Source organism: Ochotona curzoniae, unplaced genomic scaffold (assembly GCF_017591425.1).
Source record: "Ochotona curzoniae isolate NIBS_2020 unplaced genomic scaffold, NIBS_Ocur_1.0 contig_1, whole genome shotgun sequence".
Classification (NCBI taxonomy): Eukaryota; Metazoa; Chordata; class Mammalia; order Lagomorpha; family Ochotonidae; genus Ochotona; species Ochotona curzoniae.
The window spans coordinates 27,161,728-27,227,501 of record NW_024464918.1 but is presented as its reverse complement, the minus strand read 5'-3'; the positions used below and the strand labels follow the sequence as shown (position 1 = coordinate 27,227,501).

At 57.8% G+C, this 65,774-nt stretch overlaps 3 protein-coding genes across 8 annotated transcripts; 2 read left to right on the top strand and 1 right to left on the bottom strand.

Annotated features, from left to right (window-relative positions):
- Positions 1 to 12,371: 12,371 nt before the first annotated feature.
- Positions 12,372 to 20,254, bottom strand: SNCB (synuclein beta). 3 transcript variants are annotated; one of them, XM_040976191.1, is made up of 5 exons: positions 20,134 to 20,254; positions 17,645 to 17,686; positions 17,339 to 17,457; positions 12,575 to 12,652; positions 12,372 to 12,404 (listed from the first exon to the last, which is right to left on the bottom strand). In XM_040976191.1, exons 1-5 carry the CDS (start codon positions 20,252 to 20,254, stop codon positions 12,372 to 12,374), a joined length of 393 nt encoding a protein of 130 aa, XP_040832125.1. The 3 variants fall into 3 exon arrangements, with proteins under 3 accessions (XP_040832125.1, XP_040832142.1, XP_040832134.1); XM_040976208.1 differs by lacking the exon at positions 12,575 to 12,652; XM_040976200.1 differs by lacking the exon at positions 17,645 to 17,686.
- Positions 20,255 to 31,847: 11,593 nt separating this feature from the next.
- Positions 31,848 to 34,309, top strand: EIF4E1B (eukaryotic translation initiation factor 4E family member 1B). Its single transcript, XM_040974433.1, has 7 exons — positions 31,848 to 31,865; positions 31,959 to 32,128; positions 32,468 to 32,563; positions 33,079 to 33,142; positions 33,589 to 33,702; positions 33,817 to 33,956; positions 34,195 to 34,309. The coding sequence occupies exons 1-7, from the start codon at positions 31,848 to 31,850 to the stop codon at positions 34,307 to 34,309; spliced, it is 717 nt and encodes a 238-aa protein (XP_040830367.1).
- A 1,728-nt stretch (positions 34,310 to 36,037) lies between these two features.
- Positions 36,038 to 44,653, top strand: TSPAN17 (tetraspanin 17). 4 transcript variants are annotated; one of them, XM_040964283.1, is made up of 9 exons: positions 36,038 to 36,276; positions 39,436 to 39,486; positions 39,587 to 39,733; positions 40,457 to 40,627; positions 41,110 to 41,235; positions 41,603 to 41,650; positions 42,051 to 42,167; positions 42,248 to 42,309; positions 43,440 to 44,653. In XM_040964283.1, exons 1-9 carry the CDS (start codon positions 36,190 to 36,192, stop codon positions 43,474 to 43,476), a joined length of 846 nt encoding a protein of 281 aa, XP_040820217.1. In that variant the 5' UTR covers positions 36,038 to 36,189; the 3' UTR covers positions 43,477 to 44,653. The 4 variants fall into 4 exon arrangements, with proteins under 4 accessions (XP_040820217.1, XP_040820381.1, XP_040820302.1 ...); XM_040964447.1 differs by having other exon boundaries at positions 36,129 to 36,276; positions 41,607 to 41,650; XM_040964368.1 differs by having other exon boundaries at positions 36,129 to 36,276; positions 42,248 to 42,360.
- The last annotated feature ends 21,121 nt before the right edge of the window (positions 44,654 to 65,774 follow it).

Here is a 65,774-nt window from a genome sequence, read left to right as displayed (position 1 = left end):
TGAACCTTGATCTAGAAGTCTAGAAAGGTAGGGGGCGACCTGCCCCAAGTCAGGCCCTTACTGTCAGTCAGGGCCACCCTGTCTTCCAGAGGGGGACAACAGTGTTGAGCAAGGAAGGCCTGGCCCCACTGGTAACCCTGCCTTTGACCAGGCCCCTGGAAGAGGTGGCTCCTGGTTCTGAGCCTCTGGGATGGAAAGAGGTGGGACAGAGGCAGAGAGCCCAGCCAGGGACACAGAGGCAGGCTCCGGCTGGGCTGGCTCTCTGACCTGCTCTGTGTCCATGGGGCAGTGTGTCCACCCTCCCGGCTCAGTGTGCGAGGCGGGCAAGGGAACTTCGCTCTAGAAAAGCAGCCTACCAGAAGACTCCACCAAGGCCCTGCCAGCTCCATCCCTCTGGCACAAGGTGCCTAGCCCTGGACCCAGCACTCCTGACTCCTCTGTAACAATCTCGTAAGATTAGCATCTGTCATCCCATTTCACAGATGAAGATGACAGAGAAGGCAAGGGCACACACACACACACAGAGCCGGGAGGGCGAGGTTGTGGTGCAGTGCCAGCCGTGCCTGAGCTGAACTTCTAATGCCCTCCTGCTTTGGGGGGTCAGCCCAAGGCTTCTCCTGCTGGCAGGGACCTCCTGTGCTAAGCAAGGAAGAACACCCATGACCACATGAGCTGGCACACTCGGGCACAAACCAATGAGGGCAGTCAGTCCAACTGAAGCTGAAGGCTGAGAAAGGCTGCTCACCCAGCGTGCAAAGGAATGAACACAGTGCTAGTGGACATGCGTGCCAGCTCCGGAGAGCCTGGGGCCAGGACCTAGCTCCCGCCTTCCGCTCAGGAAGGGAGGGGTGTGCCTGCACCCACACCTGTGTGTGCTTGTGCCTTGGCGGCCGCCAGAATCCTGGAGTGTGCACACGCGGCCACACTGCCTCCCAGCCTCACCCATGTGAGAGCTGGTCCTGATCACACACACACACACACACACACACACACACACACACACACACACACACACACACACACACCGCTGGTCGCCGGGGATGCCCATTCAGACCACAGAGAGCTGCTGGCCTGTCCGTTTCCCTCCAGCATCTCCTCCAGGCCTCACAGCCAGGGACCTGCACACACCTCCCACAGTGACAAGGCGACAAAGGCTTATGGGGTCTCCCAGCCCCCTGCTCGCCTAATGCCTTCAGAGTAGCCAAACCTCCACTGGGGGCAGCAGGGGAGGAGGAGCCTGTCTCCAGCCCCGGCGCCCAGGCCATGCCCTCTCCCTCCTCCATCTGTAAGAGGGCCAGAATGAACCCTCAGGCATGTGCCAACTTGGGCTGGAGCAGCGTGAACAGTGTGTGTACGAGAGCTGACTGCAGGATCCACACGGGGAAGCCCAGGAACCTCAAACGCAGGCACAGGCAGCCCAGCCCAGGGTGGCTGCCAGTGGGTAGCCGACAGGGAATCCTGTTGAATGGCACCAGTGCGTAGCTCTGTCGGATGCATGTGTGTACAGGCTCCGGCTCCCGTCACTGGGTGGGTGCACAGGTGGCCGTGGGTGTGAGACGGATGGAACGACAGGGGCCAGTGTGTGTGCACAGAAGAGCCCCAGGGTAGATCTGGACCTGTGGCCTCGCCCTCGCCCAGGGAAGGAGGTGCCCGTGCGTGAACGCGGTGAGTGGCCCCGGCCCGTCGTGTGTGCCACGCCGGGCGTGTGACCGCCAGAGTGCTCGCGCAAGAGATGAATCAATGCGGACCGACCCCTCCCCCAGTGGCGGGAAGCGCCCCCTCCCGCACACCAGCCGCGCCGAACAAAGCCAGCGACGGCGCGGAGGCCGGCCGCGGAGACCCGGCCGCTAGCCCCCGGGGGTGGCCTGGCGCGCAGGGGCCCCCTCGGGTCTCCGGACCCGCCCCGGCCCCACAGCGCCGAAACCCGCCGCCGCCCCCGGCCGTGCGCACCAAGACTCCGGGTCCCCAGCCGCGCCCGAGCCCCGCGCCCTGGGGGCTTCGCGGACCCCCGGCCGCCGGCCGCCGCCCCCAGGGGCGGGCAGGTGCGGGGGCGGCGCTTACCCCGCGGTGCCGCCGCCGCTCCGGCTCCCCGGCGCTCTGCGTTCCCGCTCCCGGCGCTCCAGCCGCCGCCGCCCGAGCGGCCCCGGGCTGCCTCCGGCCGGGCTGGCGGGCGGACCCGCCGACTCCGCGCCGCGTCCCCCGCGCCGGGCTCCGCGCTCCCGCCCCGCGCCCCGCCCCGAGCATGCGCGCTGTCGGAACCGGGAGGGGCGGTGCCGCCGGGGACAGCGGGGCCGGAGGGAGGGTGGGGGCGCCCCTGACCCAGCGCCCCTCACCGCGGCCTGTGGGCGCCCGGGTGCCCCGCCCTCCGCGGCCACGTTCCCATTTCCCAGACTGGGAGACTGAGGGCGCAGAGGCAGCCAGGTGCGCGCTCGCCGACGCGGGGCGCGCCACTCCAGGCTCGCTCAGCCCAACCCCACGAACGCCGTCCCCTGGTTCCACCAAGAGAGCTGCGGCTCCGCTCTCGCCCGCCGACCTGCCGCACCTGCTTGGGGACCCACCCAGGCGGCTGGATCCCCGATCCCGCTGCGAGGAAATTCCCCGCCTCCCCCTCGGCCGCACTTCCGGCCTGCTCTCTCCTCCTCCCCTGCCCCGCCCCCGGCCCTTTGTCTCGCCGCTGCCCACGCTCCGAGCATGGAGGGGTCCGTGGCATCGCGGGTGCGGGAGATGTACCTTGCATTTCCCCTGTGCGGGCCTCCAAAACCAGAGGGCCAACTCCTTTTCTCTGTGTGTGGCGTTCTCCTCACCCGTGGGGACCGACTTTAAGCCTCAGTTTATCCATCCATAAAATGGGACTACGCCGATCACTGCACAGTGGTCTTGCCTGGAGCAAGAGTCCAGACGTGTCCAGTTGAATCTGAACTGGCAAGGACAGAAGACTCGCTGCCCTTTCCCTCCACATTCCCTAGCAGAGACAGGTTTCCTTTACTTTAATGTCTAATCACTCAGGAGCAAGTTAATATTGGTACGCTATGTCCCCATTCTTTTAGATAAGAAAACAGGTATGGGTAAGTGATTTGTTCATGGCCACAAAACTAAATGTGAGTGGAGCAGTCCGGCCCTGAAGCCTCATGCTTCACTCTTACATTTTGACCCTCTTCCTTAACTGATAAGCCACACATCACTGTGACCTTTAGTTTTGTAGAAATTTAGGTGCAAGTGAAGAAAATCCGCAGAACCCGCGTCTTGAGCCGGTGCCCCAGGCAAGGAGAGACGCGCGGCGTGCAGGACCTGTTTTCAGCACCGTGGCCAGCGCCTCCAGCTCCGTGGCACCGGGCTGTGTTTCCTCTTTCACCGCCTACAAATGTACGAACCCAATTCCACAGCCACCCGGGCGTTTAGTTCCCGCTTTGAACCCTGCTCCATGACAGGTGCACAGGGTCGCTAGATGTACAAAGTGCCAAGAATCAACCAGGATGTGAACAAATCACAGCGACTTTAGGTGAGCGAGGAAGGCAAGGAGGAAGCGTCTGCTCGAGGGTCTGCCACGGGGAGCCAGGTAGAACAGAAGCCTGAGGGGCTCTGGGGTAAGGAGGGGCTTGTGGGGGTGGCCCGACTGAGACAAGAGAGTCTGAAGAGACACATGAGGGAGCCAGGGGGTCCATTGACCAGGAGCGGGAGGAGGAGGTTACGGGAGAAGTGTTGGCGTCTGAGGAAACAGGGAACATTTGCCCCAGCACCTCAGGATGAGAGGTAGAGATCGAAAGGTGGCAGAAACCCAACAGTGTGGCATCTCAGAGGCCGGCAAGGGCAGGGAGGCATGTTCCAGGAAAGCAGTGGTGGCCACAGGGGGAGAAGGAAGGCTGGCATTGGAATAGGAGGCCATGGGAAACTTGAACAGGACAGCCAGTGGCACGGTGGTGGTGGTAGGAGGCAGACTCGGCTGGTGGGGGAAGGAGAAAGAGCACATGACAGCAAGAAAAGCAGTGTGAGCAAGGGGGGCATTTTTATTGGAAAGTCAGATATCCAGAGAGAAGGAGAGACAGAGAGGAAGACCTTCTGTCCGATGATTCACTCCCCAAGTGACCGCAACGGCCACAGCTGAGCTGATCTGAAGCCAGGAGCCAGGAACCTCATCCAGGTCTCCCACTGGGGTGTAAGGTCCCAAGGCTTTGGGCCGTCCTCAACTGCTTTCCCAGGCCACAAGCAGGGAGCTGGATGGGAAGCGAGGCTGCTGGGACTAGAACGAGTGCCCATATGGGATCCTGGTGCATTCAAGGTGAGGACTTTAGCCACTAGGCCACTGCACTGGGCCCAAAGGGGGGCAATTTTCTTTGAGAGAGAAAGGAGAGAGGATGGCTGCCACCTGTCATACAGAGGCCTAGATGGAGGTGATGTGATCAGACTAAGCTCCTGCTGAGATGGACACAGCAGAAAGGGATAGTGAGCGATGCCAGTGTGTGATGTATCTGCCTAGGCCCAGCTGCTCTGGGCAGGAAGGAGAAGACGAGTTCCAGAGCCCTGGGGCGGCTCTCGCTCCCTGCGATGTCGCCTAGAAGCTGTGGCTCCTTTGTGAGTGCAAGGACACCAGCAGGGGAGCGAGCAGGTGACCCAGCCAGGGACAGCGGCCAAGGAGGCGTCATTATTAAAGCATCTACCTCAGTGGGTAAGTGGAACTCCAGCCTGCCATGAAGGCTTCGGGATCTCAGCCCAGGCTCTGCTGTGGTTTGTGTGTGGCTTGTCCCTTGCAAAGGTTCATGTCCTGGGGATGGGCATGGGTCCCAGCACCTGGTGAGGCCTACAGGTGTGTCACAGAGGGCGCTGCCCTGGTAAAGGGCTATGGTGACTCTCAGGGGACCCTGGATCCGTTCTCATGGGGCTGCAGGGAGCCCGAGCCCTGGACTGGCCTCCAGCTTCCTGTCCAGCAATGTGGCATCTTGCTGTCTTGCTCCTGCCACTGGGATACCATCCACCAGGCCCTCGCTGGAGCTGCTTGGTCTTTACCCTTCAGGACTGCCAGCTAAATCGCTCTCCTTCACAGGCACCTGGATTCAAGTACTTGGTGATAGCAACGAAGAAGAAATTAATAAAGAACACGAATTTCCAGATTCTATCCGAGGGTTAGGGTATTCATATGCCAGCACCGGGCAGGTGTTGGTTAAGATCTGTTCCCAGGTGTGTTTTTAAAGACACACACATACACACAGGTCCTCCATCCACTGGTTTACTTCCCAAATGGCTGCAAGGAATGGAACTGGGTCAATCTGAAGCTAGAAACCAGGAGCTTTCTTCCAGATCTCCCATGTGGGTGCAGGGACCCAGCAGCTCAGGCAAGCCCCTTCTGCTTTGCCACATGCCTTGGGTCGGGAGCTCGATTGGAAGTGGAGTAGCTGGGACTTGAACTGGCACCATATGAGTTGCTGGCATTGCAAACTATGGCTGAACCAGTGTCGGCCTCCCTGGCATTTCCTGTCTAAGAGTGTCTCTGACAGAGGCAGGGACTTCTGTTGGGACACCTGCTGGTGAGCCCTGAAATGGTCAGGGTATCCAAGGGGCTAGGCTTGGGGCTATGCCAGGCAGGCACCTGGGGTACTTCATCCTGTCTGTGGTGCTCTCTGACCACTGCTGTTCTATGGGGACAAGCTAATTAAAAACTTTTAAAATGAAAATATCCAGCGCCAACATTGTGACCTGCGACACCAGCATTGCACGTGAATGCCTGTTGAGTCCCGGCTGTTCCACTTCTGATCCAGCTCCCTGCTAGTGGCCTGGGAAAGCAGCGAAAGATGACCCAGTCGCCACCCTGTAGAGGAGCTGAATGGAGCTCCCGGCTCCGGACTTTGGCCTGGTCCAGCCACGGCTGGTATGGCCATTTGGGGAGTGAGCCAGAGGACAAACCTCTCTCTCCCTCCATAATTCTGCCTTTTAAATAAGTAATTGAGGGCCCAGCGCGATGGCGCAGTGGTTAAGGTCCTCGCCTTGCACGCCCGGGATCCCATATGGGCACCAGTTCGAATCCCAGCAGCCCTGCTTCCCTTCCAGCTCCCTACCTGTGGCCTGGGAAAGCAGTCGAGGACGGCCCAAAGCTTTGGGACCCTGCACCCATGTGGGAGACCCGGAAGAGGCTCCTGGCTTTGGATTGGCTCAACTCCAGCCGTTGCGGCCTCCTGAGGAGTGAAGATCTTCCTCTCTGTCCTCTCTGTATATCTGCCTTTCCTGTAAAAATAAAATAAATTTTAAAAAAATATAAATAAGTAACTGAAAAAACCTGTCAAAAGATCATCCAAAATGACTAATTTCCAGACCACAAAACACACAACACTTGATGGGACAGAGGCAAGGCTTGGGAAGGGGATGGAGGCCATGAGGGTGGGCTCAGCCCTGGCTGGGCAGGCTTGGTGGAACTCTCTTGAAACCTCCACTTATGGCGATAAGTAGCACTGGAACTGTGGGGGTCCTTGGCGGGACCATCTTTGTGAGGCTGGGCCTGGGTCGGGGCTCATCCTGTGATGACAGACTGGGTCACCCATCACCTGTGGACGTGTGTTGCGTGTACCTCCCGGGTTGCTCTGCGGCCGGGGAGCCACACACACACTGGGATGTACGGGAGATAAACAAGCGGCAGCAACTCCTTGGCTGGCGCCCAGGCCGGGGGTGGAATAAACAGTCAGTGTGACTTTGTGAGAAGCAGGCTTGTGTGGCAACAGGCGCCATGGAGACAGGCAGGCTGGAGCAGAGCAGAGCCAGCAGCCAGGCACTGAGGCCAGCCTCCCCAGGGTGCGTACACACACACACACACACACACACACACACACACACACACACACGTCTTCCCCTCACTCCCATGTCCCTGCCATGTCCACACTCATTCTGTGCATCACAGTCAAAAGTTTCGATTTCAGCGCCCGACATGCCTTCCCTGGGAGTCCAGCCAGCTACCACCCTTCCAGCTTTGCTCAAGGGGAACTACTTCAGAGGTCTGAGATGAGGGGTAGCCTCGTGGCAAAGCAGTTCCCACCTGCAATGTATCCCATACGGGCATTGGTTCGAGTTCTGGCTGGTCCATTTCCTTTCCAGCTTTCTATGCATACCTCAGGGAGAGGAGTGGAGTGTGCCTCCAGTATCCGAACCCCTGCACCCATGGGGGAGACCTGGATAAGATCCTCACCCCTGGCTTTGGCCTGGTCCAGCCTTGACCATGACAGATCTGTCTGTCTCCCGCTCTGCGTCCCTACTGCTGCCTTTTAAATAAATTAAAAATCAGTTAAAAAAAAAAAAAAAGAAAAGAAAAGCCAAGAGACATTGCTAACACAAGGGCATCCCTGGTCCCTGACCCCTCCGCCCGGACATGGGTCGTGTTTAAGCTGAAGTTCCGCACATCACAGCCTGCTTATACACGAGAGAGGGGCGTGTGTGTGTAGGTGGGCGGTATCACGCAGCAGGCAGTGCCATAACATCTCAACTTTCTGTACAGCTTTTGTGTTTTGTGCAGGCAAGTACACCCCAACACACGCTCACGGCCTCCTTCCTGCACCGCCCCCTGAGCCTGGTACCCCTATCGACCCCCACCTTCGTGCGGGCAGCCCTGCTGACCTGAGCATGGTGTGTGCCCTTTGCCCACTTTCCAGGCATGCTTCGTGGTCACTGTCGTGTTCTCCTTAATCCTTACAGGAAGCCTTCTGTGATGACCCTACTGCGATTTCCATTTCACAGGTGAAGCAGCTGAAGTGCAGAGGTTCAAAGTAACTTCCTGGGATGTCCCAGCATGAAAGTGACAACACTGGTCCCTCCCCCCCCACCCATGCACACTCAGTCACATGCACACTGCCTCCTCAGCCCAGCTCACAGACGCCATCCTCTCAGCGTGGCGCTCCCTTCCTGCGCCCCTCCCTGGGCTGCCTTGCTGTTGACCACACAGACAGGAGCCCCGCCCTTCCTCACCCCCAGCCGTGCTCCACACCCACACCAGCACCTGCACCAGGGCAGCTGCAGGCCCCTGCCCCGCGGGGGGCGGCTCCAGGATTTGTATGGGTGACTCAGGGTTCATCATGAGCCCAGCTGCTTGGGGGCAGCTCCTCCCCGCCCTGCTCAGAAGGGCACAAGCAGGAGTGGGATGCAGTGGTGGGAGAGGGTGAGGAGGCTTCAGGGAGCTGGGGCCCCTGAGAAATGAGGCCTGGATGGGAGTGATGCTCCTGAAGTGTTCCCGGGCAGTGCCCACTGTGGCCCCCATTTTCTGTGCAGACTCTGATCTCCCTCTGTTTCTAGGACCCCTTTTGGCTCCTGCACCCTGCTCTGGACCCTAACAGTAACTATACAAATGTCACCCACATTTTACAGCACTTGTTCACGGCAGTACACTGAATCCTCCCCTATTGGTCCTAGGGGAGCACATTAGCCTCTTGGCTTTGCACCCCCAGGAAACCAAGGCTCAGAGAGGTTGCACCAACTTCCCAAGCTCACACAGCTGCTATAACACCCACTGGGATGCAGCTCAGAGCTGAGCCGGCGGACTGGGGCAAGTCTAGCTGCAGCTGCACCAGTGAGGGCGTGGCAGGGCCCTGCAGCGAGCCCAGGGCGGAGGTGTGACCAGGGTGCACAGCGCCGTGGTGGCCCGATGCCTTCCTCCACCCTCCTGCAATGCACGGCTGATGGCAGTGAGCGTGTTTTTAAGCCTGTCTATATTTCAGGCTAGTATCTGGAGGCGAACAGAGCCGAGTGTGGAGTTCCTGCTGACAGAGCTCTGGCTGAGGAACTGTCAACTGGCTCTCATCTGAAAAGGGATGGATGGGGTCAGCCTCCCCCGCCGCTCCCTGCCCCGGGCCAGGCAGGCTGGGCTGCCGAGAGGCGCCAGGGCGAGCGGGCAAGCGGGCTCCGCCGCGAAGGGCTTTCCAGGGGCTGCGGCTGCTCCCATTCTATTCCATCTTTCAAAACACAGCCGTGGGTGCTGGGCAGAGGCTGGGGTGGGCTTCTGGGAGCCTGGGGGTGGTGCTGTGAGGGGAATGGGGGGCAGTGCTCCTCTCCCCCTGCCTGGGCTAGGCCTGGCTTTCCTCCTCCCTCAGCCCGGAGCCAGTTTCTAGGCAACAGGATGGATGCAGGGATGGTTTGGAGGGGAGAGAGAGCTATAAATAGGGAAGAGAGAAAACAAAAATAAAGTTCCAGAGAAAGCCAGAGAGCCGGGGAACCGCAGTACCAGGAGGTGGGGGCGGGGAGACGGACAAACGCCGGGGCTTCCGGGCCAGCCTCCCACCCCCACCCTGCCCCTTCTCAGCAAAGAGTGCCATCTTGGTTGAGGTGCCCAGCCAGGGTCCTCAGTGCTGGCGTGGCCGGGAGGGCATCTGTGCATAGCTGAGCAGGTGGGTGGATGAGCAGGCCTGGCATCTGCTTGCATGAGTAGAGGACGCTCAGGAGTGGGAAGACGGAGGGCTGTCCAGGTGGGAGAGCAAGCGGCTCAGAGCTGGCCAGGCTGGTTTCGCTGAGCAGGTCCCTGAGCATGCCAGGGTGGCCGCAGGCTTCTTTTCTGCTCTCTGCTCCCTCTGTCCTCAATGGGGACTCGGGTCCAACCTCACCTCTGCCAACGCCTGAGCTGCTCATCTTATTGTAACCTTGCTCACCACCCCCTTCCCATGGCCCCTTTTGTCTCTGTACCTTGTTCAACTTACGCTGGATTTGTTCTCCAGACCTGTTAATGACTGGGGGATGGCCAGCGGGTGGGGTGAGGTGGGTCGGTCTCCAGGGCTGTGCCGGAAGCCCCTCACTTCCAGGGGCAGAGCAGGTGTACTGCACACAATGCTGGATCACATGGAAGACCCAGCATAGGTACACACCTGTGCACACGTGACCGCACACAACACTCCCCCTCCCCCGCCTCAGCCTGGGAGACTGTCCAGTGCCTGTAGATTCCACACAGCCGACTCCTCATTTTCTTCTTGCTGGCGTTTTCGGCTTGTCCGTCCCCTGCTCACAGTCACCGCCATTCCCTCCCAGGAATTTAGAAGTCCTAGAGCCTCGGTGTCAGGCCTGCGGCTTGCTGAGGCCCAGGACCGTACCTCCAGGCAGGTCTCTTTCACCTCTATGCCCCCTTCGAGTAGCTGGAGTTCATGACCAGGAAGCCTTGAGTGGAATTAATGCAGAGAAATGTGGTAGCCGGGGCGGGCACCATGCCACAGCCGCCTAAACCTTCATTTGTGGCATTCATATTGTATATGGCTACCGGTTCGAAACCCAGCTGCTCAGCTTACCGCCTAGCAAAGCGATTGCAGAATGGCTCAAGTCCTTAAGCTCCTGAGCCCACGTGGGAGATCCAGAGGAAGCGCCCGGATCCTAGCTGTGGACTAAACCAGCTCTGGCTGTTGGTTATTTGGGAATGAACCAGCAGATGGAAAACCTCTCCCCCACCCCACCCCACCTTTCTCTCTGTAATTGCATTTCCAACAAAAATAAACAAGCAAACAGTGTTGCAGGCGGGACTGGGCAGCCAACAAATGCCTCCAGCCTGCCCTGCCCTCTGGCCCAGGGCTACCTTCTTCCCCCAGGGACCCCTTGAGCTGCACCTGCAATGGGTTTAGTGCGACCAGAGCAGAGAGCAGGGTCTCGGGACGGAACATTCTCACGCGGGCCGGCTGGGGAGCTCGGCTTGCGGTTGGACTCCACCTTCCCCCAGGGCCAGAGGGGGAACCAGGTTTGAGCATCTTGGTGGCAAACTCGACTTCCGCAGACAACCAGCCAAGTGACTGGGGGGAACGCAATAGAGAGGAAGAGGGCCAGAGACCACAGACCAGGTGTGCCCAGCGCGAAGGGATGCCCGGCGCAGCCCGAGGGCCGCAGCCTGCAGTCCCCGCGGTCTTAGGCGGCCGGAAGGGGTCCGGGGCTTCTCAGACGTCCTGCTGCCCCCGGGCACCCGCGCGCCGCGCTCCCGCAGCGGGCAGGCCTTGTGCAGGCCGCGCACCGCCTCCAGCCCGCCACCGCTTGGACAGAAGCGCCAAAACAGGGGAGGGAGGAGAGAGCCCAGGGCCCTGAGCGAGCTCCCGCGGGGCTGAGGGAACCGGGGCGGCGGACGCTCGGGAGGGCGAGCTGGGACGGGGCCTCTGCGGCAGGGGCGGGCCTGGGGCGGAAAGGGCGGGGCCTCTGCGGCACGGGGCGGGGCCAGGGAAGGGCGGGGCCTCTGCGTTAACGCTGCGCTATGGCCGACACCCCAGGGATGGGCCTCTGCTGCAGGGGCGGGGTCTTTGCCGCATAGGGGCGGAGCCTCGGTGAGGAAAACCGGGACCTCTGCTGCAGGGGGCGGGGCCTGGGGAGGGAAGGGCGGAGCCTTTGAGCGGGAAGGGTGGGGCCTCGGGGTTGACTGAGCTGTGGCCGGCATCCGCAGGGCGGGGCCTCTGGGGCACGGGGGCGGGGCCCGGTGCAGACTCCGCCCTGCAGCGCGCCTCCGGTTCCTGTCCCCAGGCGGCGGTGTAGGGGGCCCCCTGGTGCCTGTTCTGATCGGCTCAAAACTCCTGGGCGGTTCACTGGCCCGGGCGCCGCTGCTCCTGGGCTGCAGCTCCGGATGCCAGCATCCCCGGATGCCAGCTTGTCCGCCCGCGTCCCCTCCCCCGGCGCTGGGCGTGCGGCTCGGCACGCGTGTCCTCGGGCCCGCGCGTGTCCGCGAGGGTGGGCCGACCGCCTTGGGCCTCCCAGGCGGATGCGGGTTGCAGCCCAGGCCAGCCTCGCGCCGGACCCCCGACGAGCGCGGTGCACAGGCCGCGACCCCCGGGCAGCTCCCCCCGCCCGGCCCTGCATGGGCGCTGGCTCCGGACACATCGGCTTTATTCACGGACACGCTCACACGTGGAGGGGGCGGGTGGGGGACTCTCCAGTCACGGTCACGACACACGACGCCGGCTGGCTGAGGGAGGAGAGGGGCATGGCGCGGCCTGGCTCCTGCTTTTTGGTCTTTTTTTTTTTTTTTTTAACAAAAAGAGGAAGTTGTTGGGAGGAGAGTGGGGTGCTGAGTGCGGGGCGGGAGCTGCCCGGGGTCCCCTGGGAGAGCCTCTGTCCGCGGGGTTGCGGGGTAGGGGCGGGAGGAGCCGTCGCTTTCCAATCTTGGTTGAAAAACACAGAGAACATGCGACTTGTGAGACACTGGACAGGAGGGGCGACACCAGGCGGGCGAGGCTCGAGCCCCTGCCCCTGCCCGGGGGCCCCAGGGGCTGGAAGGGCCGGGTGGGCGAACACTGGACGAGGAACACTAACACGGGCCCCGAGGGGGTTGCCTCGGGGCAGAAGGAAGAGCTCGTGTTTGGGGGGCACGGGGCAGGAAGGGCTAGCCCTGGCTGTTGGAGGTCGGGTGCTGAGGCGGGGCGGGGATTGTGCTGCTGGTGGGTGGCCGTCCCGGCCCCTTACGCCTCTGGTTCATACTCCTGATATTCTTCCTGCATGGGGGTAGGGGTGTGCAGGAGACAAGAGCAACAGCGAGGAGGGGTTGGAGACCCAGTCGCGGACACTGGCCCCAGAGCCCCCTGACTGTCCCTCCAGGCAGAAGAGCGAGCAGGTGTGTCACAGCAGGGACACCTGCCATCCCGCCAGGCCCCGCAGCTCTCACCTGCGGTGGCTCTTCATAGCTCTCCCCTTCTGGCTCCATCAGGGGCTCCTCAGCAGCTTCCTGGGCTACTTCCTCCGGCTGTGGGCAGACAAGGTCACGGCTGGTCAGGGTTGCTGTAGTGCCCTCTTCATTCCCCCAGGGTTAAGCTTTGAACTGCTTGAAAGAAGGCTGGAGGGTGGGTAGGAGGAGGCTGGAGTGGGCTGGCGGCTCAAGGAGCATTTTTAATTAACTTGTTTATCTGGAGTGCCTTGGCAGTGGAATGGAAGTGTGAAGGGCGAAATCCTCCAAAGCAGGGCTCCAGGCTGGGAGTGGAGGGGGTGCTGGGCTCTCTCTACACCCCCTTTCTCCCCAGCATCTGGCCCTGTCCTGCACTTGCAATGCTGGACTAGATTTGGGAAAAGGTAGCTCACCATCCGTTTTCCCCTAACGCCTTCAAGTCAGGCTGCAGGCTCAGCATCAGGACCCCCAGGGAGAACCCTGGATGCTCCCTTGGGGGCTGCTGGGAGATGGAGCTGCAGGGGGAGGGCTGGGTGGGGGCCTCTGAGCCATTCCTCAGCCACTTCCACCCAGCCCTCCCCCAGGGCCTCGGTGGCCTGGTTTCTCCGCTGTTGCTATTTTAAGCTAAGCTGGAAGCCACAGCTCATGGTGTTGCTTCGATGTGTGAGCTAAGATTCCCTCCTCCCCCTCCCCAGCATCTGCTGCCCAGACGGGCACAGACCAGTGTGGGGTGTGTGTGTGTGTGTGTGTGTGTGTGTGTGTGTGTGTGTGTACCACAGCTAGCCCCTGCAGGTGAACATATGTATGTGCACAAACACAGGACTGAGATGGCTGGCAGTGCAGACACAGCACCCTGGGGGATGGCCACTGCTACAGAAGGGCTGCCTGTGGCCAGACACGCTGGGGACCCTGGGAGCTGGCACTGACAAGTTGTCCTGGCCCTGTAGAGAGAACTTTAGCTCCTTTGGTGCCTGGCCACTTGAAGCCACTTCCTGGTGATGCTGGCACTCCGTATCATTATCCTGCACCAGAATGACCGTTTTGAGCCCCAGCTGCTCCACTTCTGATCCAGCTCCCTGCTCATGGGCCTGGGAAAGCAGCAGAGGGCGGCTCAAGTCCTTGGGTCCCCTGCACCCACATGGCAGACCTGGAAGAAGCTCTTGGCTTTGAGCTCACCCAGCTCCAGCCTTTACTGCCCTTTGGAAAGTGAAATTAGCAGATGGAACATGTCTCTCTCTCCTCTCTCTTCTTTAAAAATGACAACTTGACGGGCTGGTATGGTGGCTTAGTGGGTTAAGCTGCAGCCTGAAGCACTGGCATCATATATGGGCCCTGGGTTGAGTCCCAGTTACTCCAGTTCCCGCTAATGCCCCTGGGAATGAAGCAGAAGAATGCCAAAGTGCTCGGGCACCTGCACCCACATGGGAGACCTGGAGGAAGCTTCCAACTCGCCCTGGCCATTGCGGCCATTTGGGGAGTGAACCAGTGGATGAAAGATCTCTCTCTTTCTCTCTTTTTCTGTAACTCTCCCTTTCACATAAATAAATAAATAAACCCAATATCTTAAAAAAATGTCCCGGCTTGAGCACACTGCTGGGCAACAACCCCGCGGTCCAACAGCAGTAAGATGGGTGTGTACGGCAGGATCTGAGCACACAGCGCAACTCTATACAACAGGATCAGAAGTGAGCTTTTGGGAGCGTGACCAGGTTAGACCCTGGCCAAGGTAAGGCAGTATGACAAAGCCAGCCACGGAAAACTCAGCTCATTTGTGGTGCTGAACACCAGGCAGCAGTTCTGGGACAGGAAGGTTGGGGGAGAGCAGGGAAGAGAGGGGGAGGGCGGGGGGAGGGCAGGCAGGGCGGGGGGAGGGTAGGGAGAGCGGGGGCTGAGGTGAGGTGAGATGCCCAGGTTTAGGTGTGAGGGACCATGCAAATGAGCCCTCCTTCCCAGAATGAGTGCTGAGACACTTTCGTTGTGTCACCCCAGGTCCTGGCTAGAGCAGAAGGGTCTCGGGGGTGGGGAGCCATGAGATGAGGGAGGGGTGCTATGTGTTGGGCTGACGCTAGTCCTATGGGGCTGCCTGGGTGAACAGGCAGGCAGCTTTGGGATTTCTGCCTGCCAGACGGCCTTCACTAAGCAGTCCCCTGGAACCACTGCAGCCTGGCCCCTCGCCAGCTGCTTGCATCAGCGCTGTGTTTCCACTCCGGGTCTCAGCAGCTTGGATGGGGACCGAGGGCAGGTGCTGTCTGCTCTGTGGGTCTGCGGTGGAGAGACCGTGATTTGCTCTCTGGGAAGCAAGGGTGGGCACGCTGAAATGAAGAGCCTGGGCTCCCCTGGGTGCCCCGCTTACTGTGTGGACTCCCTGGAGTTGGCGGTCCCGGGGTCCCACCCAGCAGGTGATCTGCTGGTCATGCTGCTGTGCCAAGGCCCACCTTCAGTGGCCTGGAGATGGATGTGCAAGGCCCACACCTGCTGCTCATCCTGTGCCAGCACCAGGTGACCCGGGAGGCCCGGACCTGAGCTGATGCTTCCAGCCACCAGACACAGGAGGCAGGCAGGACCGGGGGGCTGGTGCTAATCATTTCATCCGCGTGAGCCTCACTCCTTCATCTATGAAATGGCTGAAGCTTGCAGCCAAGGCCCAGGTGTCTGGCAGGGGAAGGTGTCAACTGCACCAAAGGTCTGGGGTGGGAGCGGTGCAGGGTCTCCCTCAGCCCCGTGGACATACAGGCCCAACCAAGGCCCAACCAAGCCCACCATGCTCCTGGGCAGGCCCACAGAGGGACATCTGGACCCATGTGTGTGGGTCACAGACACACTTGCACACGCACCTGTGTGCTTGCAAATACAAACAGCTCGCACCACACTCACACGGTCACACCACACTCACACGGCCACACCGCACTCACACGGCCACACCGCACTCACACGGTCACACCGCACTCACACGGCCACACTGCACTCACACGGTCACACCGCACTCACACGGCCACACCGCACTCACACGGTCACACCACACTCACATGGTCACACCGCACTCACATGGCCACACCACACTCACACAGTCATACCACACTCACACAGTCACACCACACTCACACAGTCACACCACTCACACGACCACACCACACACGGCCACACCACACCACACACAGCCACACCACTCACACGGCCACACCACTCACACGGCCACACCGCACTCACACGGCCACACCGCACTCACACAGTCACACCACACTCACACGGTCACACCGCACTCACACGGCCACACCACACCACACACGGCCACACCGCACTCACACGGCCACACCGCACTCACACGGCCACACCGCACTCACACGGCCACACCACACCACACACGGCCACACCGCACTCACACGGCCACACCGCACTCACACGGCCACACCGCACTCACACGGCCACACCACACTCACACGGTCACACCGCACTCACACGGCCATACCGCACTCACACAGTCACACCACACTCACACGGCCACACCGCACTCACACGGTCACACCACACTCACACGGCCACACCACTCTCACATGGCACTCACGGTGTGGCTGTGTTCTAGCAGTGGCTTTCCAAGGAACTGCGGGCTTAGCTGCAGGTAGGGCCTTGCTAGGAATGCAGATTCTCGGGCCTCCGCCCCTACCCTTGCACCCAGAAGCTGCAGGAGAGGCGGTTTTAAGCTTCACCCCGGCCTCCTGGGGAATCTGAGGACTTGCACTTTAGCTCCGACCTGCCTAAGGACCGTCTGTGCTCCTTTTCCATCACGCAGGTGAAGCCATGAGGCTCAGAGACACTGCGAACCCCCAGATGCTCAGCCAGGGAGCAGGGCCGTTGGGATTCACACCCAGCCACGTGGGACTCCAGGGCTCACCCTGCGATGCAGCCCAGCAGAGGACTGTGTCTGTGCACACGCGGATGGCCATCACTCGCCTGGCACTGAGGTGTGACACACAGACCACCTGCACCCCAGCATGGCTCCCACCTGCCTCAGGGCCTTTGTGCTTGCTGGCTGCTTCTCTCTCATGCCTCAGTGTCAACTCAAATGCCACTATCCCTGAGAAGCCCTCCCAGCTAAAGCAGCCTGCTCGCCTCTCGACTGTCACCTTCCTCGTGGCACTTGTCCCTGTCTGCAGCCATCTGGTTTACCAGCTTGCTGCTCCTACTGCCTGCTCCCACCGACTGTCATGTCAGCCACAGGTGCAAGAGACCCACTCCCTGTGCTCACCATTCTTCCCTGGTGTGGGTAGTTGTTGAGTAGAACTGAGTGGACCCAAGGTGACACGCAGACATGGCCAGACATGGGACAAGCCTACTAGCAAGCCGGATGCCCAGAGGCATCCAGATTGGGGTCCCTGTCACTGAGAGACCACATCTGTACACACCTGCCTGCAGCACCATCTGTGCCTGGCAGGCATGAGGAAAGCAGGGTGGCCAGGGGGCAGGTTTGCTCGGGAGCCTGGCGTGTCTGCACATGTGTGTGTGGATGCATGGGTGTGTGTGTGCATGTGTGTGTGTTTATGCATGGGTGTGTGTGTATGGATGCATGGGTGTGCATGTGTGTGTATGCATGGGTGTGCATGTGTGTGCATTGTGTGTATGGGTGTGCGTGTGTGTGCATGTGTGTGTATGGATGCATGTGTGTGTGTGTATGGATGCATGTGTGTGTGTGTATGGATGCATGGGTGTGTGTGTATGGATGCATGGGTGTGTGTGGATGCATGGGTGTGTGTGCCCTAGAGGCTCACTCACCTTCAGATCGGTGGGAAATTCCTCCTTCTTCACCAGGCCTGTGGCGGCAGCGATGTTCCCAGCCCCAGAGAACACAGCTCCTCCCAGGTGGGATGCCTGCTCCTTGGTCTTCTCTGCCACTGGTGCAGGGAGGCACCGGGGTAGAGGAAAGGCACAGATGCCCCATGCCTTGCCCCATGCCATCCCAGGGCCTGGCCTCCCCCCCCCAGGGAGCAGGACCTCCCCCTGCCCCACACACCCCATCCTGCTCCTGCCCTCACAGGCCCAGGGTGAGGGAAGGGGGCTGGGCCAAGGCAGGGCTGGTACCTGAAGCCACACCTTGAACCACTCCTTCTCGGGTCTTGCTTCCTGCAGGGAGGAAAAGGAGCCTATTTAAGAACACTGGGCCCAGAGGCTGGATCCAGAGTGGGCAGGAGGCAGCAGGCAGGTGCCACCTGTCCCCACCCTGCTAACCCTCTTTCTGCTCAGCAGTCTGAGCCCCTGCAGGCCTCTTTCCACTTGTCCCGCACTTGAACTCTCACACTGTTAAAATACTTGGCTGGCCCAGCGGCTGCCAGTCCAGTCTCCAGCTCTGGGATCTGAGTGCTGCATGGTGCCTTTGTCACGTGCTGGGATGGAGGGGAGGGAGGGTCCCAGCTAGTAAGTGGTTGCAGGGACACCCAATTGTGTGTGCCCACTCTGTGGGCGGTGGGAACAAGGGATGGAACTGAGCCTTACTCCATAGCTCCTCAGTGTGCTGCCTCCTCCAATGCCTTTGCACGAGGGACAAGCCCCTCCTCTGGCCAAAGTGAGGTGTCTTAGGAACAGGCCAGGTCCAAGGCTGGTGGGTACACGGGCCTAGCAGCCCTAGCCTTGGCTAGCTGCTTATTCACATCAAACATGAGAAAGGCACTGAGGGCTGATGTGGGGGAGACATGACCCTCTCCCCTCTTGCAGGGGTGTGGGGGAGTCTGCTCTCCTGACCACAGCTGACAGATCTGGTCTGCATAGGCTGAGGCCAACACCAGCCAGCCAGAGCCCAGAGGCAGAAAGAGGCAACTGCAACCCCCTGCCATTCTTTCCTACACAAAAAGGTGTTGGCATTTGCTGTATGCCCACGGCTCAGGGTCTGAAGGGGCAGGAAAAGATTTATTCCCTGGATCTTAAGGCACTGAGAGCAGAGCCCTCATCCCGCAGCCTCCTGGGGCCTGTGAGCGAGGCAGGGGACGTAGCTCCTTTGAGAAATGGGAAACAGGTGACCATTCAGACAGGAGACCGGAGAGGGTGGTGTGCGAGGCTCAGGGAGCCACACAGAGGCACACAGACACGTGTGTGGTTGGGTCCACATGCCAGGAGCCACGGGTGTGTGAGAAAAGCAGCTGGAAGCTCAGTCTGAGGCAGGACAGGAGGAGAAGCAGGGAAACCACCGAGTCTTTTAGTAGAGTGTCAGAGTGACTGGAGCAAAGGGGCTGGAGGCGGAAGGAAGCCAGAGCTATGTAGATGTGGGCTCTGGCCTCATGCTGTCCACGGCCACCCTTGCCCCAACCACCCTTACCCAGCAGCCATACCTGCCCCCACCCTGCCAGGGACCTAAACTTGAAATCACATCACAGTGGTCCCTTGTTGACCCTCCCTCTTGGCCAAGACCTAGAAGGGCCCCCTTGTGAACTGGCTGTTGCCCATCAACCTCATCCCACTGCCTCCTGCCATTGGTGGGTTATCCAGCCCACCCGGGCGGAGGGAGGAGCTTGGCACCTGCCCTTTCTCTCTCTCCCTCCACAGTCCACCTGTTTTGACCTTGCTGGAAGGTGGTGGGCACCCCTGCCGGCCACTTCCTGGGGATTGCCATTGACTGCACCCCCACCCCGAGGGCGGGTACTGTTGTTCACTGATCCAGCCCTGGAATTCACACAATGCCCAGCGCATGGTAGGCACTCACCAAATGGCTTTTAATTCACCACAACCCAAATCGGCCATGACCTTGGGCAAGGTGTCTAGCCCTCTTGAGCTTGCATGGGCAGCGGGGCGGAGGTGGAATAATTATGCTTGCTGCACACAGGCAAGCCCTGAGTCACTAAATGGGTCTCCAGCCTTCCATCCTTCATGGAAATGACCCTGCAGGTTCCGGCTCCTTCCACGCTTCTGGTGGGAGAGTGTTAACCACGGGACTTCCTGAATTTGGCGCCAGCTGGCAGCTGCAAGGAGGGTGGATGTAGGGAGAACTGGCTGGAGCAGAACCACAGGCACTGGAAAGTGTTGGGGGGGGCACCTGAATAGAGGCTCACTCCTAGAAGAGGGGTGCTGGGGAGCAAGACAAGGGGGGAGCCCCAGAAATTGCAGGGTGGGCCACTAAGGAAGAGCGAGTGTGTAAAACCAGGTGGAAACCTCGTAGTTGAGGTTCCACTGGCTGTGTGACCTTGGGCAAGGGGACCCCTCCACCGTGGGAACCCCAGTTTCTCCAGCTGTTGAATGAGCTGGTTGCATTAAATGAGGTGATGGTGCTATGGCGAGCCCACTGCGTGAGCTGGAGAAAGGACTCCAGGCTAGGTGGCAGTGAACTTGGAGCAGGAGGAAAGGAGACCATCTGCTCGGACCCCTGCCAGGACCCACCAACCCCACCCTCAGCACCTCCCTCCTGCTCCCCAGTGGACAGGGGACTCCATGGCCTACTCCGTCCCGGGTGACCCGGGCTGACCTAGCCCCAACTGCTGACTCATATTCTTCTGCCCACATGGCCCCATCGGCACTGAGGACCCCCCCTCCCCACTCCCCACCACACACTCAGGGAGTTGGCCCTAGCCCTGCCCCTCGCCCACCGACGTAGAGGACGCCCTCCTTGGTCTTCTCCGCGGCCTCGGTGACCCCCTGTTTGGTCTTCTCGGCGGCAGCCACGACGCCCTCCTTGGCCATGGACAGGCCCTTCATGAACACGTCCATCCTGGAGCCTGGGGAGGGCGAACACTGTGGTCGCGGTGTGCTCCACCTGGCTCCGCCCGAGGGACGCGGGGGCCAGCTTGTCCTCCCTCTGGAGACCGGGAGTCTCCTCTGGCAACCCCCTCCCCAGTGTGAGGCCTCAGGGCTGCGAGGAGTCCGGGTGTCCTTGAAACCCGGGGACGCGGGAGGGGCCACCGCCTCGGTTATCCGGGGCCCTGCAACCTTCAGCCCAGAGCGCAGGGCTCGGCGCGAAAACTGCACACGCACGCGGCAGTTCCCCGGCCATCACGCACAAACACACCACGGACACGCTCACGTGCACACACAGGACACACAGGCGTCCACACGCGCGCACGCCCTACACACACGGCACGAATGCATGGCCACACGGCCGTACGGACAGGTGCAGACCCTGGGCTGGGGTCGGGGTTGTCAAACATTGGGAAATGGAGGTGCACCCTGGCGCGCAGGCCCTTGTCCCCTCTCCAACTCCTTCCCATCTTCTTCCTCAACCCGTTGCAGTTCCCTCGGCCTCAACCACCGCATTCTCTGCACCCCGCGCCCAGCGTGCGCTCGGCTGCCTCTCACCTGGATGCGGGGCCGGGGCTGGCGACGGAGCTGCTGCGGCTGTGGTGGGAGGATGCTGGGGAGCTCGGCAAAGCCGGGCTGGGTGGGCTCAAAGTCGTTGGGCGATCAGGTGGGGCCAGGCACTCAGGTCGCAAGCCCTGAAGTGGGGCGCAGCAGTGCCCGGGCCTCGGGTGCGTCGCCAGCCGCTGCTTGCCGCCGGCGCCCCGCTCGCTCGCGCGCGCTGCGCTCGACTCGGCTCCGGCTCGTGCGCTGCGGCAGCTCTGAGCTCAGCACCGCCCCGCTGGCGGCCGCACCGCCCCCTCGGCCTGACTGACAGGGGGCGGGGAGGGTGACATCGCGGAGCCCACGAACCTCCAGGGGCGGGCCGCCGTGGACCGGGCGAGGGGGGACGCCAGAGCCGCGGAGGCGGTTGCAGGTGGTAGGGAAGCGGGAACACTGCGGCGCGCCGGCAGCCCGGAGGAAAGCTTGGAGGAAAGCTTGGAGGAAAGCTTGGAGGTTGTGGCGGGCGGGCGCAGGGCTCTGCAGAGCCGTGGGACTTAGAGACGGTTTTCTCTCCAGCAAAGCGAGGGCGAGCGAACGCTTCAGCAGGTGGCCGGGGCCGGTGGGAAGGGAAGACACGGTTCCCAGGGAGTGCATTTGCAGAGAGGGGCGGTAGGACCGGCCAGCTGGGTGAGGGAACAGAGTGACCAGAAGCGGGGGTAGGGGGTGAACAGAGGCATGGCAACCGGGTTAGAGCAGAGACCTCAGAAAGGCGTCGCTGCTAAGATGACGATTACAAGTGCACAGGAAGGGCTGGCTGTGAGCAGCGGTGAAAAGGCAGTGCTGAGTGGAGTGCCAGCTGCACTTCCCATCCAGCCTCCTGCTGGTGCGCCTGGGAAGTCGGTGGAGGACTGCCCAGGTCACCAAGGTGGGAGACGCGGATGCAGTTCCAAGCCCTTGGCTTCACCCTAGCCCAACGCCTCTACCTCCCCCAGACACCCCTTCAAGCAGTCATAGTAGCCACCTTGGGAGCCAACCAGTGGTCAGATCTCTCTTTACCCCTGTCTGACGCGTCCAAGTAAACAGATAGGGGACTAAAGAAAAGAGAACTGTAGTTGGAGAGACAGGGTGGAGGAGGAGAGAAGGCCGTGTGTGTGTGTGTGTGTGTGTGTGTGTGTGTGTGTGTGTGTAGGACAGCTGCTTGGCCCGGTGGGCAGGCAGCTATGCCTGGGGGTGGGCTCTGACTCCAGCTTCCTGCCAGTGCAGACCCTGGTAGGTGACACCTATGGTCATTGAGTCCCTGCTCCCCACGTGGGAGAGCTGGGGGGGAGCTCCTGGCTTACAGCCTCGGCCCAGGCCAGGAACCAGCAGGAAGGAGCTCTCCCCAGCAGGATTTGCCTCTCAAATACATACACCAAACGAAGCACATTTGTAAAGGTCAGGTGTTTGTTTTGTTTTTCTAGATTGGTTAGATTGTAACAATTGGTTAGATTGTTTTTCTAGATTGGCACATGGTAGGCCAGGGTAGAATTGATGTTCCAGAAACTGTGGGCTCCTGGAGGAAAGGAACTCTGACAATTTCGGGGAGCCGTGGAAGATCAAAAAATGAAGATGACGGTGTGGGGGAGAGGGAGGCTAGCGCCGTGGCATAGTGTATTAAGCTGCTATCTGCAGTGCCGGCATCCATTTAAATACAAGTTCAAGTCCAGGCTGTTCCACTTCCATCCAGCTCCCTGCTTCCGGCCTGGGAAAGCAGACGAGGATGGTTCAAGTGCTTGAGCCCCTGAGACCCGTGGGAGTCCTGAAAGAAGCTCTGGCCCCTGGTGTGGCCCTGGCTGTCGGGGCGATAGAGGGAGTGAAACAGCGAATGGAAGATGTTTCTGTATGTGTGTCTCTCCATTTCTCTCTGTAATTCTACTTTTCAAATGGATAAAAAGCAAACAGAACTTGAAAACACATGTTCTCAGGCCGCTGGTAGGACTGCAACCGTTGCAGGTTCTCTAGAAGACAGATTGGCGAAGCTTAAACACACACTCCTTGCGAGCCAGCAGCTCCCCCTCCCGGAAATGTCTCAGCAGCTCCAGTCACACAAGCGCATCAGAACATTAAGGCAGAGGTTTTTCATGGCAGTGCGCCTTGCTTATCAAAACTCCGAGTGTATCTAAAGGCCTGTCTTTCAAAAAAGATGTTTTATGTATTTTACTTGAAATCAGAATGACAGAGAGAAAAGGAGACACAGCGACAGAGATCTTCCTTCCTCTGGCTCATTTCCTCAATGGCCACCACGGCCAGACCTGAGCTGGTGCAAAGCCAGGAGCCAGGAGCTTCTTCTGGGCCTCCCACAGGGATGCAGGGGCCCAAGGCTTCGAGTTCTCCCCTGCTGCTTTCCCAAGCTGTAAGCAGTGAGCTGGATGGGAAATGGAGAAGCTGGGGCTTGAACTGGTGCCTGTAGGGGATGCCAACAGCACAGGAGAGGATCAGCCTGCTATACCTGCTGACCTACTCATATGCTAGGATTTGGTGATAAAGGGTGAGTTAGAACCCCTCACACTGGGCCCAGCACAATAGCCTAGTGGCTAAATCCTTGCCCTGCCCACTGGAGATCTCATATGGGTGTCAGTTCTTATCCTGACTATCCCACTGGGCAGTCAGCTCCCTGCTTGTGGCCTGGGAAAGCAGCAGAGGACGGGCCAAAGCCTTAGGACTCTGCACCCGCGTGGGAGACCCAGAAGAAGTTCCTGGCTCCTCGCTTAAGATCAGTTCAGCTCTGGCCATTGTCTCCGTTTGGGGAGTGAATCAGCAGGTGGAAGATCTTTCTCTCTTTCTCATCTTCTCTCTGTCAATCTGACATCCAAATAAAAATAAATCTATATTTTTAAACAAGAGTTCACCTGACTTGGTGTGATATCATCATAGAGGCAGGTGCCAAAATGCAATGTGTGGAATGAGCTGGTTGCCTTCTTTTTTTTTTTTTAAAGATTATGTTATTTACATTACAAGGTCAGATATACAGAGAGGAGGAGAGACAGAGAGGAAGATCTTCCGTCCGATGAGTCACTCCCCAAGTGAGCGCAATGGCTAGTACTGCGCCAATCCGAAGCCAGGAGCCAGGAACCTCCTCCAGGTCTCCCACACAGGTGCAGGGTCCCAAGGCTTTGGGCCGTCCTGAACCACTTTCCCAGGCCACAGGCAGGGAGCTGGATGGGAAGTGGAGCTGCCGGGATTAGAACCAGAGCCCATATGGGATCCCGGGGCGTTTAAGGCGAGGATTTTATCCGCTAGGCCACTAAGCCAGGCCTACCTTCTTTTCTTTTTTTAAAAAAATTAAAACTATTTATTTTATTTTTATTGGAAAGTCAGTTATGCAGAGAGGAGGAGAGACAGAGAGGAATATCTGTCCACTGATTTACTCCCTAAGTGGCCTCAATGGCCAGAGCTGCGCCGACCCAAACCCAGGAACCAGGAACCTCCTCCAGGTCTCGCGAGTGCAGGGTCCCAAGGCTTTGGGCCGTCCTCAACTGCTTTCCCAGGCCACAAGCAGGGAGCTGGATGGGAAGCAGGGCTGCTGGGATTAGAACCGGTACCCAAATAGGATCCTGAATATGCAAGGTGAGGACTTTAGCTACCAGGCTACTGCACCAGACCCTACTTTTTTTCAAGATGTACTTATTTAGTTTTTGATAAGCATAATTACAGAGAGAGAAGGGGAGACAGAGAGGTTTTCTTTCCACTGGTTCATTCCCCACTTGGCTGTAACAGCCAGTGTTGGGCCAATCTGAAGCTAGGAGACAAGAACTTCCTCCTAGTCGCCTCAGTGGGTACATTGGACGGAAGATCTTCCTCCCTGTGTATCCGCCCTTCCAATAAAAACAAATACATCTTAAAAAAAAAAAAAAAGATAGGGCCCGGCGCGGTGGCGCAAGTGGTTAAAGGTCCTCGCCTTGCACGCCCGGATCCCATATGGGCGCCGGTTCTAATCCCAGCAGCCCCGCTTCCCTTCCAGCTCCCTGCCTGTGGCCTGGGAAAGCAGTCGAGGACAGCCCAAAGCTTTGGGACCCTGCACCCGCATGGGAGACCCGGAAGAGGCTCCTGGCTTCGGACTGGCATAGTATCGGCTGTTGCGGCTCACTTGGGGAGTGAATCATCGGACGGAAGATCTTCCTCTCTGTCTCTCCTCTCTGTATATCCGCCTTTCCAATGAAAAAATAATAAAAATAAATCTTTAAAAAAAAAATGCTTAGTGTCTATGGCTGGACTGGGACAGCAAGGAGGGAGTGTTACCAGGATCCAGAGGGTAAACCTGGCCTTGGGCTTTCCCTCCTCCCCAGGCCACATGCTTCACAGCTGGGCTCTTCCTCAACAGATTGTACTGAAGGGAGGGCGGGGGGAGACAGAGACCTTCCATCCCTGCTGGAGGCCAGCTCCAGCTGAGTTCGGAGAAGGGTGTGGAGTCCACGAAAAGAGACACAATATCTTGGTGCCCTCTTAGAACAGTTCCAGAAGCTGTCCTTTTTTTATTAAGTCAGACACATTTCAAGCCTCTGCACAAACGTTTGATTGTTCTATTTTTAACTTCATGACTAAGTGAGTATGCGCAGATGTTTATTTTTTACTTCACGGTCAACCAGGTGCTCTTCAAGATAATTCTGTAAGTTATCAGAATCATTTTCTTCAAAGCAAGCCGTTATTTATTCTTGAGTAGTGGCCATTGGGCGACAGCCAGGACTCCGAGGCCAAGACACATGCAATTACCTACTAATCAGTAATACATTCCTACCACATTTCTATTTCCACAACTTGCCCATCATTTAATGGGAGAAATATGTCACAAGGGGAAAAACAGAAAGATCCAAGACAAAATATTCAAGTATTTCAAATATTTCAAATATTACGTATCCCTACAACTGCAGACTCTACAACCTCATAAACAATAATTAAAAGCATATCTCTATAATATTAATAAAAGCACCCTGTAAGCTAAAAAAATAGCTTTTTAGCACCCTTTAGCTAAAAAATTATAAAAGTGGCTAAAGCAGATACATTTTCTATGCTCCAAAGAGTTGCAAACACAGGCTAGCCTTTAAGGTCGCAGTAACTGTATTGACTACCATAGCAGTTTCAGCTCATTCTCCCATCACTTATTAATTTTGAGGATACTTGTACTTTTCCCAAAAAATGTGCTACTTGTCTGGGCCAGGCTCCTGGGCAGTGGGTAGGCACACAATACGGTGTCCAGAATGGCATGAGCTTAATTGTAGTCCTGGGTGTAAATTGCTAAAGGCCAAGCTCACATCGGTTGCAAAAACCGTCTCACGGGGCAAACAATGCCCCAATACACTGCAGAATTCTTAGTGGGGTGTTTGAGTGCTCATGCAAAAGGGGGTGAGACAGCGTCAAGGTGGTTGGAGAGACACCCACCAGGCCCTGCCATACAGCTAGAAGCTCCTCGTGGCTCTGCCAACAGGGAAGCTGTTCTCTGCACACCTTCATGCCATCCATACCCACTGCACAGACCCTGGCATATCCCCTGGTTCACACTGCTAAATGGCTGCAAACAGCCACGGCTAGCCAGGCCAAAGCCAGGAGCCTAGAACTCTGTCAGGGTCTCCCACATGGATGGCAGGAACCCAAGCACGTGGGTCATCTACTGCTGCCTCCTTAGGTGTGTTAGTAGGGAGCTGGATAGAAAATGGCACAGCCAGGACTTGAACTGGTGGGGTGTGGAATGTCGCCACTACAAGTGGAGCCTTAATGTACTATGCCATGGTGCTGGGCCTCATCCCAAAGTTTCTTTTTTTTTTATTACTTTAAAATTTTTATTTTAGTATTTTAGACTCTTTCTAGGCCTTCAATTAGGATGAAGAGGGCTGGGGTTGGGGGAGACTGGGGAGATAAATAATTCAGTTTTCCCTCTTGTGTCTGCCAGGGGGTGGGGAGGAGTCATGTGAGGGAGAGAAAGTGGGTCGCTCCTTGCTGTCACATTACATCAGCACACAGGGATGGGGATGGCCATTTGATGTTGCCGTTGAGGTGGTGATGTGGGAAGAATGCTTACAGGCTGTCACTTGTGTGGTCCTGACTGCTTTTGAAAAGTTGTCAGTTTCGTTACACCAGAAGTGAGAGCTTCTTTCTAAGGCCTATTGGCTGTCCTTGTCTACCCCAGTGTGTCCACGGACCTAGATGTTTGTTACAGAGCCAGACTTGGGGTATTGTTCAGACTCCAGCAATGTCCTTTCCATCTTTTGATGAGGTACTCAGTGTTTTCTGTTGGCTTTGATGAGCTTGCTGTATTGCCGTTTGTGTTCATTTGGGTGTGCTTTCCACTCTTGCTTGAGAGTAAACAACGGAGGTAGCCTAGGTGGGCCTGCAACATGTGCTCTGGGCTTGGGCCACATGTCTACGTGATTTTCCCTGAGGTCAAGGGCAGCAATCTTGTTGGGAGGTCCTTTGACCTTGCTCTTGTATATGCCAGCTGGTGCAGGGTCAGGCTCATTCTGCCCTCTGCACCAGCCAATACATATACTAGCTATTTGAACAGTCCTGCCCCCAGCCCTGGCTCTCACATGAACCAGTGGGTGATGCAAGCTAGCCCAGTCCACCCCTAGCCTGGGCTTTCTGAGTGCCTAGTCAAAAGAAACGCTGCCCCCAAACATGGCTCCTGCAAGTGCTGGTGGTCCAGTTCACCTCAGCCCTGGTTCTTGTGGTGAAGGGCAGATGCTCTAGCCTGATCTGGGGAGATCCTGTGGATTCACCCTTCTGATCCACCCTGTCTCAGCTTCCTCAATTATCTGTGGGTGCTGTGGCCGGGTTCATGGAAGCCCCAAGAAATCATTCTACACATGTCAGATAAGCCCTCAGGGGCCTCCATTCTGACCCATCCCTAGTCCCTTGGACTCCGGCAATGTACACCCCTCCCACGCGCATGTGGTGTTGGCCATGGTGGTGGGTGGCCCCAGCTGGTGTGTGCCCACGGTGGCACAGCGGGCACACTACCCCCATATCTTTAAAAAATAGAACAAGCAACTATGCTAGCACACGGGTTTAGCTCACACAGAGTTGGCATTAACCAGACCTTGAATGTCATCCAGCCATTGGCTGCTTTTTCTCCCAGCAGTGTAATGCTTGCCTCGGTACAAGGCAGTGGCCTGCAGTTGTGGGTTCCTAAGAGTTTAAACAGAGGAGTTAAGGGGTCAGAATAATAGTCCAGGTGATTCATGGGGACAATACTCTATAGCAGACAAGAGTGGAAGCAAGGGCCCAGGTGAGGGATGACAGGCAGGCTTGTCTGCGGTGACCTGGCCAGCAGGGAGGGAAAGGAACAAGAGGGCTCTGGTTTGAGAGGGTCACAGGCAGGGGCCAGGACTTTAGCAGTATGCCCTGGGGGTTTGCATGCAGTGAGCCCACTCCCAGACCCCTGGCACAGGGGTGCTGCTCCAGGCTGGAGACAAGGACGAGGATCGGGCCTCAGACCCCTGGGGAATCTGTGTTTCTGGCCTCCCTTTTTCTCTGCAGCAAATCAAGAGTCCTGGTCTCTGCCCCAGCCTGGGCCTGTTCTAGAGGCTGTGGTTCTTGCACACTGCTCCCATGGAGGAAAAGCCACCATGTCCCTATGTGGATCAGGGCCCTGGAGCACCCACGGAGCGCAGTGGGCTTGTGGCAGAACCTGCCTTCAGTCCCAGGCCTTTGAAACCCAGTGGCCTCCACTTGGCCTTGGGGACCCAGCCATGGTGCTGGGAAGCAGCCAAACAGCCCAGCCAGCTGCCACTCTCCCCGTAGGGCAGGGCAGTGCCAGTATGCAGACGATGGACACCCCTGGCCCCAAGCTGGGAGCCATCTCAGCAGAGGTTCTTCTGGGCCAGGTCTGAGGTGCCCTCCCCAGTGCTATTGGAACTGTAGATAGCAAGTGGTCATGGTAGTCTCGAGCTGTGCAGTGTGAGGTGGTCCATGCTGCAGAGCCAGGGCCCTGGCCTCTCTCCGAGGCACCAGATGTCACCGAGTTTTCTCCGGGAATACCTCTAGGCCCTGTCACCTGCCTCCCACCTATCCTGCCATCTGACCTGTACCTAGACAGCTGTAGGCTCATCCTCCCCGATGTCTTCTGTTGTGCCGGATTTTGAAATCCTCAGATAATCATCAAGTCTGAAGTCGGTGCTAAGGCATAAAGGTGGTTTATTCAGGTTAACCTAGGTCTCCCAGCCACCTCCTCCAGCCCAGCATGGGGACTGCTGCAGGATCCGTAGCCACAGCAAGCGAGAGCCAGAGCCCCCCAGTTCTTATACATTTCAGGTTATTAATTATACAGTCATGATTTAGCAGGCTTCTATTGGTAGATTTGAAACAAGCAACTTTCAAAAGGTACAAACCGATGTGCTATAGGGCGGTGGATCTTATCAAACACCAGGTACCTCCTTCCTGAGGAGTGGTCTGCCTACGTGACCTGCCAGGTGTCCTGCCGGGTGTCACAGATGTCACGTAGACTGTCAGGCCTGGAGTTCACACAGCCCCCAGCCAAGCCATTAAGGCAGGAATTACAAAAGGCAGAAAACATCTAGGTTCTTCACCTCCACTCAGCCTGGCTTCTGTCCAGATTAGCTAGGGAGCGGGCACATCTGGGCACCTCCCCAGCTCCTCTACGTTTGCTGCTGGCACTCAGTGGGCTCTCTTAGGTTCAGCACTCCACTTGATCTTAACCAAAAGGCAGAGAAGCCATAAGAGGCTCAGCACTCACCCACCCCTTTCTGCTCTATGTTCCTCTTGCCCCAGGGCCTCTGCGTGTACCATTTCCCCTTGAGACACCCTCCTTACCACCCGATTGCCTCTTTAGAGAATTGCCTGTAGGCCAATGAGTCCCCAAATTGGGGTTCCTGAACACTATTGCTGAAATGCAAGAGTGTAAGAAGTGCAGGCCTGAGCACAGACCTACCCGGACAGGTGCGGCTGTGTGAACCCAACGAGCCCTGCGTGATTCTGACTCCAGCACGGGGTGGGTCGCAGGCTTGGCCATCATCTCCTATCCCAGAGGACCTTTCCTGCAGAGGCGTTTTTATTTATTCATTTTTAAGAATTATTTTTGATTTGTAAGGCAGAATTACAGAGTGAAGGACAGACAGACAGATACACACACACACACTGATTGTCCATCCACTGGTTCATTCCCTAAATGCCTGCAAGGGCCAGAGCTGATCCTATATGAAGCCAGGAGCTCTTCCAGATCTCCCATATGAGTGTAGGACCCCAAGTATTTGACCCAATTTCTGCTGTTTCCTCAGGCCATAAGCAAAGGAGCTGGATTGGAAATGGAACAGCTGGGAAAAGAACTGGCATCTGTGTGGGATGGAAGTGCCATAGGGTCATAAAACTGGCCCCTGATTTTGATTTTTTAAAGTTTTTTATTTGAAAGAGAGAGCATGAAAGGCGAGAGAGAGAGAGAGAAAGGGAGAGAAAAGGAGAGAGGGGGAGGGAGGGAGAGAGAAGGAGGGAGAGAGAAGGAGGGAAAGAGAGGGAGGGAAGGAGTGAGGAGGGAGAGAAAGAGAGAGAGAGGGAGAGATCTTTCATCCACTGGTGCGTTCTCCAAATGACGTCAGTGCCTGGGGTTGGGCCATCTTCTGCTGCTCTCACAGGTGCATTAGCAGGGAGCTGGACCATTAGTTCCAGGGGCAGGATAGGGCAGGACTTGACCCAGACTGTGTGTCTATGGTCATTCCTTGCCGGTGTACTGCGTGGAGAATGCTCAGAAGGGGTTCCTTGGGGCTGGGTGTAATCTTACACCCATCTGTAGGGTAGAAAGCCCACATCTTCCCAAATTCGCAGGAGAAAGCAAACTTGTGAAATTTCCCTGTTCCTAAATGCTAGCAAGTAATTACATTGTTAAAGCTCAAATGCTGGGCCTGGACAATGGCTCAATGGCTCAATTGCCTTGCGTCCACCGGCATCCTATATGGCAGTTGGTTCACTCCCAGCTGCTCTACTTCCCTTCCAGCTCCCTGCTTATGGTCTGGGAAAGCAGTCGAGGATGGCCCAAAGCCTTGGGACCCTGCACTCATGTGGAAGACTGGGAAGAAGCTGTGGCTCCTGTCTTCTTATCGGCTCAGCTCTGGCTATTGTAGCCATTTGGGGAGTGAACCAGAGGATGGAAGATCTTTCTGTCTCTCTTTCTCTCTGTAAATCTGATCTGTCTTTCCAATAAAAAGAAATAAATCTTCAAAAAACAAAAACAAAAACTCAGATGTAGGGCCAGCAGTGTGGCATACAAGGTAAGTTGGCCTGTAGTGTGAACATCCCATATGGGTGCAGTTGGTGTCCCAGCAGCTCCACTTCCCATCCAGCTCCCTGCCTGTGCCTGGGACAGCAGCAGAAAGAGCAGGGGCCTCTGCACCCCTGCGTGGAACCTTGAGAGAAGCTCCTGGCTTCCAGCTTTGGACTGGCCCACTTCTGGCCATTATGGTCACCTGGAGAGTGAACCAGTGGATGGAAGACTCTGTTCTTTTCTCTCTGCAGCACTTCCTTCCAAATAAAAAAATAAATCCTAACAAAAAAAGAATAATAAGGCTGAGATGCCAGGGAACCAGTTAATGAAAGATCTCCACCTCTCTACTGCTCTGCCTTTTAAATAAACAGAAAGCAAAACTGTAAAGATGGTAAGAAGCTTTACACAGCGACACAAGCGCTTGCCTCAGGCAGCCCTCTGCAGCCAAGCTGGGACTGTGAAGGAGCCAGACTCTGGGGAACCACTTCGGGCAGACCCCACTTTCAATGAGGGCAGACCCCAAAGATCGACCCTTACCTCCTTGTCTTGGGCCGCTCCGGCCTGGGTCGGCTTGGTCCCAGCTTTGGCTCCAGTTCTGGGTTTGCATCCAGAAGGTGCTCATTAAGTGCTTGTTAAGGGAAAGAAGCCACTAAACCTCGCCACCGCTGAGCACCCTCCCCCTTCTCTGCCTGCGACAGGTGGGGCGGGGCACCGGTAGGTTAAAAGCTTGCAGCTGGGGGCTCTGAGGTGCTGGGTCTCAGTGGAGGGAGCTTCAGCCGCAGCATGGCTACAACGGGTTCTGTAGGTCCACCTGCCAAACTCCTGTTCGACCAAGAGACCAGAGGCAGCCGGGCACAGAGCTCCCAGCCCATCACGACTCTTCTCTCTGGCCAGGTTCATGAAGCAGAGAGACAGGTGCAAGAGGAGGAAGAGGAGGCGGTGCTGGGGGCGTCTGCCGGAGATCAGAAGCTGGACTCGCCCAGGACTCCGGGAGCTCTGAGGAGGAAGGTCTGGGATGAGGACCCCAGGACAGCGCATCTCAAGTTGCACCCCCTGCAGAACAGGTAAGGGGTGCTACGGGGGCTGAGCGTAGAGCTCTCTGTCAGACCAGCCTCTGTGCTTGCCAGCCTTGGTCCATGAGAGGCCAGAGGAAGGCTGCCTCCCTCCCCACCCAAGACCTTAACCCTGCCCATTCCTGCTTGTTGCCGGGTCCTTGAGGACAACTGATTGTAATCACGTGTTGCGCGTGCAGGGGCTGCCTCTGCCACAGATCCCATCTTTGTCCTTAATGAGCAGAGAGGCCCACCCCTTCCCTTCCCTCAGGTGCTGCTAGAGACAGACCTGGGTGGGTGGGGGCATTCTGTGCTCTCTGGGCTACCTCCCCCACTCCTGGCCCCCACCAGGTGGGCTCTGTGGTTCTTCAAGAATGACCGCAGCCGGGCCTGGCATGACAACCTGCAACTGGTCACCAAGGTGGACACTGTGGAGGACTTCTGGGCGTGAGTGTGTGCTCTGGGTGCCAGAGCCAGGAGACTTGCCCCTCTGTGTGGGAGGTGCAGGGGTGGGGGGGAGGGCGGGCGGCTAGCTGGCCAGCCCTCCCCGAGGCCACTGAGCTGTGACTGAGGGCCAGGCTTGGTGGGTCCTCGGCAGGGGCACTGGGACTACTCCCACCCCTGTGCCACCTGCAAGCCTACTGGTCACGCAGTGGGGGAGGAAAACGGAGACAGCCTTGACGCTGTCACTTTAGCTTTGTGTTGGAAAAGGGCTTGTGCCCTCTGCCCTGCCCCCTGGAACCAGAGAGAGTGTTAGGCTGGTCAGTGTGCATGGTGACCTCAGGACCAGACAGGGTCCCGGCTGGAGGTGCATTTGGTTGGATAGGGGGTCGGTTTGAATAGGTAGGGGGTGGATCTCCAGGTTGCGGGGCACTGGTAAGGACCTGGCAGGGCTGAGGCTGGCTGGAGCCAGGTCTGCAGCACCTTGACTTTGAATCTGGGGGGGGGGGGGTCTCTCCTAGGATGTACAATCACATCCAGCTAGCCAGCAAGCTCTCCAGTGGCTGTGACTATGCACTGTTCAAGGTGAGTGGAGCCCCGCCCCCAGGGGAGGGCAGCTGGGGGCTCCAGTGCTCTGTCCTCTCCTCTCCGCCTCCAGGCCTGGGGGTGGGGCTGGGGCGGGACCCAGAGCAGGGATGTGATTTTGCATCGGAGGAAACCCCTTGCAGAGGGCGGGGCCAAGCAGAAAAGGGGAGGCCACTGTCAGGGGCTCCTTCACATGACAAAGCATCGAAATTACCTAAGGGCATCGGTGCCCAGACCTGTCCAGGGGGCACTGTCCTCACTCAGGGGTCCAAGATTGTCCAGGGAAGTGGGTCAGCCCAGAAGTTTCCTCCTGTGTGCTTCTGTCTCAGGGAATATACACCCACACCCTACCCCACTGCTTCCACCATCAGGGAGGATCTGGGAACTGTGGGAGACTGGGTGAGTGCCAGGTTGAGAGGTTTCAAGTGTACCCCTTGACCTGGCAGGATGGCATCGAGCCCATGTGGGAAGACAGCCGGAACAAGCGGGGTGGCCGCTGGCTGATGAGCCTGGCCAAGCAACAGCGCCACAGCGAGCTGGACAGACTGTGGCTGGAGACGGTGAATGGTGGGAAGGACCCAGGAGGGCCCTGGAGTTGGGGGTGGTAGGGTGGTGGGGTCTGGCTTGGAGGGGGCAGTCCCCAGGGGACTTGGGCTCACCTTTCCCCACACCAGCTGCTGTGTCTGATCGGGGAGAGCTTTGAAGAGCACAGCCGGGAGGTGTGTGGAGCCGTGCTTAACATCCGCACCAAAGGGGACAAGATTGCTGTGTGGACCCGGGAGGCTGAGAACCAGGCAGGCGTGCTGCACATCGGGTAAGCGCAGGGTGCAAGACAGTGGGTGGTTTGGCTTGGCCAGCAGGGGCAGCCCACTCCTCCGGTCTCACTGGCTCCGGGGGGCGGGTGGGAAGGGGGATTGGCTGCTCATGGACTTCAAGGAGCTTGGCAGGAGGAGCTGGGGTTGGAGCCACAACCAGGGAGGGCAGGTCGGAGGCTGTCTGCGCCCAAGGCTGACCACATGACACAGCTGTCTTCTCTTTGCACCTGCACACAGGCGGGTGTACAAGGAACGCCTGGGGCTCTCCGCTAAGACCATCATCGGCTACCAGGCGCATGCTGACACGGCCACCAAGAGCAACTCGCTGGCCAAGAACAAGTTTGTGGTGTGACAGCATCTGGGCACTGCTGCTCCCCGACTGTCACCCAGCTGGAGCAGCACCTCCACCCAAGCTTGTGTCAGCCTGGCAGGATGGGGTGGGGCAGGTGGTGTGGGCCTTCTCTTTCCTGGAGTGAATATAAACAGTTACATGTGGGATGAGCATGGGTGTTGGGCCTTGCTGAGTTTTCGGTGGAGCTGGGGTGTGTGGTTGTAGCGGGAGGAGGAGGGCCCCTGGGGGTGGAGTGATTCCCTTGGCCCAGGACTTAAACTGGGTGTATTTGGGGAGGCAGCTCAAGGCTCCTGTTAACCCTGAGATGCAGTGTTCATAAGCAGGAGTAGGGGGTGCTTCTTTTTGTGGCCCCTTTGGGTTGAACACGTGGAGTGGTTGTCCCTGGTCACGGCTGTAACTTCAGGCCCACCTGCAGTTATCAGTGGGGGTCCCCTGCATAGGCTGCCCTCTCTGCCCCCTGACCTGGGGGGTTGGAGACCACCCTCACCTGCTTGGAGGGACAAACAGGAGAGTGGAGGCTGGAGAAGGCCCATCCTGTCGCCTGGAGGGTACAGGATGGGAGCCCAGGCTGCCCCAGCATCACTTAGGGGCACTCATCTATGCCTGTTTCCTCCTAAACAAAATAGGAGTTAAAACAATATTTTTTTGATTTGAAAGGCAGAATTACACATGGAGAGATTTGCCACTGGCTGGTTCACTCCTCTTCACCTCCCAGAGGCAGGAAGCCAGGAGCTTCTTCCAGGTCTCCCACATGGGTGCAGGGACTCAAGGACTTGAGCCATCCTCTGCTGCTTTCTCAGATCATAAGCAGAAAGCTGGATTAGCAGTGGAGCAGCCATGGCTGGAACAGGCACCCATATGGTATGCCTGTTGCAATACCAGTCCTCGAATTTGGAACTTTTTTAAAGCAGGGCTCTAAAATTCTGAGTAAGATTTGGGCTTCGCAAAGCCTCACTGACCCCCAAAAGTAAGGAGCTCTCCAGTAGAGCCGGAATTGTTACAGCAGAGAGGGGTCTGGCTGGGAACTTCAACCTGAAGTGATTGAAAAAGACTGGGGTAGGAGCAGCAAACATGACGCTCACGGGTTAGGGTTAGCCTTGGTCCTCATTTGGCCTGAGCCTGAATCCCTCAGGATGGGACTGAATTGCATCTGTTTTGACTTGACTGTACTTCAGCGTCCTGTACGTGTTAAGAACTCAGTCCGGGTTACAGACCAGCTTTTCTGCAAGTACAGGCTCCGACAGCAGGCCTGGGTTGGGGCGGTCGCTCTGAACGCCTAGGGTCCCTCCTCTCGGCGCGGGCAGCAGGTGTGTCCACCCGCGACGCAAGGACACGGGGAGCTCGCCAGGAGCCGCCTGTTCAGAGGGGGCGGGGCGGAGCTCCGACAGTGGGCGGTGCCAGAGCCGGGGGCGGGGCTCCAAGAGGGCCTCCTGCTCCAGGGGGCGGGCCCGGAGCTCCGGCAGGGGGCGGTGCCAGAGCCGGGGGCGGGGCTCCGAGGGGGACGTCTGCGCAGGGAGCGGGCCCGGAGCAGGGTGGGGGCGGGCCCGGGGGCGGGGCTCCGGCGGGGGACGGGGCTCCGGGGGGGCCGCTTGTGCAGGGGTCGGGGCCGGAGCTCCTTCGAGGGGCGGGCCCGGGGGCGGGGCTCCGGCGGGGGCGGGGCTCCGAGGGCCCGAGTCCGCCGGGCTCCGGACGCCGAGGGCGGTCCCTGCGGGTCGGGCGGGGCCCGAGCGGCGCTCTGTGAGGCCGCGGCCATGAAGCCGCAGCCGCCCGGCTAGGCCCCGGCTAGGCCCCGGGCGGCTGCAGCCCCGGGCGGCCCGCGGAGGGCTCCCCAGCCCGCCGCCTCAGGCTCGGCTTCCCGGGCCGGCGGGCGCCCGCTCACCATGCCCGGGAAGCACCAGCACTTCCAGGACCCCGAGGTCGGCTGCTGCGGGAAATACTTCCTGTTTGGCTTCAACATTGTCTTCTGGGTGAGCCCCAGGGTCCGCGTCAGGCCTTGTGCGGCCTTGGAGAGAGGGGTGGGTGGGGTGCAGGACCAGGTTGTCTCTGCTGGGAGACCCCCCCGACCCCGTGCCTGTGCAGGAGCTGGGGGCTCGGGACTGGCCCCCACTCCGCCCTTGCACCCCCACACCTCCACCCGGAGGCTGTGGAGAGGCCTGGGTTGCTGGGGCGACCCCCGCTCTGGCCGTGCTGGGGGTGGACGGAATCTTCCCTCAGGAGTCGGGGACAATGGCAAGATGTTTCCTTGAAGACCCCAGGTGAACCCCGGTGCAGGGCACGCCCCACGCTCGCCCAGTCCCCCGAGACCCTGGGGAGTTGAGGAGCGCAGGCAAGGCCGGCTGGGCGCCCTGCCCTGTGTCCTTGCTTGTCCAGCGCAGGGCTGTGCTAAGAGGGGGTGGGTCAGAGCCCTGCCCCCACCCTCACCGGGCGCTTGGAAGCTTGTGGGCAGCGACGGGCAGCGTGGACATGCCACAGCTGACTGCCAGACAGGGGGCTGCCGCTGGGGTGGCATCTGTACCTTAGGCCCTGCCAAGTCCTCCCTCCCCCACCCAGTCTCCAAAGCTGCTGGCTCTGTACCCTCTGGTGCCCATGACTTGAGTTGAAATGGCAGACCAGCAGGGCTCAGGGAGCCGGCCATCCTGGACCCGCCTGCTCTGGGCGCTCACCCTTGTGTGTGTGTGTGTGTGTGTGTGTATCGCTCAGAGAGTGTGGGTCAGGCAGCCTGGGCATCTCAGACCTGCCTGGGAGTGTCCTGGGTCGCAGCTGCCCTGCCTGGGAGGGAGTGACACTGAGGTCGGCCTCCGACAGTTCCATAGAGCTGACTGCCTGTCACCAGGGCGAGAGCTGAACGAGTCTGCACAGATGGGTAGGGGCAGATCCCTGGGAGGGGAACAGGTATGAGTGGCCCAGGCTTGTTGCAGAGGGAGAGTGGAGGTGGACCATGGAGTGGAATGGTGTGGACCTTGCTGCTGGAGGGGTGGGTGTGAGGGGCAGGAATGGGGTGGGGCTGGGGCAGTGAGGATACTCCAGGGCGGGTCCTGAAGCTGAGGCCTCCACACAGGGCCCAGGAGGGTTTCAGGTTAGCGTGAAGGTGGCCCAAGGCAGTTGCTGTATCACAGGCCCACAGGGGTGTGTGTGTGTGTGTGTGTTCATGTTAAGTAGGCCCTACCGTTGCCCTGTGCTGACCCCACGGCTGTAGTGTCTGAGACGCTGGGTCTCGGGCAGCCAATTTCTAAGGTGGTCCTGCTGTGTGGCCCGCACAGGGGATCCCTTGGCAGAGAGGGGGACCCCTCGCCCTGCTGCCCTAGTGCTCTCTCACTGCCCCTAGGGCCCCAGGGCCAGGTTCTCCCCAGGACCTCCAGCACCAACTGGGGTTTGGCCCTCCTTTCCATTCCGGGTGGAGGTGACCTGAGGGCCTCTGCTCTGTGGATCTCTGCATTCCAAGGCAGAGTGACAGAGAAGAGGAGAGACAGAAAGATCTTCCATCTGCTGGTTCACTCCCCAAATGGCCACATTGTTTGGAGCTGAGCCGACCTGAAGCCAGGAGCCAAGAGCTTCTTCTGTGTCTCTCACATGACCGCAGGGACCTGAGGATCTGAGCCATCCTCAGCTGCTTTTCCAGGCCACAAGTAAGGAAAGACCTTGCTTGGATGGGAAGTAGATCAGCCAGGACACGAACCAACACTCGTATGGGGTGCCAGCACCACAGGCCCAGGCATCATGGCTCCAGTCCCGTCTCTCTTTCTCTTTTTAAAGATTTATTTAATTGAAAGGAGGAGTGACAGAGAAAAATATCTTCCACCCCCTAGTTCACCCTCTGTATTCCCACAACAGCCGGGGCTGGAGCCAGGAACTCCATCTGGGCCTGGCGTTGGTGGCAGGAGCCCAGCTCCTTGGCTCATCTACTGCTGCCTTCCAGGAAGCTGACCGGGCAGTGCAGTGAGCTGATATTTGAACCAGGCGCTCCCATGTGGGATGCAGGGATCCCAGGTGACTGGCTCAGTTGTTATGCCCACAGTGCCTGCTGCTCTGAAACAAGACAACCCTAACTAAGCTGGTCCCCGTTGCCTCCTGCTTGATTTTCTCTGCAGGATCCATGAGTAACTGATGTTTCTTTGCTAGCTCACGGTCCATTTCCCACAGTGGAGCAAGGTTTACATGGTAGCAGTCAGGTGCATGCAGGGACCGTGAGCAGGGGCAAAGCCTGGGTGGAGACCGGAAGCTGCCAGTGTGCTGATGGCATGGAAGGGAGCCTTGAGGCTGAGGTTGGACCTCATGGGGAGTGACCCTGGTAGGGCTGGGGTGGGAGAAGGTGGGGCATGCTGGGAAGGTAGGGGTAAGGCTAAGCTAGAGAGGGGCTCAGGAGGGAGGCGGCCGAGGTCATGGGCTGGCTAAGTAAGAAAAGGGGGATTTGGGTTCACATCTCAGACCCAGCATGGGCGAGGAAGGGGAGGGACGGGAGCAAGGGATGGGAGCAAAGGTTAAAGCAGCTGGGTGGGCAGACTTGAGGAGGGGACCTGCCCTGCCCTGGGCTTGGGCAGGACGCAAGCCTCTCCTGGGGACACTGGGTGTCCAACCCGGATACCCCAGAAAGGGCAGCTGATCTTGACTGTCCAGGGCTCTTCCCAGGAAGGCAGTTGCCGGGGTGACGCAGTGGGTGGCGTGGGGCGGGGAGGGTTCCTAGAGAACTCCACAGCAGATGTCCAGGAGACCCAGGCCAGATGTTTCCAAGGGCAGGGTGTCTGCTAGGCAGGAAACTGCATTGTTGAGTTGACCAGGGGTCATTGTGAGCTGTGGAACAGCTGAGGCTGGCAGGTGGCAGTTCCTGCTGTGGGCTGGGGGCCCAGGACCCCAACGCCAGCCCTCGAAAAGAGGAGAAGCAGGTGTGCAGGCTGTGGCTGGCTGCGTTGTCTTGCTGCTCTCGTCTGTGGTCCCAGGACGGTGTCTCTCACCAGGCCTGGGGTGACTTTGGTCCTGCACACGTCTCAGGGGGTATGTCTTTTGGGAAGTGGGAGGGAACCCCGTCCTCCCCCCCGCCACCGCCTCCCCTCCCTGGCTTAGAGGGCTGAGCGCTGGGGCTGCTGGCCCTGCTGGTTCCCAGCCCTGAGCTGCTGTCACTCCCCCTGCAGGTGCTGGGCGCCCTGTTCTTGGCCATTGGTCTCTGGGCCTGGGGTGAGAAGGTAAGGTGATGGGCGGGGAGGAGGGGAGCTGCCTTCCACCCCAATTTCCCCTCCCCCCCGCAGCCCCGTCCTTACACCTGCCCCTGCTCCCTGGCCGCAGGGCGTGCTGTCCAACATCTCCGCGCTGACGGACCTGGGGGGCCTTGACCCCGTGTGGCTGTTCGTGGTGGTGGGCGGTGTCATGTCGGTGCTGGGCTTTGCTGGCTGTATCGGGGCCCTCCGGGAGAATACCTTTCTGCTTAAGTTTGTGAGTGTCCATTCCCCACCCCGCCATGCCTCTCACCCGCTGGGGCCCCAAGCCTCATCCTGCCTGGTCCTTGTGGTTGGTGCAAGGGAACAGGTGGCTTTCATTAGTGCCATGTTTTCAGTGCTTGTTAGGATACTTTCTGGTACTGGTGACTGGAACCCAGCAGTCGGTTGGTCTGAGTTTAAGAGGGCAGCGACTGGCTCCGATAAGCAAAGCCGGGGGGGGGGGGGTTGCTGACCACAGGCATGGTTGGATCCAAGGGCCACTGCTGTTACTCGGCCTGGGTCCTCTCTGTTTCTGTGCTGTCACTGGGTTGGCTTCATTCCTGTGGGTGATGGAATGTTCAGGAACTTCACCCTGCCCACCCAGGAACTCCTCCTCCTGCTGGGGACCCTAGCTTCCTCTTCCTAGTGTCTGTCCCAGAGTGTTCTAACTGCCTCTCCTTGGCTTTGATTGGCTGTCTCCAGGCCAGTCTCTCCAGGCCCTGGGGAGGGAGTGCTCGGATTGGTGGGCTGGCGGCACCTGCTCACTCCTTATCTGGATGGGGTGGGAGGTAGCCAAGCCCCCGTTGGAAGCAGGGAAATTTAAAGTAGAGGGTGGAGAGGTAGGGACGGTGCTGTCACCTCTAGCCTTAGGGTAGGGCTAAAATGCTTGAAGGTGGGGAGGTGGGGGCAGAGCTCTTGCAGAGCCCCCAGAGCCCCACTCCCTACGCCCCACCCCCAGTTCTCCGTGTTCCTCGGCCTCATCTTCTTCCTGGAGCTGGCGACAGGGATCCTGGCCTTCGTCTTCAAGGACTGGATCCGCGACCAGCTCAACCTCTTCATCAACAACAACGTCAAGGCTTACCGGGACGACATCGACCTCCAGAACCTCATCGACTTTGCTCAGGAATACGTGAGTCCCGCGGCCACCTGCTGGGGGCACCTGTGGGCACGTGCCCGGGGAGCAGGTGTCCCAGAGGACAGCAGGGCCCCGAAGGGACTCTGACTTGCCTTTGCGCGGGGAGAAGGCATCCTGGTGACACCGCCGGGCCTTGTGTTGCTAGCCTCACGGAGACTCGGGCACAGGAACCAGAGGCTGCAAATGGCCAGGAGACACAGCACACTTCAGAGGAAGGAATTTGACAGAAACAGAAAGCAGTGGCAGAGGCGTTTCTGGTTGTTGGCGAGCGTGACACACTGTGTGTGCTTGTCCTGTTCGCACCAGCATCGCCGGGCGGGGGCGGGGGGCCGGGGCAGCTGAGGAGCCCCTTTCCATACCGCGCTCACCGTCTCTGCTCTGGGGCTCTGAGGTCCCCCTGGGTCGGGGCTTGTTCGCACAGGCTGAGGTCCTTGGGGTGGGCTGGCCTCACCTGGCGTGCTTGCACCCTCTCACAGTGGTCCTGCTGTGGAGCCCGAGGGCCCAACGACTGGAACCTCAATATCTACTTTAACTGCACTGACTTGAACCCGAGCCGGGAGCGCTGTGGGGTGCCCTTCTCCTGCTGCGTCCGGGACCCTGCGGTGAGGGGCTGGGGCCGGGGGCAGGCTGGGGGGCAGGGAGGGAGAGGCAGGGATGGCTCACAGAGCACCCCACACCTATGCCCCACGCTGAGCCTGGCTCCCAGCAGCATGAACTTGTGGTCGGCTGGAATGGGCAGGGGGCTCCCACACAGAGACACCCCTCCCTCTAGCCACAGCTCCCCCTGGGACACCAAGGCGCCCCACTCCCAGTCCTTATTGAATGTGAGCAGGCAGGGATTATTGTTGTGGGGGAGTGGCGACTGGCTTCAGGGCGGAAGGTGTGGCCAGTGGCACCACCTGGTGGGCAGGAGGAGCCTGTTGCTGGCATCCGTGCCTGCTGCATGGCTGACCAACCTGTTGCCCTCAGGAAGATGTCCTCAACACCCAGTGTGGCTACGACGTCCGGCTCAAGCTGGTGAGAGCGCTGGGGCTAGGGGCGGAGGGAGTCCTGGGATAGGAGAGGGGCCTCCTCCGAAAGGCATTGGGGATTTTGCAGGGAGGGGATGCCCTGTCGCAGGCGCCTGCCCACACAGTCCCTGGGGCATGGGCCTAGGTGGGCCTGCTTGCTGAAGCTCTGTGGCTCATCTGCCACCCGGCCTGCTGGGCCCTGGGCATGCTGTGCTAACGAGAAGCAAAGGCTGGTGAACCGGGGGATAACACACAGAGTGTTCGAAAGAAATGGAAGGGGATGGGCCAGGAGCTGGCAGCCCCGGGAGGCCTCTCGGAGGAGCGGGTGTCTGTGGTGGAGCTGCAAGGGGAATGTGAGTGGGGCTGCCACGCCGCAGGCCCCTCAAGCCCGGTGTGTGCACCCCCAGGAGCTGGAGCAGCAGGGCTCCATCCACACCAAGGGCTGCGTGGGCCAGTTTGAGAAGTGGCTGCAGGACAACCTGGTCGTCGTGGCTGGTGTGTTCGTGGGCATCGCTCTCCTCCAGGTACTGCGCCTGGCCCGCCCCGCCCCTGGCCTGCCCACCCGTGCCACTGACCCCGCCCTGACCCACCCTTTGCCTTCCAGATATTTGGCATCTGCCTGGCCCAGAACCTCGTGAGTGACATCCAAGCCGTGAAGGCCAACTGGTGAGGCCGCCACGGGCCATGAGCACTCGCCTGGCCTGCCCGGGGCCGCTGGTAGGGGCCCCCAGGAGCCTCCTCCTGAGCCAGGCTGTGGGAGGCATTGCTGCTTATGCCTGACCCTCAGGGTGGTCGCATACATGGGTGCACAGAGCCTGTTCCCAGGGAACACCACACTGGCTCTGGCTAGCCCGGAGCTGTGCCTAGCCCGGAGCTGTGTGTGTGCTGAGTGTGTGCTGTGTATGTGTCTGTGTGTCTCTGCTGTGTGCGTGTCTGTGCTATGTGAGTCTGTGTCTGTGTGGGTCTTTGTGTCTGTGTGAGTCTGTGTGTCTGCGTGTGTCTGTGTGCTGTGAGTCTGTGTGAGTCTGTGTGCGTGTGTCTGTGTGCTGTGTGGGTCTGTGTGTCTGTGTGGGTCTGTGTGTGTTTGTGGGCTGTGTGGGTCTGTGTGTCTGTGTGCTGCGTGGGTCTGTGTGTCTGTGTGGGTCTGTGTGTGTCTGGGCTGTGTGGGTCTGTGTGAGTCTGTGTGTGTGCTGCGTGTGTCTGTGTGCTGCGTGTGTCTGTGCTATGTGTGTCTGTGTGTCTGCGTGTGTCTGTGTGCTGTGTGGGTCTGTGTGCTGTGTGGGTCTTGTGTGTCTGTGTGTGAGTCTGCGTGTGTGTCTGCATGTGTCTGTGTGCTGCGTGTGTCTGTGCTGTGTGTGTCTGTGTGTCTGCGTGTGTCTGTGTGCTGTGTGGGTCTGTGTGCTGTGTGGGTCTTGTGTGTCTGTGTGTGAGTCTGCGTGTGTGTCTGCATGTGTCTGTGTGAGTCTGTGTGTGAGTGTGTGTGTGTCTGTGTGAGTCTGTGTGCTGTGTGTGTCCCTCCTGCTGTGTGATGGCTTGCTTGGGGATTAGGAAGGGTGCAGCTGACATGGAGGGGCTGGGGAGGTCCTGCCTGTGTCCCCTGCCCCACACTGGGATACACTCTCTCTGTATGGCTGCAGTGGGTGGGCTTTGGGGTCTGCCATTGCCCAGTCCACTGCTTCAGCCAGCCTCAGAGCTCTCTTTCCCACTAGCTGCAGCCTTGAGCCTGCCAGGAGCGCCCCTCAGCCTCAGTCTTCCGGGCTCTGCAATGGTTCCAAGAACTCTCTCTTGCCTCTCAGGGTCAAAGGTGACGATGGCTACAAACTGCTCCAGTAAGCAGCAACGGCTCACGCCTTCCACCTCCGAGTTTCCGTCAGCCACAGGCCCCTGGCGAGTTGTCTGGGACCTGGGGGCTTCCACCTGCCAGCCAGCCCTTCTGAAAGAACCTCCACATGGCCACGTACCCAGGACACCAACTGCCCTGGTCACTGCGAGGCCTGCCTGCCTGGCACTGTCTGCTCACCTAAGTGCCCTGCCTGACCCCAGAGGCCAGGAGTCGGCCTCCTTGCCTCTGTAGGTTGTGCCCTGCAGACCCCACAAAGCTCTGTGCACCAAGCCAGGAGCACGAGAGAAAGGGGGGGCTGGACCTGGCCAGTCAGTGGGCATGGCCCCAGGGTCTGTCTGTGTGTGGGGGGTGTAGTGAGGTAGGTGCCACGAGAGCAGCCCAAGGCTGGGTGGGAGTTCAGAGGATTTTGCAAAAGTGGTGACTGGAAGCCCAGGGCGTGGCTGCTGTGGGGTGGGGTGGGAACTGGGGCTATGGATAGGTTGACCCCCAGGAAGATGATATTCAGTCGATTCCTGTGGCCTGCGGAGCTACCTCCTGGCCAGCAGAGGGCGCCAGCGCAGCGCCGCCGCCCCGCTGCTTGCTTCCTGCTGCATCTCCCAACTAGAGCCTCTCCCTCTCCCTGCTACCGCTTCTAGTTCAGGGAATTCGCAGACTTCCTAGAGGAGCAAGGCCTCAGGCCGGGGAAGGATGGCTGCTGCCCCCAGCTGCAGCTTTGCCAAGTGGGACAGGTGTGGCGTGACCTTGCTCCTCCCCTCCCTGGGATGCGGGTGATGGGACGGGCCCGGGCTCCCGTGGAGGCCTCAGGGCCAGGTGGGGCTGATGGACGGATGGTGGACACGCATACGTGATGAGACCTGCCTCGTTCTGGCTTTCCCACTGTTCACTGGAGACGCTGCTTTGTGAAGAGGGAAACGGCTGCACCACCTCACGGATGCTGGCAGCTTGCCTTGGAGAGCAATAGAGTGGCAGGGACCGTGGTCGAGCCCAGTGCCGGAGGGACAGACTTGGGTCCAGCGTCTTGGACCGCTGTGGTTTCCTCTGGGACAGACGCCCACCAGGCGGGGTGCTGGGTGTGGGGGCCTGCTGCCAGCAGCGAGGCTCCTGGTGCAGACGGGAGGGGGCACTGGGCACGGTGGCTTGTGGATGCCACAATAAATGCAGCTCACAGGCTGGTGTCTCGTGTACTCTCTTGTGCCCCTTCCCACAACCTCACACCACCCTGTGCCAAGGAAGGCTGGATCTTGGCAAGGAGCAAGCTTGCTGGGAGCACACAGTAAGCAGGAGCCTTCCTCCCCCAGGCTGGCCCGTCGGCATTCTGCACCGCAGCTCCTGCCCTCCGGAGAAGGGTCTGAAATGTTCCCCCAGTGTGAACTGGGCATCCCCCTGGGTGCCCAGGTGACAGGAGGAGAGCGGGGTGGGCCAGATGGGTCGACCTTGCTGGCAGCTATGGGTGCTGTGCGGGGAGCCTGGGAGAAGGGCTGGGAGCAGGCACCTGCTTGGGGGGACCAGTGTTGGGTGTCAGCTCCTGAAAAGGTCCTGTTGATGTGGGTGGCAGAGGGCGTGGGGAAGGGGCCATAAGGAAGGGAACATGGTGGGTGAGGTGCCGTGGGAATGCGGGGGGGTGGGGGGAAGCAGGAGCCAGGCTGGGGATTCGGAGTTCTGAAAATTCAGTCCCACTGCAGGCACGGATTCTTCCACTTGCCACACACCCACCCAATGACTCATCCTCATGCCCACCCTTCCATCCACCCACGCACCCATCTATCTGCCCACCCTTCCATCCACCCACACACCCACCTATCTGCCCACCCATTCATCCATCCATGCACCCACCCATCTCCCCACCCTTCCATCCATCCAGGCACCCACCCATCTGCCCACCCTTCCATCCATCTATGCACCTGCCCACCCTTCCATCCATGCCCACATCTGCTCGTCCTCATCTGTTGCCATCTGTCTACCCAGACAGAAGGCCTGGTCACTGTGGCAGCTGTAACTGCTGCTGCCCGCCCAGAGCCCATGGTCTCTTGGAGGCTGACCTGGTACAGTTGCTCATGGTGCAGGCACAATGACCACTGTTAGGAGGGGTTTGGAGTTGGTCAGAGACTCGTTCATGGCCTGAAGTTAAAAGCTTGAGCAGTTCTTTGCATTGAGTGGTGCTTGTCTGCTGAGATGAGGCCCCTAAGTATGCAGCTCACACAGCTGCCATCTCCCTCAGTGGGCCCTGGCCATGGGGACCAAGGCCACCATCTCACCATCTGTGCATACCTGTTAGCCATGGGGTACTGCCTGCCTGGGGTACTTAATGAGTCTCATGCCTGCCTGGTCTGACAAGAGGAGAGGCTTCCGGCAACTTGGCAGGGCAACATCCTGTGACACCAGGCTACCCCAGAGAGGGCTAGGGGGAGGAATCCGGGAGGGACCCAGGGAAGCTGGGCTTGATGACTTCCAGGGGCCTCTGGAAGCCAAGGCAACACGTGCTTCAGAGACAGCTGCTCCTAGTGACCACCAGAGGGCACCAAAGCACAGCCCAGGCTGGGCAAGGAGGCTGGGTGGGTGCCCTGTGATCAAGCAGGGCCCTAAACCACCCTCTTCCCGGACTGCCTGCCCTGACACGCCTCTCACGGTGCTCCAGGACTCTAGTGCCAGCTCCCGTCTCATCTCCATGGCCACCTCTGTTCATTGAGCCCCCAGAGGCCCGGGCACTCCTGGGCAATGCTTTGCAGTTAAGTGCAGGTGGGGGACTGTGGTAGGGTGGAGGATAGGATACTCAGGGAACCAGACAGGGTGGTCCAGGCCAGGGACTGGAGGACACTGTCCATGGAGTATCAGATTGAGAAGGCTACGGGTGTTGAGGGCAGCAGAGCCACTCAAGTTCTTCCACACCATGGAGAGCAGTCTTAAGAAGACCTATGGGGGTGTGAGGGTGTCCCCGGAAGTCTCAGCCATGGCCACCGAAGCATGAATTTCACATAACTTTCACATTGCATAAAACATCTTCATTGAATCGTAGAATGTTGGTGTGGGAGTGTGGCCTAGCACTTAAGGCCTGGGTTAGGCTGCCTGTATTTCAGGCCTGACTACGTCACTTCAATCCCTGGCTCCAGCTATCCAGTCAGTAAAGGCCCCGGGAGGAGATGGCTCAGGTAGCTGAGCCCCTGCCACGCATGTGGGCCATGTGCATGGCACTCCCAGCTTGGTCCTGGGGCCAGTCACTGGGGAGTATTTGGGAGAAGACTAGCTTTACCCTAGCTGTAGGCAAGTGTTACCCTGCTGGGAGAAAAGCAGCCAATAGCTGTGGGCATCCTGGGCCTGGTTAGTGCCACCTCTGTTAGCTATACCAGTGTGCCAGCATAGTTGTTTAGACTACTCTTTTAAGAGCTGTGCAGGGAACTCTGTGCCACTCTGGCACAATGCGGTGGAAGGCAGGGAATGCTGGGCTGGGACACGCCACCCTGGCCCCTGCTGTGGGGGTGGGGGCAGGGCTGCAGAATGCCTGGAGAAGGAGGTTTGGGGACATGTTGCAGGGGCATGTTTGACAGGTGAGGAGTGACATCTGGGGGCCACTGTACTCGCAGGTAGGCAAGGGAGCTGAGATGGGGTGGTTTATAGTAGGGGAACTGGAGAGCATGTCTGGGTCAGGCCAAGACACCCGTCCACTTGGGAGACCTGGGTTGGGCTAAGTAGCATTACCTGCTACCCTTCAGGACATGTGGAAGCTGGGGCTGGGGCCATGTCTGGCTGAGCTAGGTCCCAGTATCCTGCCATGAGTATCAGGGCAGGGGATGTGCCATGTCAGGCTGGGCTACAACACCGAGCAAAATGTGAGAGAACTGGATCTGGGAGGGACTAGTGAGCTTACCTTTTGGGGGCTGCAGCACCCACTAGTTTTGCACAAGAGCTGGGGCTGGTGATGGCCGAGCCAGGCTCAACAGTGGAACTTGTGGGAGCTGGGGCTGGGAGGAGGAGGTTGGGCTGTGCCAGGCTGCCACACCTGCTGGCACACGCAAAGGCTGGGGCTGAGAGCAAGCCGTGCCAAACATGGCCACAGGATCTGGTAGTGGGTCTGATAGGGAAATTCCATGACTAGGCTGCAGCTCCTGCTGGTGAGCATGAGAACCAGGGCTGGTGGGTCAGTCCATCAGCATATGTGTGGTCCAGGTCTGGAGGCATGCTGAGCTGGGCCAGGCCACAGCAGCCCCTGGCATGTACAAGACTCAGGACAGGGTGTGGGCCACTATGGGCTAGGCTAGGCTGCAGCACCCATCAATATGTTTGTGGGCTGGGTCTGGCGGCATGCCAGACTAGGCTAGACCCCAGTACCCACTGGTTCTTATGACAGTCAGCATAGGTATGGGACAGGCTGTGCTAGACTATGGCACCCACTGGTTCACATGAGAGCTGGGTTTGGGGGTGGGCTGGGCTGGGATGTTGTTGGAATGGGTATGGGCTGGCCAGGCTAGGCGCAGTACCTGCCAGTGAGTACCAGGGAAACTCCCTGGCTAGGTTGCAGCTCCTGCAACCTAGTGAATATGAGCGCTGATGAATATGAGCGCCTGGGATGGGAGCAGGCTAGATGGGACAAGGAGGCAGCACCTATCAGCATATGTTGGGCTGGATCTAGGGGCAGGCTTGGCTTAAGTTGCAGAATCCATGGGTGTGCACAAGAGCTGGGGTGTTGACCAGGCTGGGGTAGCCCACAGCACACGCCAGGATGCACAAAAACTGGGGATGGGCCTGGTGAGGGTTATTGGGGGTTACCCCTACTAAGCTGTGGCACCTGCTGGTCTGCATGAGGACCGGGGCTGTGGCAGGCTGCACCTGGCTAGGCTGTAGCACCCATCATGCATGCGAGATGGGGCTGGGAGCAGAACTGACCAGGCAGCTGTATCCACCACTGTGTGCATTGGCTGGTGCAGGTGGTGGACCAAACCTGATCCCGCACTAGCTGTCACACACAAGAGTCAAGTCTGAAGTCACCCGAGGGGAGGTTTCTTGGGGGACTCCCAACTAGATTACTGGACTTGAATCCCAGCCACAGGGAAAATCATAGTGTATGTGGCCAACCTTGGAGTGTGGCGTGTATTGGGACTGGGCCTCCTCAGTTGCTGATGCCTGTGCAGTGGGCAGCATGACCAGAAGCACACGGGGGACGTGACAGCCCATTCATGTAGACTTCAGAGGAACGGAGGCAATGCAAGTTGGACCACTTGGCACAGTACAAGTTGGCCAAGCTTTGTAGCAGGTGTCTGGGTCTGCGGATGCACGCGGAGGTGAACTGTTTCAGCCAACAGACCTTAGAAAGAGTTTCTCAAACCTGATACGAAAACGCTGATGATGTCTCAGAACTATCAAAAACACCCACGTAACAGCCTCCGATCAGGGTCTCATCAAGTGACTGCTCCCTGTTTCCAGGACTTGATGTAGTTTTATAGCAAGAGAGGTCCCCATTCCTTCCCCCCGGCAGACACAGGAGAAAAAAAAACCCAAACATTTGTCCACCCGCCTTCCTCCATCCCTCGGCCCTCCTCACCCACAAGGATATGCATCCCTCTCAACTGTGTGAAGAATATTAAAAATAAAAAAGATGTAAAAAATTTAAAAGAAACTAGTATTAGCTTTCAGGTGATCCAGAGCAGGCTGTGGGTCGGAGGTGTCTGGTGGAGGGCGGCCAGCTTGGGCCTGGGGTCAGCTCGGGCCTGGGGCCAGCTCGGGTCTGGGGCCAGCTCGGGCCTGGGGACAGCTTGGGCCTCGCTGGAAGATGACAAGAGAGGAGGGACCAAAGGCCTCCCAGGCGTTCTAAGCTGTGTTTGTTGGCAAAGGCCACACGGGAAGTTCTGTGAACCAACGGTCCATTTGTTGCCCCATTCTGTCCCTCCACTAACCCCTGAGGGCCACTGGAAGGGTGGTCCCCAGGTTCTTGGCAAAGTAGGTTCCAGGACCCCCTCACAGATCCTCAATTCCTCAATGTCCTCTCTGGAATTTATTTATTTGAAAAGTAGAATGACAGAGAAGGGGCAATACACACACACACACACACACACACACACATACACACACACACGGAAAGTTCTCCTATCTGTAAATTTACTCCCCAAATGGTTGCAATGAGCCAGGAGCCAGGAGCTCCATCTTGGCCTTCCCACATGGTGGCAGTGGTACAAATACCCCACTGCCTTCCCAGCAGGGACATGAACCCACTGGGACATGAACCGGTGCCGGTATAGGATGCTGGTGTATGCTTAAGGCAATGTAAACTCCATGAGAACAGCTGTGACACCACAGCGATCGAGGCACGCTGACTTCAACCTCATCAGCGTACCCCGATCGCTGTGGTGTCAGTACCGACTCAGTACGGAGCCAGCAGGGATGAGGTCCAGGATTCCGAGGGCTGGCGTCTCCTTCCAGCCCGTGACCGTCCTTGCTCATTTGTGCTTGCCCTCTGTCCCTGTTGGAAATGCTCAGTGGTGTTGTGTGTTCTCAGTGTCTCCGTGGGCGCTGTCGCCTGCATGCCTGCCCCTGGGCTGAGCTCCGGAGGTCTGGCTGTGCCCAGGAGCAGAGAACCAGGTCATGTGGGTGAGCATGAGGGGCTGTGTCTTCCAGCACGGTGCAGAGACAAGCACCAGTTCCCCTCTGGCTCCTGTCATCCGGGGCAGCCACTGCTGGCGGGCCTGTCTGCGCCTTCCAGGAGCCGTGCTCGGGTCCTCAGCGTTAGAAAGCAGGCTGCCCTGGAGGGAAGGCGAGGCAGCGTGAGTCCGATCCTTGCTCCTCGCCAGGCAGCCCCTATGGGTGGTGATGCAGACACTCCCTCCCAGCAGCCAACCTGGCACGGCCACAAAGATTGGACTCAGAGGATGCAGGTGCTGGGTGTTCCTGGGCACAGCGCCTCAACTGAGTTCTTCCTAATGACGCAGACAGGACACCAGAGGACAAAACATGGCTGGCTTCTGCTCCTCCGATGGCCAGGGACTCAGACCTCTGGACACTTGATAAAGGCTTGGATGTGAGTGGCTGGATGAAAGGACATGCGGTGTTTCAATTTCCACAGCTTTGAGTAACTTGCCCCCTGCCGACAGCCGGGGAATGTATGGTCCCATGGAGGATGCCTGGTGGACGGAACCTGTCCTTCCAGCAGCTGCTGGCAGAGCCCTGGGTCTCCTCTGCCCATCTGATGGGAGACCACCATCTTCCCTGCTGGCTGGGTGCGTGGGTCTCTTACTACAAGAGAGGTGACGCTTCTTTTATACAGACCAGTCTGATCTCACCCGGAGGAAAATTTCACAAGCCAGACCCAGGGCTGGGAGTGGTGGTGGAGCCCAAGGGTGGGCGGGGTCCCCTGTCTGGGGTGATGGGGAGTTCAGTAGGTCCTGGGTGGGTGGGACACAGGCCCTGGAGGGCACTGCAGCAGGTGGCCATCCACCGCACATCACCCATCACCGGCGCCTCCCCGGTCCCTGACGCCCCAGCCCCGCTGCTTCCTCTGCGCTCCTGGAGGGTTGCCCTGACCCACCGGGATGTCTTGCAGAGTGCCCGGAGGGCCCTGTGGCTCAGCCACCACGCAGCAGCCCGGGGCCTGCCCTGCCACCCAGCCCCCGCCGGTTCTGGGAGCGCGTACATCCTCATTAGCACGGTTCAGTGGCCTCGCTGGTAATTGATCTCCGCGCGGCCCAGGGTGGACAGCGGCTAATGGGGATGAATGGGGCGGGAGGTGCCGCCCAGAGACTCTCACCCGGAGGCCCCACGCCGGCTGGAGAGGCGGCGGACATCTGCAGCCGCCCTGGCTCTAGGCTCCCGGCCAGGGGTGGGGCCTAGAATTAAACTGGGCAGGGGGGCTGGGCTGGGGCAGGGGCCAGCCCTAGGATCACAGAGTCCTAGGAGGTGAGGCTGGAGATTGAGGGATGGTATTTAGGGGGGCCGAAAGCACTCAGGATGTCCCCAGTGAGGAGTGGGGCCGGGAGATCCGCTCCAGCTGGACTGGGCAGCCCGTGGGCAGATCCTGCCGGCAGGAGCCAGACAAGACTCCCTGGTGCTCAATCAAGGAACAAGCAGTGCCCAGGCAGGGAGGCGGCGCAGCCGGTTAAGCGGATGCCTGCACCCCGCCTGGGACTGCTGGCCCGAGTCCAGGCTGCCTTGCTAGACAGCCGGCTCCCTGCTGATGTATCCGGAGAGGCAGCAGAAAACGACTCAGGTGCTCGGGACGCTGCCAACCAACCCCCTCTACCTGGGAGACCCAGATGGAGTTCCAGGCTGCTGGCTTAGGCCTGGCTGTGGTTGGTATTTGGAGAGTGAGTCACTGGATGGAAGATCCATCCCTATCATCTTTATATCTAATCATTGCTTCTCTCTCTGCCTTTCAAAAAGTTGAAAATAAACCCTAGAAACGGGAAGATCCATTGAGTCGGCATGGGGTCAGCCTGAGGCCACCAGGGCAGTCAGGCTCCTCTCCCACGGGTACGGGAGGATGCCCGGGGTGAGAGGTGGTTGACTGGACGTGCTGCCTCAGCCAGGGTTCTGAGCGTCTCTCCGAGGAAGGCAGCCCAAAGGATTTTAGCCCAGGAGAACAGGCAGTGCCAAGATCCTGGGGCAGGTGGGGAGGAGCAAAGCGGAGATGCCGCTCTGGCTGGAGTGTGGCTTAGGAGAGAGAGATGGGCTGGGGACTTGGTGGCCATGGAGCCCGACTGTGGTCTCTGAGGGGTCATGGACAGGACCCCTTTCCCGAGGTGGAGGGAAACTGCTGCTTGCATCAGTTCAGGCTGAGGAGCCTTCGAGGCCTGTTTGGAAAGAGACCCTCGCTGCTCATTGCCTGCAAATGAGTGGGGGTGAACGGTCCTCAGTCAGACTTGGTGGCCTTCCTGGCCATTCTGGGGGAGGCGACTCAAGCACTTGAGCTGTCCTCCGCTGCCTTCCCAGGCCGCTAGCAGGGAGCTGGAGTGGAAGTGGAGCAGCCGGGACTCCAACTGGTGCCCGTATGGGATGTCAGCACTGCAGATAGAGGCTTAGCCTGCTGCAGCATGGTGCCGACCCCAGCAGCATTCTTGAATTCTTTCAAGGTTTGAGAGATAAAACCAATGCATTTTTTATATGCAATTTAAGCAATTTTCAGGAGGCATCTTGCTTGGGTTTATTTTGTTTGTTTTTCCACAGGCACTGATTGCGTCGTGTACCCCAGTTAGATGTTGCTGTTCTTGGCTCCTGGAAAGCTGACGTCACAGTGGGAAAGCTGCCCACACACCATGGGGGGTGGGAGGGTGAGAGACTCAAGTTCAAAGACCGCTCTGGACCTGACCCTGCCCTGAAGACAGGCCACCCTGCTGGATCACTGTGTCCTTGAGGGCTTACCCAGGTAGTCTGGGCTTTCCCCGGCTCTGTCTGATCCCCTATGCCCCCTCCTCTGGGCACCCACTTCTCTCCCTGTACTGAGCCCTCCATAGCCATAGGGTCTCCGTTTGAAATTCAACCAGCCATGGTCTAAAGTATTTGAAAAACAAACAATTGCACCTGTACTGAACAGGCAAATTCGTTCTTGTCCTGATTTAAAAAAAATTTTTTTTTTTGCTTATGTTTATTGGGAAAGTCTGATATACATACAAAAGGAGAGACAGAGCGGAAGATCTTCCATCTGTGGATTCATTCTTTAAGCGGCCGCAATGGCTGGAGCTGAGCTGATCCGAAGCCAGGAGCCAGGAACCTCTTCCGTGTTTCCCTCGTGGGTGCAGGGTCCCAAGGCCTTGGACCATTTTCGACTGCTTTCTCAGGCCACAGGCAGGGAGCTGGATGGGAAGCGGGACTGTCGGGATTGGAACCAGCGCCCAGGTGGGATTCCAGATGTGTGCAAGGCAAGGACTCTAGCCACTAGGCTACAGCACCGGGCTCCTCCTATTCTTATTCCCTAAGTAATATGGCATTACAACCTTTACACAGCATTTACACGTCATTAGGTGTGATCTAGAGATGACTTCCATAGATGGGAGGATATACTTGTGTTCTGTGGTAATACTTCACAAGCTTACACTGGAGACTTGAACATGCATGGGGTTGGTATTCAAAGGTATTCCTGAACCCATTCCTTGCTGACATGAAGATATTTCTGTGTAGCTTGATGGTGGAGCCCAGTAAAATATCCAGTAAAATGTGATCTAGGAAAAGACCTTTATAAATGTCAACATCAAGCTATGCTTTTAAAAGGGCACAATGTGTTAGCAGCTTGAAATAAAAGGGAATTTCTTTAGTGTGATAAAGGCCAGCTCCCAGACATACAGAATAAACCTTAGCCGAGGTGGAGTGTAGGACAAGGGGGGCTCTCAGGGTTCCCATTCAGCTCTGTGCTGGAGTCCTGGCCAACGCGATAACACAAGAAAACAACTGGGCCCGGCGCAGTGGCCTAGTGGCTGAGACCCTCACCTTGAGCGCACTGGGATCCCATGTGGGCGCTGGTTCTAACCCCGTGGTTCTACTTGCCATCCAGCTCCCTGCTTGTGGCCCGGGAAAGCAGTCGAGGACGGCCCAAAGCCTTGGGACCCTGCACCCGCGTGGGAGACCTGGAAGAAGTTCCTGGATCCTGGCTTCGGATCGGCGCAGCGCTGGCCATTGCGATCACTTGGGGAGTGAATCATCGGACGGAAGATTTTCCTCTCTGTCTCTCCTCCTCTCATATATCTGACTTTGCAATAAAAATAAATAAAAATTAAAAAAAAAAAAAGGAAAACAATTGTGTGTGAGGATTAGAAGAGAAATGACACGGGCAGCGACCGTCGCCTTCCTCCTGTTTCCGGTTAAGCAAATAGTCCGTGTTTATCAAACTGAAGGGAAATCCAGTGTACCCACAAAACAGTTTTTAGAAGGCAGTGAGGGTGGAATTCACTCTGCACTAGTGTCCCTGACCTGTTGAAGAGGCAGGCTATTTCCCTAAAAGTGTGGTAGGAAAAAGTTTCCAGAATGATTGCTGCTGGGCTGAGGACAGAGCAGGCGGATTCCGTGGCGGGAGGCGGAGCTTTCTGGAGCCTGATCCTGGACGTGGAGCAGGGGGTTAGGGGACAGCCAGGCATGGGCTCTGCAACGATGAGAGGTTTGGCCAACAGAAAATCATTTTGCTGCTTCTCCCAGGACATAGCAGAGCATCCGTGTTCCTGTGGGGTTCTAGAATTCTGAGCTCAGTTGCCGCTGGCCCTCAGGCACCTGCCCAGTGTGGATTCCAGAAGTGTCTAAGACACGCCTCGGGGTCCCGTCTCGGGCTGCAGGTGCACTGGGGGTCCACAGCTCCCGTTTCCTGTTCGGGCTCCTTCTCTTCCATGATTTCCTGATGATGGCACCTGGATTTTTATCTAGGTGAGGGGTAGATCCTGCCACCCTGGTCCATGTTCTTCAAGGGCTGTGGGCTCACGACCTTGGCCAACGTCTGCTTGCCTGTCCCCCGACACAGGCGTGCCCTGTCTTCAGACTTCTGGAGCTTCTCCCTGTCCTTGGTTCCAGAGTGAGGCGGACTCAGAGAATCATATTCCGGGTCCTCCAGAAAGTTTGTGGAAGATGGGATGAAAAGGTGTGTTTATCTTGGTGCAAGACAACTTTGAAATTTGTATTTGTTAAAGATTTTTTTTTAAAGATTTATTTATTTTTTTATTGGAAAGGCAGATATACAGAGAGGAGAGACAGAGAGGAAGATCTTCCGTCTGATGATTCACTCTCCAAGTGAGCGCAACGGTCGATGCTATGCTGATCCGAAGCCAGGAGTCTCTTCTGGGACCTTAACCACTGCGCCATTGCGCCGGGCCCGAAATTTATATTTGTATCAGGCGTCTTCTGAAAGCTCTTGCAAAATGCAGTGGCTCAACAGGCTAATCCCCCACTTTCAAGTGACAGCATCCCACATGGGTGCCGGTTCAAGTCTTGGCTGCTCCACTTGCCATTAAGCTTTCTGCTTGGGGCCTGGGAGAGCAGCAGAGGCTGACCCAAGTGCTTGAGACTCTGTATTCATGTGGGAGACTGGAAGAGACTCCTGGCTTCGGATCAGCTCAGCTCCAGTTGTGGTAGTCATTTGGGGAGTAAACCAGCAGATGAAAGACCTTACCTATGTTGCCTTCTATCTGTAAATCTTTCAGATAAAAAAATAAATTCTTGGGCCCGGCGCAGTGGCGCAAGTGCTTAAGGTCCTCACCTTGCATGCCCGGGATCCCATATGGGCGCCAGTTCTAATCCCGGCAGCCCCACTTCCCTTCCAGCTCCCTGCCTGTGGCCCAGGAAAGCAGCAGAGGACGGCCCAAAGCTTTGGGACCCTGCACCCGTGTGGGAGACCCAGAAGAGGCTCCTGGCTTCGGATCGGCATAGCATCGACCGTTGCGCTCACTTGGAGAGTGAATCATCAGACGGAAGATCTTCCTCTCTGTCTCTCCTCTCTGTATATCCTCCTTTCCAATGAGAAAATAATAAAATAAATCTTTAAAAAAAAATAAATAAACCTATCATCTAATCCTCTTTCCCATGAGTTTTAGCATAGAGTCGGGAGAGAGCTGCAAATCCTGGCTTGGTGATGGCGCGTGAACCCACAGCTCCCGCTGCATCTGATGGCTAAGTCAAGTGTCTTGTCCGTGATGCTCCAAGTGGGAATGACCATGGAGGAAGAGTTGGAGGAGCCGAAGGCCTCGGTCTCCCACCCCTGCTGAGAGAGGCGGAAACAAAGCAACTTTCCAGGGTGCCTGGGAGCCCCTCCTGGACTCTTTCTGTCCTGGTTGTGGCTGGTCCCGGGGCACAGGAGGAGTGGCCAGGCCTTGGCCAGGTTTTGGGCATCAGCTTCTCAGGCACAGAACGCTTCGTCAGCCTGCAGGTGGCAGCTCCTGCACGTCAGTCTGGCTCTCTGCCGCCACACCTGTGTGGGGCTGCTCGGCTGCTTGGAGGGAAAGCAAGTCGGAGGGAGCTTAGATGCTTCTTCTGTAGCGGGGATGGGAAGCAATCTGGCCTCATGGGTCGGACAAGGTGCATGAAATCAAATGCAGGTAGGACTTGAAATGGAATAAATTCTAGAAAAGGCTCATTTTTTTTTTAAAAAAAAGATTTATTTATTCTTGTTACAACGTCAGATATACAGAGAAGAGACAAAGACCTTCCGTGCACTGATTCACTCCCCAAGTGACCGTAACGGCTGGAGCTGAGCTGATCCAAAGCTAGAAGCCAGGAGCTTCTTCCAGGTCTCCCACATGGGTGCAGGGTCTCAAGGCTTTGGGCCATCCTCCACTGCTTTCCCAGGCCACAAGCAGGGAACTGGATGGGAAGTAGAACCGCCGGGATTAGAACCAGTGCCCATATGTGCAAGACAAGGAGTTTAGTCGCTAGGCTACCGGACCTGACCCAATATGTATTATTATTATCAAAAGAGTTTTACTTATTTGGTTGAACGACAAGGAGACAGGGAAGGTGAGAATGAGATGTTCTATCTGCTGGTACACTCCCCACATGGCCACAGTGGGCCTGGCAGAAGAGCCAGGAACTGCACATGGGTCTCCCTCGCAGATGGCAGGGAAGCAGGCTCTCGGGCCATCCTGCAGTGCCCTGCCAGCTGCATTAGCAGGGAGCTTGGATCAGAAGCGGAGCTGCAGTATGGGGTGCCAGGGTCTGTGCCGTGACACCAACCCTGACAATGTGTATCAAACTGTATTTTCAGGGACCCCCCCCCCCAAAGCACAAATTGCTGTGTTGCTCCAGGGGTGAAAGTGTTGGGGGGCACAGACACCCCTGTATTTCATAGCAGCAATGGGCCAGTGCTAGTGTGGTCCATGCCCGGCCATGCACGTGACGGTGACCAATGAGAGCCAGCCACCGAGTTCATGCGGATTTGTGGCACAGGGGGGCCTTTTGGGACTGGCGAGGCCCAGCCCCTCCCGGTGGGGACCAGCAGTTCATGTCTGTGGTTGTGGAGGGATTCCCGCAGCCAGGACACACCCGGCTTCCTTTATGCCTCAGCCAGTTGCCGGAATATTTGCCTGTTTTCCAATTTGGGCAATTACAAAGCAAGCTGCTATGAACTCTGTGTATAAATCTTTCTGTGGACATATGTTTTCATTTCTACTCTAAATATTTTCCTAAGAAGAAATAAATTCAGTGTGCTTTAATCTTTATAATAGCTCCAGGAAGCAGCGCCTTTCTAGAGGTAAGGAGATGCCGCTTAGGGCTGTGGTCACCTGCGGGATGGCACACATCTTGGGCGAGTGTCATCGCTGTGTCCGTGTCTTCCTGGAGGGGCACCGGGGACCCAGACCAGGAGTCCGCCCTCACGTGGTTCTGACATTGGCTGTCTAGGAATGCTGTGGTTGGAAGGTGTCTCCCCAAGTTTACATGTGGGACACTTGGTTCCAAGACAAGCCTTGCCCCTTATTGATTCAGTTTCCATCACAAGAACAGAAAACAGATAAAGCGGGGCTCCCCAAGCCCTCCAGATGCAAACCGCAGCAGATCTACTGGTTGCACCGGACCCCTCGGCTTGCCGTGTCCCTAACCCTGCTGCCCGCCTGAGCCACGGCGGCAGGCTGCAGCCCCCCGGAAGCCATGCCCAGCCAGAAGCCAGGCGTGTCAGTCTCGGTGATTGGTGTCCAGGGCTTGGATGCTGTGGTTTTATGGGGGACTGGTCCTCTTCCATCCCCTGCCTTGCCCTGGGGACTGCCCACCAAGGCCCGGCTTAAATGCGCTGCGAAGCTGACAATAGACCGCAGTTGAGCAAAGTCACCTGCCACAAAGCCTATTTTACAGTGCATGTTGAATAGATCCTGTAATGCCTCGGCTACTGTAGCGAAAGCCACTAACAGGCCGCTTGTGTGGGCTCACTTTCTAAGCGGAACCGTGACGGTAATTCGGGGACCATCTGCATTGAGGATTCGTCTTTAGGATGTGGTCACGAGCCTGAGGAATTCTGCTGAAGATGCGTTAACCACCCGGAGGGTTTCCTGGGCAGGATCAGCGCCCTAGAGCCCGGGGGCGGGGCCTCGTGACTGACAGCCAGGGTGAAGGAACTGCAGAGAAGACAAACCTGCAGACGCCCCTGGTGGGGTGGGCTTGGCTGGGCTGGCAAGGTCGCAGGGTCCCGCCTGCAGCCCCCCACCGACCCAGCGCCGGCCCTGGGGAGGGGCGTCCCGCTGGGTCTGTCACTGACCCCGCATCTGAACTCAGAGGGGCGCGTTGGTGGAGCAGGTGGCAGCCAGGGAGCTGGGCGCACGTGCGAAGGCAGCGCTGCCCGGTCCTGCCTGCCTGCCTGCCTGCCTGCCTGCCTGCCAGGAATTCCGAGTTGAGCAGAGGCGGAGGCAGCGGGGGAGTCCTGGTCCCGGCGTCCTCCCACCCGGGTGCTGGGGATGCCCGGGAGGGGTGACCGCTTACACGCCGGGCAGACAGCTGGGCATCACCCCCGGCGGGGTGTGGCGCAGGGCTGGGAACCCTGGCTCGGTCCTGCGGACCTCGGAGGGAGGGAGCTGGGGCTGGTGCCCAAAGCGGGGGCTGGGCAGACCTGCTCGAAACTGCCCAGTGCAGAGCTGGGGGGAGGGGAGCCAGGACGGGAGGAGAGGTGGGAGGAGGGAGGAAGCGAGATGGGGGTGGGGGACGCGGGCCCCTGCCGACTGCAGAGGACACCCCAAGGTTACCTTGGCCTGGGGCTCCCCAGCTCGGCTGTCGGCGGCGACAACAGGAGCCGTAGCCTCTCGGAGTTTTATTATCATTCAAATGAGGACGTGGAGAGGTATTTCATTTGATTGGTAGAATAATAGGAGCCATTTATCTACCTTCTCTCAACCTTTCATATCTGTTTCACTCTTTTATGGGATCGCATACATCATAGTAAAGGCAAAAATGTATTTTTTTTTTCCCTTGACTTGGGGCTGGTGGTTGGGATTGGGGGTGGTGGGGGGCGGCAGTTGTTCTGGGAAGGAGGCTGTGGGAGCCCAGGCGAGAGCTGAAGGAAATGAGATCGACAAAGACTATTGCTGGTGACAGTCACAGCCGAGAGGGAAGCGGGGCTCCCGACGCACCTCGGACAGGGGCGGCGGGTGGAAGGCTCACCGCCTGCGGCGCGGGGTGCGGAACTGGCAGAGAGGGAAGGGGACCCTGGGGGGAGCGGGAGATAGAGGGGAAGGTGGGGAGCCAGGGCCCTGGGCTGGGGAGCCAGGAAGGCCCTTGAGGAGACCGCAGCCAGCCAGCTGTCGAATGCTTTGTCTTGCTTAAGTTGTGATAAGACCCACCCTCCTTCTGAGACTGAGGGACAGTTAGCAGGTGCACACCCCTGCGACTGCCAGCCCCAATCCCAGTCCCTGCTACCCTCTCCAGAGGGGGCAACTGCTAAGCTGCCTTCTCTCTCTTGAGCTCCCCAGTACTTCAAAAAGTTCATGGAAATGGGATTAAAAGATTATCTTGATGCAAACAATTGGAGATTTATGCAACAGTTAGTCCTATGCGTTTTTCATGAGTGTTCAAAAAATATATCTGACAGGCAAAGAAATAGGTGAGAGACAGACACAGAGAGACACAGAACGCTTGCAACCTCTGGTTCACTCCCCTGGTTCACTGAGCGATGGCCACAGTGGAAGCACACGTCCAGAATGGTATCGCTGAGTCTCCCAAGCAGTAAAGCTCAAGCAGGAAGGCTGCTGTTGAGCAGTCCCTTGTTTGACCAGGGCTCTGGACGAGCGGGGAGCCGTGTCCTCTTCCCCATGTTCACGTGTTTTCATCTTCATCAGCACTTGGACCTTTGTTGGGCTTAGCAAAATAAATATGGCTCCCATTTCTAGAACATTCCCCGAGATGGGCCGACTGAACTTGCGACCTCTGGTTCACTCCCCGAGTGGCCACAGTGGCCAGGGGCAAGGCCAAGAGCTGGGAACTCAACTCAGCTTTCCCACATGACTGGTAAGAACTGTTACTGAGTTATCACAGCTGCCTCCAAGGGCAGACAACCTGGAGCTGGGAGGGACCAGCCACCTGATCCAGGCACTCACTCTATGGGGTGTGAGAATTGCTTGGGCCCCTGCACCCTCATGGGACACCCAGAGGAAGTCCCCTTGCTTCCTAGGAGGGTAAATCAGCAGATGGAGGATCAATTTCTTTCTCTCTTTAATTTAAAAAAAAAATTAATTCTTGGGCCTGGCGCAGTGGCGCAGTGGCGCAAGTGGTTAAGGTCCTCACCTTGCACGCCCAGGATCCCATATGGGTGCCGGTTCTAATCCCGGCAGCCCCGCTTCCCATCCAGCTCCCTGCCTGTGGCCTGGGAAAGCAGTCGAGGACGGCCCAAAGCCTTGGGACCCTGCACCCGCGTGGGAGACCCGGAAGAGGCTCCTGGCTTCGGATCAGCATAGCATCGGCCGTTGTACTCACTTGGGGAGTGAATCATCAGACGGAAGATCTTCCTCTCTGTCTCTCCTCTCTGTATATCCGCCTTTCCAATAAAAAAAAAATAATAATAAAAATAAACCAAAAAAAATAATTCTTAAGGTTTATTTATTTTTATTGGAAAGACATATTTACACAGAGAAGAGACAAAGGTCTTCCACTTGCTGGTTCACTTCCTGGTCTCCACAATGGCCAGAGCTGCCAGAGCTGAGCTGATCTGAAGCCAGGAGCCAGGAGCTCCTTCTGGGTCTCCCATGCAGGTGTAGGGTCCCAAGATTTTGGGCTGTCCTCGACTGCTTTCCTAGGCTGGAAGGGAGGTGGAGCCACTGGAACATGAACCACTGCCCGTACGGGATCCTGCCATGTGCAAGGCGAGGAGTTTAGCCACTAGGCTATTGTGCCAGGTCCTAACTCTAAATCTTCTTAAGAAGATAATTTAGGAAAAATAAATAGTAAGGCAAGAATACTTTGGGACTTCTTTAGAGGGAAACCCAGAGGAAGCTGAGTCCCCAGTGAGGAGAAGGGGCTGCCATGGTCAGGGACAAGAAGGGGGAGCCAACCCGAGAGCTTTCCAAGGTCCAAGGTGTCTGATTGAAGGGGAAGCCATGAGGGGGCCCATCCTGCAGGGGTGGGGTCGGACATGGGCGGGGGTAGTGATGGTGGGGCTGGTGGTGGCTCAGCAGGAGGAACAGTCCAAGGTGCGGGTTGCAGGGGGATGTGGTATGGCTCTGCTCCAAGGTTTGAATTGGGGACCCCGGTCCTGCACCTCCACCCCATCACCCCAGCCTGCACTGCTTGGGTCCCCTCACTCTGCTAAAGTTTATAAATGGGGAAGAGACCCCCAACCTGCCTTTGCCTTCCCCTTACCAGAGAGACTCTGGGAATGTGAGGGTTAGAGGTCAGGCCATTTTTCAGTGCCACATCCACTGAGAGTGGCTCAGGACCCCGTCCCGTCCTCCCTTCTCTTTCTTCCTCTGTTTGCACCTTGGTCATGTTCACTGTGCTATGCCAAGATCAGCATGTGGTGTAAGATGGGTTGATGATAGTACCTTTTCAACACATGGATGAATGGATGAGTGAATGAACGAACCAGCGAATGAGTGGTAGTGATCGGGTGGGGTTGAGAGGCTGAGGTGGGATTTTGCCTTGCATGTGCAGGAAGCAGAGACATAGAGGGTGCAGTGGGGGAAGGGGGGAAGGTCACGAGGGGTCGCTGGCAGGCTGTGTGGAAGTGCTGGGCTGAGCCTCCGATAGCTGTGTTATCCAGTCCCAGGAGCTTCATTGTTGTTTTATTTGAAAGATAAAATGATTGAGAGACTTTTCATCCTCTGCTTCACTCCCCAAATGGCCCCATTCCCAGGCTGGAACCAGGAGCCAGGAACCAAGGGCCAGGAGCCAAGAGCCAGGAGCTAGGAGCCAGGAGCCAGGGAGCAGAAGCCAGGAGCCAAGAATCAGGAGCCAGGAGCCAAGAATCAGGAGCCAGGAGCCAAGAACCAGAAGCCAGGAGCCAGGAGCTAGGAGCCAGGAGCCAGGAGCAAGTGGCCAGGAGCCAGGAACCAGATACTGGGAGCAACGAGTCAGGAGCCACAGGCCAAGAGCCAAGATCCAAGAACCAGGAGCCAAGAGTCAAGAAGCAAGAGCCAGGAACCAATATCTAGGAACCAGGAGCCAAGAGCCAGAAACCAAGAGCCAGGAGCCAGGAGCCAGAAACCAGGAACCAACAGTGAAGTGTCAAGATCTAGGAACCAGGAGCCAAGGGCCAGGAGCCAGGAACCAGGATCTCCATCCAGATCTGAACGAGGGTATACATGAGCAGAGGGCTATAGAATCTGGAATGGAGCCTGGACTTGAACTCAGGCACTCCAAGGTGAAGGTGGGACACAGGTGGTCCAAGGGGGTAACTGCTGCGCTTCCCTTGAGCTTTAAAAGCCCATCTGGGGACCCCCTGCAGGTTCCCTGACCACCTGTTCAAGGTAGGGTTCCCCCTCCACCTGCCACCCTTCTCTGTTGATAATCAGGCTATGGGGTCCAGCTTAGCCGCTCACCACATTTTAAGTAACTTTCAGGAAAAGTATGAAATGAGCATGTTTGTTTTGCCTGGATAAAATCCATTTATTAAGTGCAGCACTCGTTTAGCAAGAAAACAACAGCTATTGACAAAATATAAGAAAATAAATTAAAGCAGCAGCTCCTTAAAAGGACCCTGTCTGATCATTTGATTCCCCGCTCTTCTCCTTTCTTCCCTCAAACGCCAGAACGACACAATCAATCGCACTGTTTCCCCCAGGTTCTCTTGCTACAGTTTTTTCTTACGTGGGGGCGGGGTGGGGAGAGAATGAGTGTCATCACCTCCTGCCCCCTGCTGCCAGGGGCCACGAGGACCCGCTTGGCTGCTTGGCTCGGCTGTTCCCCAAACCCCAGGCTTCCTGCTTTACTGGCAGCTCAGCCCTGCCCAGCTGGCCTCGGCTGCGTGCTTGCCAGGTGAGACCAGCCTTGTTTCTGCTCAGGGCTCCGGCTGTCAATCTTCTCCCCAGCCCACAGGTGGGTGGGTTCTTTGGCCAATTTCTCATCCTGACAGGCTCTTGCATGTAACTGATGTTTTTTTTTTTTTTTTTCCAGGAGGAAACCATATAGCAGGACAGGTACGTGCTACCAGCAGGCACTTTTGCACACGTGAGGGAGCCCACTTTACCGGCAGCCAGCACCTGCAAGGGCCCAGGCCCAGGAGGCTCCTCCTGGACCTCGCTCTGAAATGGCCACGCATCCGGTCAGCTGCACACATTTGGGTGTGTCCCCTGGTGTGGGTGGTGGTGGCTGGACCACCCTCCACTTGCTCATGGCTATGAGAAAGTGTTTGTCTGGGAATGAAGTCAGCATGAGAGACGGCCCCTGCTGTGTTCTGATCCAAGGCCCCCGCGCCATGACGCCTGTACCCACCCCCTCCGGGAGAGTCTCCCTGAAGAGTGAGGTCAATAAGGCCCACAGGCTGTGGGCAAGGATTGACTGAGCAGCCACTTGTAATCATGATGCTGTTTGATCACTCAGTACCAGCTCAGTGCCTGATCCTGCGTTATAATTCTTTTCTGACATTATTGGCAAAATTTTCAGTTCATACCATCAGCTGTATCTTCAGGATGAGCAAACAGAGTTGCATGGAGATTAAGTGAACCGCCCGAGGTCTCAAAAGGAGAGAGGGTTGTTTGTGGGGGAGTGGGGGCTTTCCAGAATTCATAACCCCCACCCCCAGTTCATTAAGCAACCGCTTCCTTCTAGACAGATTCCCATTGGATGATCTTCAGGGAGATGAGTGGTGGTGCTGCCTCGCGCAGCAGGAGCCTGTGAGGCTGTCTTCCCACCCTGTGGGGCTGGGGGCAGGCAGGGACCTCAGCTGGGAGCCCAGGCCTGTCATTCCTCTCCTCATGTTCCAGCCTGCCACCCGTGGATTTTGGGAGCCCCGGATCTGTCAGTTGGTTTTTTTTGGGGGGGTTGGGGGACAGGATCCGGACAGTGTATCGCTATAGCTTGCAACTCCCTGACTTTACCTGCAATCAAATCAGTATTCTTAATAAGGGCAGGGGTAGCTATGCCTTCTCTGAAGCCAGAAGTTTCAGAGACGTTGCTGCACCTGCTGCTTGTTACCCTCCTGCAACTGCCCTTGTCTCACAGACGGGGAACTGAAGCTTTTCTGTTTAGATTCCTGCCAGCATCCCACAGCCTTAAAGAGAGACCAAGTGGTTGCAAAGCATCTTTGAGCAGGAAGGTTGGGTCTTGTGTTGTTCCAAGAGGGGCATGCCCATGGTGGCTCTAGCACAGGATGTGTGTGTGAGCATCGTGTCAACTAAAAAGGTACTGGAGCGAGGCAGGTGTCATGATGCATGGCAATCACGGGAAGACAAGATCAATTTCTTTCTTTCTTTCTTTCTTTCTTTCTTTCTTTCTTTCTTTCTTTCTCTCTCTCTCTCTCTTTCTTTCTTTCTCTCTCTCTTTCTTTCTTTCTTCTCTTTCTTTCTTTCCACAAATATTTGGTTTTTATTTGAAAGTCAGAAATATAGAGGGAGATCTTCTACCAGCTGGTTCACTCCCCAAAAGGCCATATGGCCAGAGCTGAGCTGGTCCAAAACTGGGATCCAGGTGCTTCTTCTGGGCCCCCCCCCACCCGGTGCCATCCTCTGCTGCATTCCTAGGCCATCAGCAGGGAGCTGAATTGAAAGTGGAGTAGCAGGACACTAACTGGTGCCCCTATGGGATTAACCTGAAAGCCACTGCACGGGCCCTGATGTAGTTCTTCCAGGAGGACAGAATTTCATGTGACCAGATCACTCAGTAATTGTAAAGGCCAGAGAAGGAAATGGAGCAGCATGGTTAACGTGCTTAAAGAAAACAGCTACGCATTCAGACTCTTCGGCCACGCAGGTCAAGTAAAGACACTGCCAGATGAAGGCCTGCTGAGGGTGCCTGCTGCTGGGAGATGAGCATGAGAAGATTGCTAGCAGACAAGAAAGGAAGACGAGCACATCGGAGATAAATGGAGAGCAGCAGACCTGGCAGCTACTCTTAGGGACATAATACACTGCTTTTCTTCTGGTGAACACCTGAAGATGTGTTTGATGGATGAAAATAACTACAAAAGATACAATATTGTCTGGGCCTGGCATGATGGCTCAGTGGTTAAATCCTCACCGTACACACGCCGGGATCCCATACGGGCAATGGCTTGTATCCTGGCTGCTCCACCTCCCTCCCAGCTCCCTGCCTGTGGCCTGGGAAAGCAGCAGAGGCTGGCCCAAAGCCTGGGGACCCTGCACCTTCCTGGAAGACCTGGAAGGGGTTCCTGGCTTCGGATCAGCTCAGCTCTGGCACTGAGAGAGTGAGCCAGTGGACGGAAGAGCTTTCCCCTTTGTATCTCTTTCTCTCTATAAATCTGCTTTTCCAAGAA

Bases quoted from the DNA above. Each gene is read 5' to 3' on its own strand.
- SNCB (XM_040976191.1), bottom strand. From the start codon at position 20,254: ATGGACGTGTTCATGAAGGGCCTGTCCATGGCCAAGGAGGGCGTCGTG. The intron at 12,653-17,338 runs GTGAGTGAGCCT...GTCTGCCCACAG, and splicing joins AATTTCCCACCGATCTGAAG to CCGGAGGAAGTAGCCCAGGA. The intron at 12,405-12,574 runs GTGAGAGCTGCG...ACCCCCATGCAG, and splicing joins GCTATGAAGAGCCACCGCAG to GAAGAATATCAGGAGTATGA.
- EIF4E1B (XM_040974433.1), top strand. The intron at 32,564-33,078 runs GTGAGTGTGTGC...GGTCTCTCCTAG, and splicing joins ACTGTGGAGGACTTCTGGGC to GATGTACAATCACATCCAGC. The intron at 33,703-33,816 runs GTGAATGGTGGG...TCCCCACACCAG, and splicing joins ACAGACTGTGGCTGGAGACG to CTGCTGTGTCTGATCGGGGA.
- TSPAN17 (XM_040964283.1), top strand. From the start codon at position 36,190: ATGCCCGGGAAGCACCAGCACTTCCAGGACCCCGAGGTCGGCTGCTGC. The intron at 39,487-39,586 runs GTAAGGTGATGG...CCCTGGCCGCAG, and splicing joins TCTGGGCCTGGGGTGAGAAG to GGCGTGCTGTCCAACATCTC. The intron at 40,628-41,109 runs GTGAGTCCCGCG...ACCCTCTCACAG, and splicing joins TCGACTTTGCTCAGGAATAC to TGGTCCTGCTGTGGAGCCCG.